Raw genomic sequence first — 72089 nt, 5'->3', positions numbered from 1 at the left:
AACAATATATATATATATATATATATATATATGTGTGTGTGTGTGTGTGTGTGTGTGTGTGTGTGTGTCCGATTAATGTATACCCTTAGAACAATCACAATAAAAGTGTTAAAATGGCTTAAAGCTATTTTAACACCACAAAGACTAAAAACTACACTACATCAAAGATGCCAAACCTATTTATTTTTAACATCTAGTTACAGCGAGCTGCAATCTATAGCAGCTCACTTTAGCTAGAAGTTATATATAAAAATTATTATTTTATTTCCTCTTCACTCTAAGTAACATTTTTCTCATTATTTAATTGATTAATTTGATTTTCTCTTTATTTTTGACACCTCCAACCCCTTCCCATCTCCTCTTTCCCTCTCACCCAAGGCCTTTCTTCTGTTTGAAACCAAACCCCCAAAGCTTCAAGGCCATTTATTCTTCATGGCTCCATCACCACCATTGTCATTCGTGGTGGCTAGATTGGGTTTTGTCATTGCCGCCGCCGCCAGTGTGGGTTTGTGTAAGTGAGATCTCTAGCTTTGTTTGGTTGTATGGTTTTGGGTTTTCTTCACTATCATTTTCATTGTGAGTATGTTGGGGTTGTGGTAGTGGTTGTGTGGATTTTAATGGGTTTTCCTTGGGTTGTTAAAGATGGTGGTGGTTGTGCTTGTGACAGTAGTTTGAGTTTTGTAATGGTGGTGGAAGAGCAAGGTGGTTGGGTTTTGTGATGGCGGTGGAAGAGGAAAGTGGTTGTCGCTGATGGAGCGGTGGTTGCTATGGTTGACCGTGGCTGGTTGTGGTTTTTCTTTTTCATTTTCTTTTTTTTAATTAAAATTGGATGTGGCTATTGTATATTATATTGTGATGTATTATTTTATTGTATTGTTTATATTATTTTAATGTGTTGTATGTTAAAATATAACTTTTAATATTGGGTGTATTGTAAAGTAAGTTGTTAATTAAGTGTTTATTTGGAAACTGAAATTTTTTGCTGAAACTGAAATTTTTTTGCTAAAAGTGCTATAGATAAAAGATAAAAGTTAGCTAAAATAGTACAATATGACTCATGAATAGTACAAAAAAGTGCAATGGGTCATGAATAGTAGCAAAAATAAGTTGAATAGTAAAATAAGTTAGCAAAAATAATTTATGCCAAACTCACACTAAAATAAATGAATTAGATTTTTTGAGTTGTTAAAAGCTATATTTTTTGAGAACTTTGCTATGAATGCTTTTAGGGTACACATTAATCATCTATTTTTAAAAACATTTTTATGACACATTTAAAATAACTATCAAAAAAATTGATAACTTTTTCATTTTTACTAAAAAATTTTCTGAAATAGTTTATTAATGTATGTCCAAGACACACATAAGTAACATTCATATATAAATATATATATATATATATAGAGAGAGAGAGAGAGAGAGAGAGAGAGAGAGAGAGATCTCCGCGTTCTGGTGCTGACCTTATATATGAGAGGGTGACGCAGCGTTTTTTATGCTTACGTTTGCCGTGACGCATAGGTGCAACACCTGGGGGATTAGCTCTAGAAGAAGAAACTACGATTGAGGTTCCTTTTACTTTTCCATCTTTGATTTGAATGTGATTGTGATACCATCACCTGCGTTGACCATTTACTACTTTATACACTCTACGCTCTACTCCTTCGCGATGTGATGTGGAGAGTCGTGTTGCCTCTTCTATGCTCTAGAGGATAACAAATGTACTAGTAATAGTACTCTGCGTACATACATGGCTCATGAATGAGAGTAAACTCATCATGTTTCCCTTGTACGCATCGTTTTCCTCACATGAGGGTCCAACAGGATATATAACCTTCATGAATTAGGACAATGACCACCTATAGTTTCATAAATTATTTATAGTAGTATGTAATTCATGCATATGTACAAGTATAATAAAAAAAATTATAATTATATGGTTTAAATTACATTTTTTTTAATGTTAAAATTATACATAATATTAACCTACACATTTTTTAAACCATAAAATTTTAAAATATGTAATAGTTTCTTATTATTCATATATATATATATATATATATATAAAACTTAGAATTTAATTGGATTTTGACTATTCAATTTTTGCACAAAATAATTCACTTGTCACAAAAATTAAAGTATTAGATAGATATGTGGCGCAAAATTGGACTTTAATTGAAATCTAATTAGAGTTGGACTCTTTGATTTTTTACACTCAATAATTCACTTGACACAAACTAAAAATTAATTAAGACACATGGCGCACAATTGAACTCTAATTGAAATTTAATTTGGATTCTTATTTGATATTTTCTCAACTTTGTCTTTTAATATATATATATATATATATATATATATATCAATTATTCATATTAAGTGAGTAAGCTGTGAAAAATGTTAATAGTTTGTCGGTACCCATGGCAAGACTAGTCATAAATTCAAGTCCCTTTGGCAAAGTGAACGGTTTGAACCTTTTGACTTGAAATTATTACTGAATGGAATTGTGTAAAAGGGGACTCAATCAAGAGTAAATGAATACTACTTTGAATTTCTTTTTGTGCTGGGATTTTATTTTTGTTCCCACATATGTAAACTTTCTATCTCATACAAAAAAAAGTAAGGCCTAATTTTTTGCTTATATTGGACCATGTTCACATATTTTTGCAGTTCTTCATTTAATGTGTATATGGACATGTCACTTTTTTTCCCTTTTCATTAACTTCACGAATATTTTAAATGAAATCAATATTGTTACAGTTATAACTTATTTTACAATATTTTTACAAATTATTGATGTGGTAAATTTTTTCTAATTTTTATCTAGGCCCATCACTAACATTATATTTTTATTTATCAATAGTCACTTATTATGTTAATAATTTGTAAAAAAAAAAAAAATTTTGTAACTTTAGCATTTTTCTTTAAACAATAAATGATGCTATAAAGACCGATTTTGTGCAATTTACAAACCCTAGACAAGTTACTATAAACCATAGAAATGAAGAACAACAATCATGATGGATAAAGGTAATGGTATTATTTGATCAAACTAAATGCCGAATCATTAGTTGTTCTTTTGACTCTTTTTCTACCATGCCTATGGGAATTGAACCTCTCTGTCATACAATAACACTATTGATACAACTTTTTTAACAACTCTTTTGACAAATCGAGGTGTTTAATTATAAATTGTGAATGCTTATTTTCACATTTCCTCATCATGATTATTATCGCAATAGGCTCAAAGGAGCAAAAATTTTCATTATTTTTTTTTAAATTGTTAACGTGATTTGTTGTGATTATTTGCACAATAAAATTATTAACGTGATTTTTTTTTGACAAATAAATACAACATGTTGGTAACTCCACAGCTCGAACCATTTTTTTCCTTAAATCTTTAAGCACTTTGTACATGAGGAAGTACCAATTCAGGCCTTTGGCAATTATTGACGTGATTTGTTGTGAGTGTTTACATAAGAAAAATAATACTATGAGTAGTGAGTCAATAAAAAATTTACATTACACCAATCATAATTTACTATTAAAAACATTATATGAAATTGTGAAAATAAATATGTTTAACAGTAGTCAACATATTATGAAAAAGAGATCGTGTGCCTATGATTTGATTGGCACAATTGCCTATGTCACATTCCTAAAGTGTAATAGAAAGTTTTGACTAATTAATCTGGAAGAATATAGGCCGACTGTGAGTTTGAAAAGCACGTTTTGTACTATTTTTTAGCTTATTTTTTTTTAACGAGTCCTGTGGATTATTTATGAGATTTATAAATATTTTTTATTTCAGTAAAAACAACTTTAAAAATAGGTCTCATAGTATTATTCATACATTAAAAAAAAATTTGTTATAATGTTTTTAATTTTCAGCAATAAGTGGTATTCAAATAAACCCAAATTAACAAAAAAGTGAATCAAAATATTTTTTAAAAAGTAAAAAAGAGGGAAATAAAAGTGTTCACACAAGACAAGGGGCCATGCTACAATTTTCCCCCCGCATAAAAAATTGGTCCAAAAAAAAAAATTTAAAATTGTCATTTAGCAATTTCTTGTGCTGGCGTTTCCTAAAAAAAAAAAACAGTTCTCATTTAGGGTTTATTTGGGAGCCGTTTATTTTGCTGAAAGTACTATAGGTAAAGGTAAAAGTTAGCTAAAATAATACAATGAGACTCATGAATAGTATCAAAAAATATAATGGGACCCATGTATAGTAGCTAAAATAAGCTAAATAGTAAAATAAGCTGGTCTTTTAATTTGGAACCAAACGTATACTTAATTGGGCTCATGTGTTAGCTAGGAGAATGGAAACTTTTTATAAATAAATAAACAAGGAAGATGGAAAAGATTTTAACTCTCCACCATGTGTGTTTGAAACAAACGATGAAAGATTGGAATGATAGAAACTAAGTTGCTATTGTGCCATTATTATAGTTTGAAACAATGGGAGTAATTTAATTGCTCAAGTCAATTCCCTTAGTTTTCTCTCCATTTTGGAAAAGAAAAAAAATGATGGACTTGAGTGAAAATTTCCGCATACCCCATTATCTTTTCAATCTATTTTTACTCCCAACAAAGATAGAAATTCATCCCTCTTATTCATCTTTTCGTTTTTCATCCCAACCAAACACAATATAAGTGCTATTTGTATTAGGTTGTTTGTCAACTTGTTTGAGTTTCTTTTTTTAATATTCAAATTACTAACTTTTGAATTTGAAAAAAAAATTCAAATGATTTTTTATTTAGCAATTTTGCTATTTTCTATTTAGGATTCAAAGTTTAAGGGCCAATTTAGTAATATTGTTGTAGTAACGTTGTTTAAGTGTTGTAAAAATACGTGTTGTGTTATTTAAACAAATAAAACTATTATTTGAACAACACAACTAAACAGACCCAAAAGATTAAAAATTTAAAACTTTGAAATTTTTGTGTAGAAATGTTAAATGTGAGACACATGACATTATCTGAGAAAAAAAATACTTTACATCTTTTCTTTTATTTGTACCATGTTTATACCAAAGAGTTATTACTTTGAACTTTTATATATTAATTTAATTTTGGATCTTACTATATATCTCTTTTGAATTTGTTATCTCAAAAATAAAATATTGGGTTATAGTACTTGAAGTGAGATGTGGCGGGTCGTGCTTTTATTATTATTACACTGAATAGAGAAAGTTGGCCTTTAAAAAATTTGAAGGGCAATATTTAATTGAGACTTTTCAAAATTGTGCACGAGGAATATAAGACACACATGGGTTCAAACTTCAAAGCAAGTATTAAATTAGTCACACTCGAACCCGCGTTAGCCAAATACTCCTCTCACTCTAGAACCCGCCACGTGTACACTCTTCTTACAATTTTTGCGGCTTTCTTTCCTTAATCAAAGCTGACGCGCATATAGGAGTGTTGACTCCTCGGAAAATGTAACATCTTCAAAAACACACGCACATACCCACTACCTATATATATACTGCTCCAAACAAAAACTTCCTCAGCAAAAAATCGAACTCATTCCTCTTCACTCTTCAGCAAAATCCCAACTTTGTCTACTACTACTTGTCGAAAACCTCAAACTCGAACTCGAACTCGAACTCAATTCAGAAACACATGGTGAAGCAGAACATTGAGAAGCCGACAAAGACGACAGCAACAATCGAGGAACAGCGAAGTGAGTCGAACTCTAAGTTCAAAGGTGTGCGGAAGCGAAAGTGGGGGAAGTATGTGTCGGAAATTCGGCTGCCCAACTGTCGGGAGAGGATTTGGTTGGGTTCCTACGATTCTGCAGAGAAGGCGGCGCGTGCTTTCGACGCGGCCCTCTTCTGCCTGCGTGGCCGTGCTGCCAAGTTCAATTTTCCTAACAACCCACCTGAAATCCCCGGCGGAAGGTCGCTCAAGGCGGCGGAGATTCAAGCCGCGGCGGCCAAGTTTGCCAATTCGGAGTCGGAGCCTCCCAAAAGTGAGAGCAATTCGGGTCATCGCTTGGAGATAATGAACAACAATAATAATAATAACAATTCGTCTTCTTCACTTTTAACGTCTCCCACGGTGTCAGAAGCGACGGTGGAGACTGTTCAGATGGACAGTGATTCGATTTCGACCAACAATTTAGATGGGTCGTTCTTGGATTTGGATTTGGATTTAGATTTGGATTTTTTAAAGACGATGGGATCGAGTAATTACGGGTCGGATTATGGGATATTTCCGGGTTTTGATGATCTTACAAACGGGTTATTTTCTCAGCCCTTGCCTAATGTGGATTATGGAGAAGAAAATCTTGATGGGATTGTTTCTCAGGAATCATTTAACTCATTCCTGTGGAATTTCTAGAGGATCGCTCTCGGGTGGTTCAGTGACCCGGACAGTTTTAGTTCCCGGAGTCACTGATGTGGAATTTGTATATGGATGGACCAATTTTAGCACGGCCATCCTGGTAATATTTTTTTCGGTACTACAAATTCTTTTGTGAGTCTGATCTAGATTAATTCAATTGTGAACTAGAATTCATAGATTGATGTAATTTTTTTCATTCATTCAAAATTATCAAACGAATGCAAATAGAATTTCAGTCAATTTTAACATTTACAATGCTTATGAGATTGGGACCCGGATTCAAAAAGGACCTGCATTTTAAGCACGTTTAATGCATTTGGCTCAATCATTCTCTTTTTATTTTGCACAAGATCTTACAAAGATTATCGGCAGATAAAGCAAATTATCTGCCAATAAACTTTGAAAGATCTGGGCCCAAAGATTGATTTGAAAGATCCTGCATGCGCCGCCTTTCCAACTACTAAGGATAAAACTTATAGCTCACGTCTCTAATGGAGACGTTCATAATTCAAATCTCATATTCTCTAACTATCAAATTATCAAAGATATAAAATATTTCGTCACTAAATATATTGAAAACGCTTGTGTATCTTACAAGAGCTCCATGTCCACACAATTTGGTATTGTTTTCAATGCAAAACTCCAAAAATTAAGGAAATGACAAAAAAAAGTTTGTCCTTTACTTATGCACAATAGTTTCGCTGTCAACTGCATTTTTTTTTTTTTTTTTGTGATAAGTAATACTTTAGTTTGTAAATATTATATAATAAAATCTGTAATATTACTAGCATCACTCTTAGGACCTGTTTGGATACCACTTTTTTGTTGAAAATGAAAATTTATCACTGAAAGAACCTGCATTTTAAGCACGTTTAATGCATTTGGCTCACTCATTCTCTTGTTTATTTTGCACAAGATCTTACAAAGCTTATCAGCAGATAAAGCAAATTATTTGCCGATAAACTTTGAAAGATTTGTGCCCAAAGACTTGATTTGAAAGATCTTGCATGCGCCGCCTTTCCAACTACTAAGGATAAAACTTATAGCTCACGTCTCTAATGGAGACGTTCATAATTCAAATCTCATATTCTCTAACTATCGAATTATCAAAGATATAAAATATTTCGTCACTAAATATATTGAAAACGCTTGTGTATCTTACAAGAGCTCCATGTCCACACAATTTGGTATTGTTTTCAATGCAAAACTCCAAAAATTAAGGAAATGACAAAAAAAAGTTTGTCCTTTACTTATGCACAATAGTTTCGCTGTCAACTGCATTTTTTTTTTTTTTTGTGATAAGTAATACTTTAGTTTGTAAATATTATATAATACAATTTGTAATATTACTAGCATTACTCTTAGGATCTGTTTGGATACCACTTTTTTTTTTATTGAAATTGAAAATTTATCACTGAAAGTACTGTAAATAAAGATAAAAGTTAGCTGAAATAGTATAATGGGCCCATGAATAGTATAAAAAAGTGTAGTGAGACCCATAAATAGTGGCAAAAATAAGCTGAATAGTTAAATAATTTTCATTTTTCATTGGTATCATAACGAAGGCTTATTATTTTAGAGGGTTCTTGGCTATAATGACTAGATAGTTAATTTGAACCAGAATTATATTACCACTTGTGACCATGTTATAAAAAAAAGTTGTTTTAACAAGATCCATGTTGTCACTAAATCCCAACAAAGCTGATTCTAAAAATTAAAAAAAAAAAAAAGTACAACAATCATTTGTAGAAAAACTTGTGTTTTTGGTGTTACCAAAATTTTCCTATCAAGGCATGAAATGTCGCCATACATCCACTCAGAGTCACCACTACAAATATGCTCATCATTGTAAATTAAGTCATCCTATTAAGAGGAAGCTCAATGGCAAGTGAGTCAAAGAACCACGAACGAGGGTAGTGTGCTGATTGCAAAACAGCGGATTCTTATCTATTAGTTTTGGTATGGATGGTGCTGTTACATCCTATTGCAAAAGCAGAAGCTTTAATACCAATTTGTTGAGAAAAGCAGAAACGTAAATATCTATTTGTTGTGTATGTATCAAAATAACAGTGGGTCTATGCAAAATAGAAATAGAAAGATAAAAAAAAAAAACAATCACACAGAAAATACAAAGATTTACATGGTTTGGCTTTTGGTCTACGTCCACAAAGCCAAACCACGTGACTAAAAAGTAAGTTTCACTAACAAAAGAAAGATATTACAAAGGTAGTACCAAAACACTCTCACAAAGCTCAAACCCCAAATATACTCAAAGAGCTCTTATTAATCACCAAAAGCACGTGAATTAAAAAAACCTAAAAATCTCTAGAACAAAGTCACACCTTAGAATTCTATACAATATGCGGCTCCTAACAAATAACAAATACCACATATATATATTGATGCTTGTGTATTAGGGTTGTTGCACGATACCACTATGTTGGCTAATTAATGTTGAGCAGTGGTGTACAATAATAGATTCCAAGTTGGACTTGGATTTCTTAAGTCGGCAAAGCAAACCACCAAGGACTTGATTTACAAATCCTTCCAAGACAAGGACTATGAGCTCCCACATACACTATTCAAGCCACCAATCATAACACATCTAAATTGGGTCTGGCTTACCTCCAGCAAAAATTTAACAAGATATTTCCTTTTGTCTTAAATAGGATTTGCCACATCACCCACTAATACACCAACGGTGGAGAATAAAACTCAATGCCATCTCATTAAATTTCAAGCAAAAACTAATAGAGCCCACCCACAAGACTAACACTACCTCTAACGTGTGCTAATACTGTGAACGTTAACATTTAAATTTTGACCAATGCATTGTCCTCTTGACAACATAGCAGCATCATCCTCTTCATAACACATCAGTGAAACGAAGAATGCTACTAACATGGGTTTCTTAATCTTCAATCACATTATCTTTGCAGCAGACTTTATTTTGTTCAAACTTTTATGCTAATCTCCACCAATAGATGGAGAAACCAGAACATGATACTAACAATTTTATACCTTCTAAAATATCAAATTTACGACATTGTGATGTACTGGCAATTGAGAACCAAAATATGGGATAGTTTTGTAATTTTGTAGTTTTCATGATGACTACCTTAATTGTTTGTAATGAGGAGGCGTGCTCTTTGAATGGATAGTTTTTATTTTGGGTTTAAAAAGAAGGCATGCCAAGTGCTTGAGAAAAGTTCCCAAATAATTTCAAATAGGGCCAGGGCCAACTAGCATAAACTATGAAGGAAGCATTGTTTTTGAAGGAAGCATTGTTTTTGGAGGAAGCATGCCGGGGCCAACTAGCAAACTGATGCAGTAGATTGTTGTGTTATTTGGTTTTTGTATTTCTATTTTTAAGTTTCTTTGGAGAAGAAAAAAAGACTAATGTATCTCATGAAAATGCTTTGTTAGCAACTACAGTGGATTCACTTATGTCAAAAGTTCAGTTAGATATATTTACCTCTTTGTCAATATACTTTTTAGATTAGTAAAAAAATTTCATTAATGTTAGAAGTCTCTTCATGGATAACATAGTTCAAGGATATAGAGGATTCAAATTACAAAATTGCTAGATTAATTCAGCTATGGTGTACAAGCATATTTGAAGTTAATAAAGCTTTAACAAAAACATTTGATAAAATAGCTACTGGAATAGTCTTAATGGTAAGATGTAGCTACAACACTGTAGCAACTACAACACTTGCACCATTTATGCAGCAGCTACAGCACTACACTAGGCACCTATTAGAGATTTTATAACAAAAACAACATAGATTACTCTGAGTGCGTGTGTGTGTGTGTGTGTATATATATATATATATATATATATTCTTCCTCCAAGTCAATAGCACAACAACATACTATTCTTCCTTTAAAAGAATATTATTCTTCTAATTTGCATAAATTGTTTGCTACAAAGAAGCATTAAAGATAAAAAGAACTTTGACCATTACAAACTTTGAGCTCCAACAAAATAGCATAAACTGTTAGTTCCACAATTACAATCTTCAAGCTCCAAAAAATAAAACAAAACATAAACCATGAGCTGTAACAATTACAAACTTCAAGCTCCAAAAAGTAGCATAAATTGTTAGCTACTACAATTAAAAATAGTGGTCATTTACAATCATTCAAAACTAAGAATTCACTGCATCCATTCAATGATAGGTAGAAAAAACTTCAATTCTACTAGTTGTAGACTTTGTAAGCAATGAAAGGAAGGATTCTATTTCCTTTGTTTCTGAAGTACTTAAAATTAACTCCCTACTTCACCACATTTCTGTTCTTGTTGCCATTTACTATAACTGTAATTCTTTTGATCTTGCTTGGTGTAACCAAGAGCATGTAAACTTTAAATTCTTTATGTTGTTAAGCATTCAACAACTACTTTAATTTTAGGATTTAAAACTATCATGGATTTCACACTGATATAAAACACAATAAAATAGTCATGAGATTTACCTAGATCCATTGATGCAATTCCCTTGAGATCCAGTGAATAATAATAATTCTTTGTAGGATTGGTTTCTCTCTCTTCACCCTTTTTGCTGTTATGCTTAATTCAATCAGATTCAATCAACGATGGGAAAAACTGAATACCTTAAATGGGTAGAGAGAGGACCAGTTTCCTAGTTTACTTTAATCTCCACTTCACCATCAAAGTTGGAGTCACATTAGGAAACCACTTCTCCAATTGACCAATCAAATAAGACACTAACAGATATGTCTTTATATCTCATTAAACCTCTAACTTATCATATGTGCCTTATCATGTGGGCCACCAAATCAATTAATAAATCAATTGAGTCTTACAAAGCATCTCTACCACCGACTTGCCTGGCCATGAACTCATATGAATCCTTCAATTTTATACCAGTATCATAAGCCAAATCAATTTCCATTGCTTGTGCTTTTGATACCTTTAGTTGGGATGGCATCATGTGAGCACATTATGGAATATGGAGAATATGATTTTGGTTGAGCTAAAGACTATGTATAAAATTTTTCCCCTTCTTTTTATCAAATCGAATTATCATATGAGCATTGCAACCTGTCCTTGTTTCGGCTTGTTCATACTTATTTTCACCATCTCTATCCCATATGGCTTTATTTCTCTCTTTACAACAAGTAAACTTTCTTGAAGTCACTACACCATCTTTTTATTTTATTTTATTGCACCATTCTTTATGAATACTGTGCGTCCCAAAATAAGGCTGCTGGGCCTCGAAGGAATTTGGGCTCACAATCTATTTGTATAGTGGGCTTTTGAATTTCCTACCACAGGTGGTGTTATGCTCGGCAGCCCCGTATGCTATGCCTTCCCTCTTTTCTCACTATCTCTTCCCTCTCTTCCCTAGGGGAGAATTGATATCGCTCTCTCTCTAGTCTTTTTCCTCTGAAATTGCCAACCTTTTGACTGAATCTTCTCCGCCTATTTATATCCAAACTTAGTGGAACGGTTATGATTATTCCCCTGATGGGTGAAGGGAGGGGTCCAATACTATTACCCATAAGTGGGGGTTTAGTTGAGAGTGTGAGGAAATGAGAGTGGCATTGGAACTGGCTCCACCGTTGGGTTTGATACTCGGCAGGGGCGTTCCCTAGGTAATGGAAGGGAGGTCCAATACTGCTTCATCTAAGTGGATGTTTGGTGGCGGGAAGGAGAATATGATAGTGGCGTTGGGACCAACCCCGTATGTAAGTTCTGTGCTCGGCAGGGGCACGTCACAGGCTGCTTTGAGCACTCCAAGCTCGAATCTCTTGGACGGCACGCGCGTTACTATGTGTGATCATCGCAAGGCTCTTATAAGAGTTAGTCTTCACGGGCCTTAGGGCGATTGGGCTTGACAGGGGGTAGGGCCCGTACAAATACTAAATCCAAAATTTCTTCCACGCTCATTATAGAAGTCATATGCCTCTTGTTCAAAACCAAATTCAATGCCAAGTTTTGGAATATAATCTGTACCCAATTTTTTACTATCATCATTATTTTCCTATTCCATGTAACTATTAAATATAAATCAAAATGTACAAGCAATGTGAATTATCACTGAAAAATGAAAATAAATGAATGAATGATGGCAAAACTTTTGTAATCTTATACAATATTTGCCTAAATTCATTAACAATGACAAAAAAACCCACAGATTTAATAATATACTATCATCATTGTTTTCCTCTTCCATGTAACTGTTAAATATAAATCAAAATGTACAAGCAATGTGAATTATCACTGAAAAATGAAAATAAATGAATGAATGATGCCAAAACTTTTGTAATCTTATATAGTATTTACCTAAATTTATTAACAATGACAGAAAAACCCACAAATTTAATAATATTTAGCCTAAATTTAATCTTTTAATTATTTTGACATCTCATAAACATAGGATTGAATAAGAAATCAAAAGTAAAAATAGAAATACCTTCTCTGATACTCTGATGGTTTGGAAAGAAATTTCTTCTTCTTCTTCACTCTTTTTTCTAAAGATTAGATCAAATAGTTTTAAAATCTGATTTGCCAGGCTGGAAAAAAGAAAAATAAATAAAAAGAGAGGAGAACTTGGGTGGCAAAACCTATTTTTCTTATTTCTAGTTTTCTATTTTGGAGCTAAGTTTTAAGATTGAAGAGTCAATGATGTTAAAAAAAAAAAAAAGTAATGTGGCAGCTTTTGTTTAAAATAAAAGTTGATATCCTAGTAAATTTTTACAAAAGGTAAGCCAGAACCCATGCCAATTCAGTTGGAATTGGACTGAATCAGCCATAATTGCGAGTATTCATCAAATTGTTTATAAATGTTGCGGTTGATGTGTCTTAAAAAAGATCATGAAATAAGCTTGGAACATTGTATTTAAACACTGAAAACTATTATTTAAAATCCCTTATCAGGATTCAAATCTTCTAAATCAAATCAGCCCTGTCCTTCTCTAAAAAAAAAAAAAGAAAAAAAAGTTTACCTCGTTATAAGATTTAGCAGACCAAATCAGTGTATTTATTGCAACATAAAATTCAAATATGCCATCCCCAGCGCTCGTACGTGAGCTCTCCTAGCCAAGCAAAATTTTTTGGATCGCGCCATAGCATTTTTATTACAATTGACAAGAACAGGAAAAGGATAACAAAAAAAGGAAGACCTCCTTCTCTTATCAACGACAGCGTTGATTTCTTCGTTAATTACAAACAGCTTGCACTAGTAGTCTCTTACTGGTTTTGCCACAAGTGCTTGATCCAAAGTTAGCCTCCGAGGCTTCAAAAGAACAATTCGTTTTTCCAACACAGGCCTACATGACAAAATTATTATTAAAAAAAGAAAAAGCTTAAAAGTGATGTATTTTCACTGGCTTCAAATTAGTTTGGAGCTATCTTTATTCAACCAACTATGTTGTGACTGAAGGGATATCTATGTATAGATTTACGTCACATGGTTTTCTAAATGAATCATGTAATTTGCTAAAATAATATACACATAAATAATCTTATAAACTGTCTGTTATGGTTTAGACTACACCAAAAGGAAATTGCATTGCACGTGGATAAGAGTATAAGAAGATAAGGGTGTTGGTTTTCAAGTTGAATTCAAATATAGCTTGTCATCACTAATTGGCTAAACTATCATTTTTTTTTTTTTTTTGTTGAATACTAAACTATCAATTTATATTTTATTTTTCCGGTTTACAACACTGTCACATAGTAGTTTGGAGCTAAATTTGGTCTTTTCACAGATGTTAATATCTTTGGTAATTAACAAAGTTTAACTACAAACTTGATTGAATTATGCTACAACTAACAACAAAAAGATGACATATGTCTCTGTCATGTGCATTGTACGTAACTTACTAAACACTTTAGTGATTATATACAATCATTTTAAATAACTCACATGCATTGTACATGACAGAACAATGAAACATATGATTTGATTGTAGCGTAAAGATCAAACCAAGTTTGTAGCAATGCAACACTAAGAATATACATATGTTTAATTGATTACCTTTTGTATAGCAGATAGGCTATTGGTGGCCTCACAAGAACCCTTCTTGAATGATCCGCATGTGCCTTGTGGGTCTCCAAAGCTAGCAAATTGGATTTCAGAAATTGTGTGTCCCTTTTGACATGACATTTCTAACAAGTTACCTTCATATGCACTCCCACATAAAGTTCCAATCACGACTGTCTGGAAAGACACTGGTGAAGGAGTTCCGCCTATCTCCTCAAACAAAATCAATGTGTTTTCACCATTATTGAGGAATGATCTTGGGATGTGGTACCTGAGACAAATAATAAATATGAAATTACTATTTATTTATTTGGATTTTTGTTTTGCTATTTCATTGGCAAAGCTAGAGTTTGTTGAAGTTATGTTATACACCATCTTTGAGTAGGATGAGCACAATTTGACATGCAATTGCCTGTGTGATATAGTCCTCGATAATCACATGTTTGGCTACATCCTGTCTTATCGGCAATGTATGCAGGCCAAAAACGCCCAATGCTTTGTCCATTCACCCATGCCTGCCCTTTACCCATGCCTTTCAAGTCCACCACCACAGGGTCTGTGCCCGAAGGTGCCTTGAATTCGGTCTGAACACAACACAATACATAAAGCTTACAAATTAATGTGACACCAATCACAGAAAAACAATTCAAACATTCATTTCCTATTCAAATGTCCTCTTATCTTAAGCCAATGAGATGGAGTAATAACCTTGTACCACATCATAGGTACACGCTTTGGAAGTCTATTATTTAGAGTCCAATTGCTGCCAGATGGTGAGTGCACATCATAGAGTCTTTGGTCCTCACCATTCAACCCAACCTTTATTGAAAAAAAAAATGTCAAATAGTGGTGACTAATCATAAAAATTAGTACAAAGCCATGCAGCCCAAAAACCATTCTCTACAAAATGTACCTTGTAAGACCACTGATTTGATGACAAATCTTTTACAACATTTCCCTTTCCAATCAATAGAACTGGGCCTCCAGCGATCCCAGTTGGCGTCAAATCAAAAAATGAACCATAATTCTGCCCATGTACATATTTATGTTTTAGCTATTCATGTCAAAGGTATAATGTGTGAGCTATATGATTCTTTTATGTTAGTCTACGAATAGAATAGATCAACGAGGACACTATGTAAATTTATAAACTCAATATCATTTAAAGGAAGGTTGCCTCATTATCTTCATCATATTATGTCAAACAACTAAGTTAAAAACTTGCCTGCAGACCAACTGTGGCACTGAGGAGACTTATAATATTAGTCCCAGATTTCAGGGTGACAGGTTGCTCAAATACGAAACGATTATTGCCTCTAGCTTCCCATTGTGAACCTGACATCAAAATTAAGAATAAAAGATTAAATAAGTACTAATTAAGCAGCAAAAATGTGAACTATCTATCATACAAATTGAAATGCATTCTACCAAATTGGAAGTACCTATCAGCTGTTGATTAACATAGGCATGAAGTACATGGCCTGTTGTGTTCACATGCAATTTTGCATCGGTCCATTGCGTCACATTATCAATGTCAACACTGTGTCATAAAGATTTAGGAAGTCATTTTTTCTTTGTGTTCATATAATTTTTTTTTTTAAAGTTTCAATCTTTTTAAGGTATAGCTGTATTTTTGTTTACTTGCCAATGATCTTTAGGTCTAGCATATACCATTTTTTGATGTTTCAAAGCAGATACAATCCGAATTCAAATCTTACCTAGTCATGTACCACAAGTAATCACTCACATCAACAGTAGTTGCCTTTTGTTCAAGAAGCTTTGTGTCTGTAAAGCTTCCCTTTCCTGAGAGGGTGTCGTTCATGGATTCTGACACCCAACTCCAAGACAGTTTTGTAGAATTCTCAGCCCCATCTGATTTCTTTTCCATCAAAGAGGTCTGCGTGTTAACCTGTAGAGAATAACACACATAATTAGAATGGTTACGTACTTGAAAGATTTGTGGGACAAATAGAATTCACTAGACAAAAATCTAGTCAATCCCTTTCTTTCACCTTTGCAGTGTTGTAAATTTCCTTGTTGCAACCATCAAGAATGCTAACAGACCAAGCAGGCACAAAATACTTGCCATCTTTTTGCAAATCAACATTAGCATCTTCCAGGTTCACATTGCTTAGGAAACAAAATTTTTGCCCTGTAGAATTGCTAACGTACGTAGTTAGCTGATAACAAAATTAATGTATCAATGTTACTCCTTTTACTTGGGATATAAAAAGATTAGTGAAACGAGTTTCAGTTCAATTCGGTCACCTACATCAGTTCCATTACCAATCTGCTTGGTTGATGATGAGCTATTTGTGAGAACCTTCTCTCCCGATTTAATAGCTGCATGAAGTTGCTTAAGATGTCCCCACTTGGGCTGATTTAAATTCCCTGAAATTTTTTTAAATGAGCATGAACAATCTATTGTGCAGACATATTGATAATTGACTTCAAATCACTATTAATATTCATTTAGTTTAGGAGTTAAAGTGTCTCAAAGAAAGGATTGACCTTGATGCAAATTAAAAATGCTGTTATACTTATTTAGTGCTGGTATAAGAAAATTTATCTTCATTGGTTTATTTGAAATAAAAAATAAGATGGAAATAAAATAAATTGTTTTATTTGGTTTTTTGATTACCAAATTCATCAAGTGGTGCATGATATTCATATGATGTTACAATGAATGGCCCTCCTGATGTGCGTCCAAAGTTGGTGCCTCCATGATACTGAAGTGAAGGAAGTAAAAGAATGTGTGAATAAATTGAGGTTAAAACTGCCCACTATAGAATTTCAACTGCAAGATACAAATTAGGGTGCAAGAGTTTTGAATTTGGATTAACAAAGTAATCAACCATGTAATAATTTTGAAAGACCCCTCCAGCTTGGAAAAAGCGTGCTACAGCAAATGCCACGTCTTCAGCAGCTCGATAGGGATCCTTGCCACCCCAATCCTTGTACCTTAAAGGAATTTACATACTAATTGAGCTCTGGTAGTACAGCCAGGAAAAAAAGAAAGAAGTGTAAACTGTAAAGCAAGAAGATTTACCATCCAGTCCAGTTTTCTGTCCACATTTTGGGACTTTTTGGATTGTTTGGCTTAAAGTCATCGCAGTAGAACCCATTGCATGTGTTTATCTGTAAGAGGGAACAAGAAAATTTTCAACAGTTTTTCTAAGTTTGATGCTATGTACTAGATATATTTCAATGAAGATAGAAAAAAGAAATACCACGGAGTGCGGAGCATCACTCTGCTGGCACATAATCCAAGGGACACCTATGTTGAGGGATAGAGCCATATTTGCACACCATTGAATATATGATTTCCCTGCTTCTCCATAAGGTTTCATAATATTTCCATATTCGTTCTCAATCTGTGATGTTTGAAATTGAATTCAATTTAATTCAGGAAAAAGGTTTATGCTAATTAGTATCAATGTTCTCCATTGGAATAGGAGAAAAGAAGAATAATGGTGCTGCTACTAATACAATTATGTAATATTACAAATTTTATTACGTAAGTCACCAATCACAAAAATGTAACTACATGAGTTTGTAAACTTGTCTAAAATTGATAGTAGATTTAGCATTTTTCTTAGATGAAACCTGTGCAAGTATTATGGGACCTCCTTGTGGTGCAAACAGCTTTGCTTCTTTGCACAAGTCCACTATCTTGGTAGTGAAAGTTTGCATTTCATCCTGCATGTTAAGAAAAAAAAAACTTAGAATTTTAGATTCTTGCTACCAAAGTTCAATATTATTATTTCCATGGAAACCAAGTAAGAACAAATATGAGGCAAATTTATTAAAGTCTTTAACCTTGAAAATTTTATTGTCTGTCCTCAGTTGAATACCAGGCAAATTATGTAGCCACATGGGGAAACCTCTGGTGAGCAAAAATTAAAGATGTGTATTTAAGTGAAACTTCTTGTTAGGTACTTAGTGAAGTTAGAAAATTTACAAGACGCACAAAAGGTTTACCCATAATTCCATTCAGCACAAACATAGGGACCAATTCGCAGAAAGGCATATAGTCCAGCTTCTTGAACCAGCTTGAAAAACTTTATGAAGTCTAGTTTTCCCGAGAAATCGTACTAGGCCATAGTGAAAAACGAATATCAGAACAAATGGTTGGGCTTGAAAGTTTATTTCCTTGAGATAAAATTGGTGTTTAAAAGCTAAAACTTAAAACCAATGCCAACCTTTCGACGCTGGGGCTCGTGCTGGTCCCAGAACACATATGTTTCAATTGCATCAAGTCCACCTTCTTTTGCCTTTTGAATCAAATCCGGCCACATCTGTAACCAGCATGGAGATTGTATATATTATGTTGTACAAAGTACATGGAAACATATTTCCCACAACACACATTGGCAGAGCAAGCTTAAGTTACTTTCCGTAGCTACATAGTTTATAGGTGCAAGTGTAACAAATAAAATCCTATACTTTTGAAACTATAAGGTTAAATTTGATACATCAATTTCAATTGCATCGAGTTTACCTTCTATCAAACTACTTGATCAAAAAGTCAAAAAACACACACTCGTGCACGTACTTTGTCATAATTAGTACACATGTCAAGTAATGATTAGATTGACTTTTACAAGTATCAGTAGTGGTTCTCATGTGTAAGTGATGTAATACAATCACATATTGGCAAATGTATAAGTTATGTTAGAGTGTGTTAGCAAAATGTATGTCCATATAAAAACCGATATCTAAGTCGAGTTTTGAAAAGAAAATAAGAACAGTAATAGTAATTCATCTGGGTTTTCCAAGACAATGCCATTCTAGAATTTACTCCAAAAATATAGACAAATTTAGGATACCTCTGGGGTGCTGCGTGTATAATGAATTGAACCAGAAAAAATAACTCGCCTTTCACCATTGATAATAATGGCACTTGAATCATAGGAAACACTTGTGCCTGCTGCTAATACTGAAAGACATGAGCATAGCAAGGCTAAAATAGGTAGAAGTTTATTGTTAATCCAAATGCATTGCATTTTGATCCCTGACTATAACTAAACCAAAAATGTGTAGCTGAGACCAGATATTTATATCACAAGCAAATGTCTATATTAGGAGAAATTATTAGGTTCATCAATAGGGTTGCTAAAGTAGTCTTCTTGGTGCTTCTAACTAATAAAACACTGCTATTTATGCAAATATAACATCACTTAGTAATTTTTTATTTTTAACTTTTGTTCTAATTAAGAATCTAATTCACGCATTTGTATAAATGGCATTATTTCATTGATTAGGAGGACCACTTCAACGACCCTCTCGAAGGACCTAATTATTTCATTGATTAGAACAAGTGTAGGTGAAAGCGGATTGAAGTAGGTGAAAGCGGATTGAACACAATTCAAGGATACCCAATGACTCGTTCAGAGGTTTTAAATTTCAATTCAACCAAGCAAAACTGTGTAGTTCTTGCGTAATAGACTCCACCCACATGGTTCAAAATTGCAATGGACCGTGGTCAAGGACTAAATTTATGTTGCCTTAATTGCTTCCATGAATCACAGCTTTAGAATTACAAGAATTGTCTCCCACTTTTAATATTGTATTGATTAAAAAAAAAAAAAAAACCTTTTTTGGTTAAAGAATGAGGCCAACATCTTTGAGAAATTTATTTATCAAATGAGAAAGTTTTGCTACAAACTTGAGCCAATGGCTATAACTCCACTTATATTTTTTATATTAGATATGAATATTGATAAATCAACTATTGGATTGCATTTTCTTCTTATATCCTTCATGTTAAGTAAAATTTTCAAAAAATAAAAAAAATCAATAGTTATGTCATTAATCAATTGTTTATATCTTGAGTTTTTTTTATCTAAAATCATGCATAAAAAATAAGTTTATAAATTGAATAGTAAATAACATTCAATTGACACAAAATTTGACATGTGCATTAAGAACATAAAAAATATATAATCTAACAGTTAGATTTTCAAAATATATAACCGTATTAATGTTTAAGTGAGAGTTATAGTCACTAGTTACAACCAAGTTTTTTTTTTTTCTTTTCTAGAAGAGTTAGAACCAAGTTTGTATACAAACTTTTTCCATTATCAAATTTGAGCGGTATTAATTTCACAATTTTTATCCACAAATTTAGCATCATAATCTTCCTTTAGCAAAAACTTTGACAACATATATATCCAGAGAAATACAACAATGATTAGAAATCTTTTTTATTATTCCATAAAGTTATTTGTAAAATATGTGGCTAAATAGTTATGGAATTTCATACTTTGAGAAACTTTGCCATTAGATCAAATCTAAAATACACAGTGCCATTAGATAAAAACAAATACACTACGTTATAGAAGGTTATTATACTATAGGGTGACACCATTACACGTTTTGATTCAGAGGCATGCAAGAGGGCTTCTATTGGCCCTGGCCCATAAGATTGAATAAGAGTTATGAGTGTGGTTAATTTTGGAAAAGAAAAAAAAAAAAGGTTTGATTGAATCACAAAGATAATAAAGTACCTCCAAATATATCACTTTCAACCATTAAATTTAATGGTATTTTTTACTCTTGCATCTCAAAATAGATTTTTTAACTATCCAAAAATGATTAAGAAAAGTTAAACTACAAATTACATTGTTTAACTTTAACATGTTTTCATTTTTGTCCCTATAGAATTTTAGTTTTTCATTTCAATGTAATTCTTGTTGATACCTCATTTTATACCAACTTATGATTTAGTTTCCTATATTTAATGTAGACATTCTATTTTGCATTGGTCAATATTAGGGATTTGTGATCTTATCTACGAAAAACCCCAATTTTTACCATAATAATTTCAGCTTGATGACAAGCCTAACTGTTCAGTTCTTAAGACTCAAAGCCCATTTCAAGCCCAATCTCCGGTTCCCTAAAGCTGCTAAAGGTAATAGGAAGCTGCTGTGCTACTGTAATTTTTTTAAGGGAAATAAAGTAGTAAACCAATTGATAGAAAATTATTTACCCTGTTGAAAACTCCAATACCCTTTTGTAGAAGAATAATTTCGTGAAGGCCTCTATTAGTTGATTGTGTGTGTATATATATATATATATATATATATATATATATATATATATATATATTTTTGAAACTTATTAGTTGATTATATTTAATAATGATTATATTTTATTTGGGGTCACTGATTCTTTGTGTTATATTTGTCTGATAAATTGTAAAATAAATTACTGCAACTGCATCAGAAAAATTCTTGTTTTAAGATAAATCAAGTGATATAGGTAATTTTCATATTGCAGAGGAGAAAAAAAATCCCACAAGAAATATAACACATAAAAACGATTTCAATTACTAATTTGTTTAACAAAGTAAACAGTACTAAATGAGGAAATTGAACTCCCTAACCATAACACCCTAACCCTAACTACCAAACAAAACCACATAATTTATGATTCAAGACCCTTTTTTTTTTCTGAGAAAACCCAAGACCTAAAATTAAAAACATAAATGAAATTTAGCACACAGCCTCCACAGCTAGTCTTTTGGGGACTCCACCACAATCTACTGCTCCAAATGTCTCTTCAGAAACCTCAATTGTGCAAGTGTTTTTACCAACACAAGCCTACAAAATAAAAACAAAAATTTGGTTAATATTATATAATCTTCACATGAAAATGAATATATATATATATATATATATATATATATATATATATATATATAAGTAAAAGAAAATAAAGATAAATATCTAAAAAATTTACATACATTTTGGAGGATGGACAATGCATCTTTTGTTGAATCACAACTGCCTTTCTGAAATGATCCACAGGTACCTTGTGGAGTACCAAAACTAGCAAATTTAATTGATGAAATTGGACGTTCATTGCATGACAATTCCAATGTATTATTACTCTCATATGCATTGCCACACACACTTCCAATTGTGATTGTTTGAAAATTGACTAATGATGGGTTACCACCAAATTCCTCAAACAATACCAATGTATTTTCATCATCTTTAATTAATGATCGTGGAACATGATACCTATAACCAAAAAAAAAAAAAATTACATGTTAAAATTTAGAAAAATAAAATCAATTTTCAAATATAAAAATATTAAAAAAATTAAATAAAAATAGAAATATTCTCACCATCTTTGTGTAGCTTGGCCACAATTGGTTAAACATTTTGAGCTATCATATGAACCACGATAATCACAAACTTCAACATCACAGCCATCCTCATCGGCAATATAGGTTGGCCAATATCGTCCAATATTAAAGCCATTAACCCAAGCAAAACCTTTACCCATTCCTTGTAAATCTAAAACTATTGGATCTGTGCCCAAAGGAGCTTTAAATGTGGCCTGAAAAAAAAAGTATAAGTAAATAACTTGAATAATACAACAATAAAACAAGTAAATAGTAGTAATTTCTTTTTTTTAATTGTACAATTACCTTATACCAAGTGAAATTCCTATTGATAGGAAATTGTTGGGCTTGCCATTTCCAAACTTGGAGAGAATCCAAATCATAGAACTTATCTTCCAACCCATTCAATCCAACCTTGTAAGTCCATTTATATGAAGATAAATCTTTAATAATTGTCTCATCTCCTTTTTGTACTACCAATTGAACAGGTCCAGGAATGCCAGTTTGTATCATATCAAACATTGGCCCATAATTCTGTTTACATTAAAATTATTTAATTAAACAAAGAGACACCAAAAATCAAACCTTAATCCATATAAAAAAAAAATTTATAAAATGAAAAACCAAACTTACTGCTAAACCGACTGTAACACTAAGCAACGCAATTTGATTTCTTCCTGGATTTAGTTGCACCTTTTGCTCAAATACAGAATTAGAAACTCCATACTTGGCCCATTCGGATCCTAATTTCAATAAAATCAAAATAAATAACCATTTAAACTTGCAATTAAAACTTGAAATATTAAAAATAGTCAAAGAATTTAATCACTTATTACCAGTATATTTTCCATTGACATATGCATGAATAATTTGTCCGCTGCCATTTACTTTGAGGGACATATCATGACTCCAAATTGGATCATCTTCTTTAATATCCACACTATTAATTAAAAAAAAACTGATTAATAAAAAAATTGATTAATAAATGAATAAAAATAAATAAAAGTTAAGTCGTTTACCTTGTAATGTACCACAGATAATCACTAGTGTCATTAGTAGCAGCTTTTTGATCAATGAGTTGGTGTGCAGAAACATATCGTTTTCTTTGAAATATAGTATCCTTAAGAATCTCAGGCCTCCACGACCAACTCAGAGTTGCACCATCATTCTTATCAGCTATGTTTGCTGTCTTTACCATCACTGAAGTTTGAGTATTCACCTATAATCATATAATTATTATTCTATGTTAGTTAATCATAAGTATTATTCTTTAACTATTTCATAAACACTTTATAATAATAAATAATAGACAGGTATAATATATATTACATATAAATTACCTTTGCTGTATTGTATCCTTCATTTTTGCAATCTGGAAGGATGGTAACAGACCAAGCTGGAACCATATATTGATTCCCTTGAAAATTGATTGTAGCATCGGTGGAACTGTTTGCATTCCCCAAAAAGCAACTTGAAGACTCATTTGTTGCATATATAGTGGCCTAATTCAGATATATAATATGTCAAATTTTTGTACAGACATATAAATTTTTATAAGGCATTTGTTAGCATGACTCATTATTATATTGAATAAATAAGGTGTGTGTCTTACCGAAACAGAATTGTTGAAGTCAATGGTGGAAACATTCCCATGAGTAAGAGTCATCTCCATTGACTTCAAAACCGCATGCAGTTGTTTCAAGTGCCCCCATTTTGGTTGATTTAAATTTCCTGTGATTTTGATAAATTAAGAATTGTATAACTTATTTAAAACTACATATGTATAAAAATTGAAATCTTAATGTAAAATAAAATATATAGTTACCATATTCATCAAGAGGAGCATCATAATCATATGAAGTGGTAATGTAGGGGCCACCAGCTGTGCGGCCAAAATTAGTGCCACCATGGTACTATAGAAAAACAACAATCATTTTCAGTTGCTATATAAACTAAGATAGTTCATTAATTTGTGATAAATAAACGAACATATTAATTCGAAATTTCAAAATCAATAATTAATAATAAGTACTAACCATATAATAATTTTGAAGTGTGCCTCCATTTTGGAAAAACCTTGCTACAGCAAAAGCAACATCCTCAGCGGTTCTGTGTGGATCTTTGTCACCCCAACTCTTAAACCTATAATTAATTCATAAGAAAATTTTAACAATATATATTAATTAATTACATTAATACATGAAAATAATAATAATAATAATTCAACTAAATACAAAGTATAATACTGACCAGCCAGTCCAATTCTCAGTCCAGATTTTGGGACTATTAGGATTATTTGGAGTGAATGAATCACAGTAGAATCCATTGCATGTATTGATCTAATAAGTGACAAAGTTAATTAGTAAATTCTAAAACTTCTATACAGTTATTTATAATATATAAAAAAAAAATACAATAAATACTACCATTGGTTGTGGAGCATCGCTTTGTTGACACATGACCCATGGAACTCCTATTTGAAATGATTCAGCCATATTTGCACACCAATCAATATATGCTTTTCCAGCATCCCCATAAGATGTCATTATATTTCCATATTCATTCTCAATCTAAAAAAAATTAAAAAAAAAATTAGTACAACAAATAATTGGATCACTGGATGAGGAACCATAAAGATGTATGGAAACTAAATTCAAATATATGTATACGGTATACCTGAGCAAGAATAATAGGACCTCCTTGTGATGCAAAAAGCTTCTCGTTTTTAACCATGTCAACTATCTTAGTAGTAAAATTTTGCATCTCATTCTATTTATAAAAAAAAAAAAACATATATATTAGAAAGTACACACAAAATTAATCATAAAAATAATCCAATGAGAATTATAGAAGTTACCATAAATACACTGTTTGCAGTCCGAAGCTCAATACCAGGCATATTATGCAACCAAACAGGTAACCCTCTAGGAAATTATTAAATCCATATTAGAAAATTTTTAATTATTAAAAGAATAATAAAAAGATGTTATGATGTTAAAAAAAGAAAATTAAAATATACCCATAGTTCCATTCGCCACAAATATAAGGGCCAATACGAAGAAAAGCATAGAGTCCTTCGTCTTGAACGGTTTTGAGAAACCTTATGAAATCAAGGTTATCAGAAAAATCATACTCGCGACGAGATGGCTCATGAGCATTCCAAAACACATAAGTCTCAATCATATCTAGTCCACCTTCTTTTGCTTTCTTTATTAGGTCGGCCCACATCTAAAAAGTCACAAATAAAGTACATGTTAGAATCATAATCTGTACAATTTTACTAATAAGTAGTTACAAAAACCCTACTTTCAAAAGAAGCAATCAACGAATGTGTCATTCCTAACTGGTAGGAGTAAATCCTAACGCTAAGATATATATATATATATATATATATATATAGATGAATATGGCTTAATCACTTATGCATCACCATCTAGTTAAGGTACACATTTTTTCTTCTCTTTTTCTTTTTTTCTTTTTTTCTGTTTTATAATGAATATATATCATGGTAGGGTTTGAACTATGACCCACTACAAGTTTACTCTAAACTATGACTATATATGAGAAAATAATCAACTTAACGCACAACATGTTAAGTTTTTTTTTATAAAACAACCCAAACAATTCACAAGGATGTTACTAATGTTATTCATATCATATATATATTAGCAATTCATGATAATAAACAAAATAAAATAAAATAGTACGTACCCCAGGAGTGCTTCGAGGGTAATGAATTGAGCCAGAAATCAAAACCCTACGTGCGCCGTCAATGGTGATTGCTCTTCCATCATGAGAAACCTCATAGGCAGAAGTGCAAAGAGCGAGGAGGAAAAAACAGAAGCAGATAGCAGAGAAATTTTTTTGTGAAGCAGCCATGTTGCTGTGTGAACGATTGATTACTATGATTGATTCATGGAATCACCTATTATATTTATAGTGGGAGGAAAATCTTAACAGAAGAATCCTAGTGTAACTGATTTATTGTTATTATCCAATATCCATAATATTATCCAGCTATGATATAATAAATAAATCCCCCCTAAATCTCGTTTCAATCACGGACGTACGGTAACAACTTTTATAAGTTGATAAAAAAAAATCTTAATTTGTTTCAATCCAAATTCTTCTTCTAATCTTAATTTTTCTCATATTGTCACCTAATTAATTGTCATGCATATATTTTAGGTTTTTTTGTTCACTATACCTTTTAGTTGATAGAGTGTTTAACTTAAACCCAAGCCTTTCACAACTCTCATATTGTACGTAAGTTTTTTTTTTTTTTAAAAAAGGAAGTTTAGGAGATGGTTACAAAGTTATCCCATAAAAGCTTTCTCAAAACAAAATAAAAAAGCTTATCCCATAAAAAATTATAAATATACGTGAAGTGGGAAAAAAATATTGATATCATCAACAATTAAGCTTTTGTAGTATTTTTAACAAAAAGAACTTTAAATAAATCTTCTAAAAAAGAAGCTTCTTGAAATAAAATAAAGATAAATTGTTTTGTTATTATCAACTTCTTTAAATAAAGTAACAATCAGTAGTTGTTTATATCAAATTCTTTTCTTTTCTTTTTTTGATAAATAACAAACTAAGCTGCGGACATTAGTTTTAGAGTATCAAATTTTTACCTTTTTTTTAAATTTTTTATTATTGTTATTATTTTTATAAATATGTATCCGACTTGGTTTGTGCCATACAAACCAGCCAAAATTACGTTTTGTTCGGTCAATCTCATATTGCTCTCTCCTTTAGAATCGTTCTCTAATTGCTTTTTTTTTTTTAATGTTCTCAAATTGCTCATAATATTAAGCCCTATGTATATCACTATATCCTACTTGAATTTGATCACAATTGAGATACTAATCAGCGTCAAATACCACTTCCAAAACTAATTAGATAAAGAGTGAATACAAAAAATTCTAATTAAAATGAATTAACAGGACAACAAAGCTAATTTGATAAAGCTTAAGACAACTAGACAAAAAGGAGAATACACATAAAAAATGAGAAGATAATTTTATTATAATTGAAACATTATCTGTGTCAAATAGATCTTCTAGGTATTAATGTTTTAGCTATTATATATTGATTTCTTTTTCAAAGTAAGTCTCTCACTCGGTATGAAAACAAAAAGCTTTCTCACTCCCTCTCCAAGAAGCAGTTTGACATGGAAGACATCACCACCACTACATGCAAGTATTTTTTTACACTTTACATGCACTTGATTTGTCTTTCAAATATGCATATGGTTAATTTGGTCGTATATTTATAATCATTTACAAGATTAAAATGAAAATCTAATATGAATTTATGACTATCAAGATCTCTAGATTCAACCAACAAAAAATAAAGAAACACTATTCTTGCAAACAAATCATATAAGCAATGAACAATTGAAGGTAACCAATATAGTCACACATTTATTTTGCATAATAAATTTGTATCATTCTACTTCAATTGTGTACATTTATTTTATAATAAATTAGTTTCCAAGTAAAATTAATCTTCTTGATGAATACTTCAATAAACCAGGATGCTAATGATGTTGCATGAATTACCTAGCAAAAACCCTAAAGACATATCTAATATCAAGACTAGAGTTTTTAAAATAAAATTGGATCAATTGTTAAAAGTAGGCCTACAAGGTCAGTAGTTTGGGAGAGTTATTGTAGCCTGGCAGGTATGATGAAAAACTATATATTATCATATAAAAAGCCTTCAAATTTCAAAATGACACTTTTTGCATGATTACATGTTAATTATAATAATTATATATAAAAAATATTATCACAATTAATATTTTTATTTACAAATAATTAAAAATATATTGTTTGCTTTATGTAGTTTTGTACACTATTGAATTCCTAAAAAGAGGATAACCCCATGCATGTATAGTTTAGTAGCTCAATTTATGATGCATGCATGCATCATGTGGTATAGCAATTATAAACTGATTATTCATTTCTTTATAATAATTGTTTGTTTTCTTATTGTTTTTCAAGTAATATATATTATATAAGATTATGATAAAATCGTGCAACACAAGAGCCTTTAACTAGTGTGTGTGTGTGTATATATATATTATTAAAAAAATTGGATTGCTCTTCATTATTGAATTGAGGGTTTTCATATACTCTTTTATTTTAATTGTTTATTGTATTTTTTTAGTCATTGAATTTAGAGAATGTTATGGTGATTGGTTAAGGATTAAAGCAATATTTAGTGACAAATATATAGAATTAAGAATGTAGAGATATTACACTAGATGAAAATTTTGAAATGTATGCAATAATAATTCATTTGACTAATTGTTTCTCAATACAATTATATGTTTCATGTATTTATGATCATAATTTTACCACGCACAGGACTTTAACTAACGCTCTGTTTGCTTCGCTGGAAAATCTTCTATAAAGATAGTTTTTCATATTTTTCAGTGTTTAGTAGAATAAAAAAAATTAATCAACGGAAAATTATCTTTAGTCAATGAAAAACTTTAATAAAAATAGGACTTAATTTCTATAGGTTGTTTTCCAAAAAAAAAATTCTGGAAAACAATCTCTCTCTCACACAATGCATAGCTTCTATAAATATTATCTTCTTCTGACCTAGGAAAAAATATTTTCTTTCGCTCATTCAGCTTTTCTCACAATAAACTCTCTCACTTCTTCTCCTCCCTTTGTTTTTTCTCTCTTCTCACACCCTCACTATCACCCCTTCTAGCCTCTTCTCTCCCCATAGATTTCTCTCTCTATTTGCCTCTCTTCTCTTCTTCTTTCTAATTTTTTCCTCCTATTTCTTCTCCCCTTTATAACACTGTTCTTTAATAAGGCTTTTTTTTTCTCCTCACAGATCGGTCGACAGTTCTATAACAATTTTTGGTATATTTATTAAACTATTTGTAGTGGATTAGTTTGCCGGTACAACTATTTGGCCTATGTGTTTTGAACTATTTAAAATGGAACTTAAGGTTATATTGGTTATTTTGAATTATGAGACATATGGTTTATATATATAGATATATATATATATATATATATATATATATATATATATATATATATATATATATATATTATGTACGTTATTGTTTATATACATGAGCAAGGTGAGTATTTGAGATCATGAAAATTGGATAGCTGATTTTGATTGTATCTATTGTCAAAATTTTAGTTTGAAAACCAAATTCATTCTTGGTTTTTTATTATTATTTATTTGTATTGATTATATTTGGTGGGTTTACACAATACACATATTATACATGTTTTGAATTATACAAGAAATGTTATAAAAACTGTGGATACCAAATACCAGAAAACATTTTTAAGTCCATTTTCAAGGTTGTTACCAAACACTAGAAAATGAGATAGTTTTCCATAAAATGTTCTCTGAAAAATGAATCATTTTTCAGAAAATGTTAATATCGAAACAAACATAGCGTAATTGTACAATTGATACATACATATATATATATATATATATATATATATATATATATATATATATATATATTCTTTTAACCAAATAATGGCCTCTCATTCTCTTTGGTAATAATAGCAAGAGTTAGAATGACGTGAATGCATCATAAATGAAAAAAACAAAAGATAACTAACAAAATGTGAAACAGTTCCAAAGTATTTGCATGTAAAGCCATTTATATGTATGCTATAAACAAGCTGAGCTTAAACTTATCACCAAATAAGATTGTATGTTCAAACTTTGTTTATTTACATGTTGAGCAAGCTCAAGCTTATTTATGAGTTACTTAATTAACTTATTATTTTCCTATATATAGTAATTAACCCATGACTAAAAAATGTTTTACTCCTTCACAAATATATGAGGTTTTACTACATATAGATTGTTTATGTTATGAATAAACTACAAATAATTATTTTATATCATATGAACTAATTAACAATCTTATAAAACTCAATTTCAAGTCTATATAAACATATTTTTAAACGAAAAATTATTAGGTACTCCTAAAGCATCATAAATGTGTACTCTCTCCTCTCATATGAATGGTGGGTCCCATTATGAATTTAATTAATTAGTGAGACCTACCATTTATGTAAGAGAAGGCAGTACTCATTTATGGTACTCTGAGAATACACAATAATTTTCCTTTTTAAACGAGTATACATTTAATATTATATTATATATATAGTTAATTCGAGCCCTTATGTTCATGAACATATCAATATGTTTGAGTTTGGCTCATTTAATAATCGAGCCTAAAGTTGGACTTGAGTTTGACTTGTTTACTAAATAAACAAACATAAATAAGCTTTTTCTTGAGCGAACTTGAGCTAGGGAATGAGCCTAAGTCAACCCCCTTCTCTTTTTTTTTTCTTAAAAAAAAAAAAAAAGAAAAAAAGTAGTACGTACAAAAAGATTAGACTCTCAAATGACTTATTTTGATTAAGATTGAACATCCATCTAAAATGGAACCTAGTTTAAGCTATCAAACATATTAGAACGGAAAATTAAGAAAAATAACTAGTAGGGATATAAGTGGAGTCTTGGTTCATTTATAACCCTATTTATATGTTAATTAAAGATGACAGTTTATCTGCAACTCTAGACTTGCAAAATTTGAAAGAAAAAACATTTTATAATTAACATTTGAATAAAAAATTAAACTTTAGAATGATATTTTCGTATCAAATGGCCCTGACTTACTTAACACAATCTTCAACGAGGTGGTTGCTTTTTGTAGTCTAGACTACAAAAAGTATCTTGGATTGTTGGAGAAAATAAGAAGATCTTCTTATTAATTATTAAGAATTCAAATGCAGCATCAAACAATTAACTTAAGCATCTTGGATTGTTGGAGAAAATTTTATATGTTGCAATGTAAAACAAAACACCACATAAAGAAATGTTATCATTGATCTCGCTAGATTTGATTGATTATAATAATCTGTCACTATCTAATTTTGGAAATAGTTTAGAAGACCTGATGAAAGCCACACCTGTGACCTGGACAACGTATCTCTAGTCAAATGAAAGCTTTATTTTACCTTCTATTTTGCGAAACTAAAAAATAATAATTTTTTAATAAAATTAAACCTATTTTTAATAAAATTAAACCTATTTAATAGAGAGAAATTCAATTGATAATTTGTTTGTTCCAAAAATCTTACTTGCAATGAATTTTTTTTTCCCATGAATTTAACTTGTATGAGACTTTGAATAATTTTTTTTAATGAATAAACAATGATAGATTTGGATTCTTAGTAGTATAATTTTTTTTGATTGGTACCCTTCTCTTCCTTGACCACATAGACTCCATAATTTTACTTATAATTCTCCTCTTAATAGGGCTAAAATTTTTATTACATTAGTCTTATAAATTGACGTATCTCCAAATGAGTGGTTGAAATCGACCAATTACATTTACATTCATTACCATATCAGTTTGTAAGTTTTATATAATAGAACTTATTATACCTTTAGTGGTGGTACTCTCATCTTATAGTAGTATTGGCACTATACCAATATTAACATTCAAAATTTTAGCAATAGCGGAATTGGTCAAAAGCTAAGTTGATCGAGAAATGGTTATTAGTATCCCAATCCGGATCTTAAGATGCTAAAATCTTACATCCTTAAAACATCTTGAATTTTATTAGGATCTTTACTAAGAGGAAATCCATGTGAAATGTTGATCCTATAGTGATACTAAAGATCCTATGCTATTGAAGGAAAATTCAATTATTTTTTTCTTATTTTGGGCCTTCAAATGGTGCCTAAAAGTTGAACTTTAAAAATAATATATATATATATATATATTAAATATAAATAAAAAGATTAGCTTAGCGGCCCTAGCTCAAATTGATTAAAAAAACATTAAAAAAATGCACAAAAAAAAAATCATGTCTCATGTCACCTTAAGTGCTTAACCTAATCAACAAAATCACATAAGACGGAAGAGAAGATAAGAGACTAGAGTGTAGTGAGCAAGTGTGAGCACAATGGCGCCACCTTGAGAGAAACCATTCACACTGACGATTTTTTTTTTTTTTTTTGTAATTCTGATATTGATTAGTTACTTAATTGCCTAACACAGACACTCACTGATTATAGTTTCTCAGCAAACACTCACTAATTATAGTTTCCCAATGTTAGAAAGATTATTTGATAAATCTTACTATCTTAGTAATTGTTTAATGGAATTGTTAGTCCTTTTGTGTTGTTTATGAGACACATTAAGTACTGCTATTTGTTTTTTGTTATTTATGTGAGACATTATGTATATTTGTGTTGTTAGAATTTAGAACTTAGTATTTGTGAGTTGTAACTTTTAAACTTTGTTTATGTATTTGTAATTTGATGCTTTTTATCTTTTATTAGTAATTTGTGTCAAAAAATTACTTTTTTTCAATGTTTCTTTAATATATATTATGAATTATAATTATATGTATTTTTTATTTTTATTTTTTAAAATCAAAAAGTAGGATCTTACGATTCTTGTGCCGATTTATGATCCGATTCCCAAACCATCTCATCTACACCGTGCAGGATCTTGAACCCAATAACTTTGATCAAGAATGAAATCTGATCTTACTTAAATTAGACAAAATGTTCGAATGAAATAATTAGAATTAAACTTGAATTCTTAAAAAAATATATTGATTAAAAAACTACCCTAAAACCTTGATTGCTTAAAGAACAAGCAATTTATTTAATCATCCACCAATTATTGTCATAATTTATTGATGACATTGACAAATATAAAACTAATTCAGAGGCTGATTAGGTGTCTTATATTATCCTCCATATATATACATACACACACACACACACACACACACACACACACACACACATATATATATATATATATATATATATATATATATATATATATATATATATCACTACAAAAAAAAGGGGCTATCTCAGAGTTTTTAAAGCGCTGGGATAGCACCAAAAAGCGTCAATGTAGACCGAAAAGGCCTATCCCAGCGTTTTTTTTTTTTTTCTCAGTGCTTTGTAGCGCTACGCAACGAGTGTGGCAATAGTTCCTAGCGGTTTTGAGACCTTATTCTAGCGCTTTTGAAACTACGAGTATAGGTCATTTCAAATATAGAAATAAGCCTTATACTAACGTTGTGGAAACGCCGCCGTAATAGGCCCTGCCTATACCAGCACTTTCAAAAACGTCACTATAGGGTATTTAGAGAAATAGAAATATATCCTATATCAGCCGTTTTAATCCGCTGTAATATATATATATATATATAATTTGTAAAAGATGTAGGAAAATTAATGTAATAGTTATATATGGAATTTCATATTTTAAGAAACTCTGCCATTTCATCGAGTAAAAGTTATGGAATTTTATACTTTGAGAAACTCTGTCAGTTGATCAAACCCAAATATGTTAAATTCAACTTCAATTTTTTCTCAAAAAAAAAAAAAGCCTCAATTTTTATAGAGATAGTATTAGAATAATCCAAGGCTTGACAATAGTAATGTTACATATAATAATAGTAGTATATGGTGACATCATTATCCCTCTATCTTAAATTACATTACACGTTTACATCTATGAAAACCACAAGAATTTTTTATTGTGTTTTAGATAAATTTTGGATGTGAACAGATGGGGCTTAGGATTTATCTATCATCATACATATTTTAATTGGAGTTTGAGTTAGACTTTCTGAATTTGCATATGTTATGTAAAACATGGAATTTGAGTTTGATTAAATATCTGACTAATAATAATTAAAAAAAAGAGGGTTTGATTTGCCAAGGTAATCATGTAACTCCAAATATATCGTCAAAAAAATGAAAAAGAAGAAGAAGAATGATACGACCCCCTCTACGGTCGCGTATAGAGGCTATAGTTAGATCTAAGGATTTTCATAAATAAAACAGTAGACAAGAGGAGATTTATGGTTATACTTCGAGGGATAACCAAGGCCTCCTTAACAAGCCAAGCTTGACTTTTACTAAAATATTCTCATATCTCTTTATTAATCATAATAGGCCTTACATAGGCTTACAACTAAACGTAAAACAAATCTAACACCCAAACGATAGAAACAATTCCTACAATCTAGCCTACTAATTTGATAAAGATAAAGACAATTGTTATCCCATTAAATAACAAATATTTGAGATATTAGATAACAATCAATAGCTAAGATAAAGATAAACTCTTAAGCAAATTCAAAAGCTAGAACCAATCAGGTAGGACAGCTGGTACGTAACAAAGAAGACCACCAAATATATCACTTTCAAGTTTCAGCTATATTAATGAAAAATTAAGTAAAAGAAAAGAAGCCAATGTTCTTGAATATTGACAGTAGAATATATTTTTTTAAACCTTTTAAAAGTTAGCCAAAAAAAGATTTGATTCACTAAAAGATAATAAGTACCCCCAAATATATCGTCAAAAAAATACCACCCAATATATCACTTTCAGCCATTAATGAAAAATGAAGTGACAGAACCCGATGGACACTTGACACCTCAAAAGTTTTTTTTTTTTTTTTTGATGGGAAGACTAAAAAGTTTTATTAAGCTATAAAAGGGATATATACCTTGATAAGATTTCTTTTATAAAATAAAGATTTTCTATAATTCAAGTATAAAAATTATCAAGGGTTTGGTTAATGTATGTTCTAAAAGTATATATTAAGTCATTTATTTTTTAAAATATTTTTAAAAAAATTATCAATATTTTTTTAATTTTCAAAAATAAATTACAAAAATAAAATTATTATACGTTCTTAATGCACACGTGGGCAAATTTCAATTATCAATACACTTGGCAAATTTTGCTAAAGGTGAGCTGGCCTAATTCCTTGGTGTCTTACGGGGGAGAATCACTGCTCTGCATGCACTGATGGAGGATGCAGGGCTAAATCATCAAGTAAAGCACGACACACAATGAGGGAATCACCTTCAAGTGTCAGGTCTCGAAGGCCGACATCCTTGGCAAATTGCAACCCCATCTCAAAGGCCTTTGCTTCAGCTTCAACCACTCCCAAAGGTGCATGAATCTTCTTGCTCAAAGCTGCCATGGCCCTGCCTTTATCCTCTTGGTGTGTTGATTGAATGAAAATATTCAGTTCAAATCCTCATTTTTTTTCATTCTAACTATTAAATTATAAAAATATAATTAAATTTACCAAAGTATAATAATAAATTAGAATTTCCATCCTCTAGCTGACCTATATTCATTTTCGTCCCTATAATTTTTTTTTAATTTCAATTTTTTAATTGATATATATATATATATATATATTTATAGAAGCATAATAAAATAAAATAAACCTCACATTGCAAAGACTTGCGACTTGGGTGCTTAACATGAATAATGAAATATGATATCATTTGCAAAACATACAACTTTTGTTTTTTTTTTTTTTTTTTTTTTTTTGAGAAACAACATAAAACTTTTGTTAGTAGTTACTTGTTACACCCAAAATAACCATAACTCAATAAAATTCAATTCAATAGACTTTTTTTTTAAAACTTGAATAGACTAATTTTAAAAGAGGAGTGTGTATGCATAAGACATGTATACGCCTAGTTGGTAGTGTACAACTGTACATAGGCGGAGATAACGGTGTCATGGGGTGAATTGCACCCCTGATCCCACCAAAAATTACTTAAATAACTTGGTTTTTTTAATTAATTTGTTCCCTTCGCTATCTTAAATTTTGAATTTTTCTATTATTTTCTCTAATTTTCATGAATTTTATTTAATTTTTTATTTGATATAATAATTAATGGATTTTTTTATGTCGTAAAAGTAAAATAAAAATATTTCCTATCTTATCAATGCCTCTTAAGTTAAAGGTTTCAAAAACCTATAAAATGACAAGTTAGGGGAAAAAAAAGAATAATGATGTAAGATTTTAATCCGGAGGAAGGGATAAGAACACTATTATTTAATTAAAGTGATAAAACATAATAAAAAAGAAGCTCAAATCCTTAATGTAATAACTTATCACTCTCTAAGAAAATTTGTATATAAGTAATAAAATATAAGAATAATTATATAATAAACTCCTACAATTAATATTGTTCTAAGGTAAAACAAATAAAAATGAATAAAATTATTAAGAAATGACACTTCCATTCTATTCTATTTTGTATGAAAATGAATCGAAAAAAAAGTAATACCTTTAAAGTTTGTCGGGGGACGTTTTGCGACAATGGCCAAATATGTGAGAATGGCCCAAATCTCCCCTTGGGTTCTTTAGAAGTGTTTATTGTGGAGAATCAAGCCCAAATCTCCCCTTGCTCAATGAGTTTTTGCTCTTAAGTTTCAGCTCTATGGGGAAAACGTGGTTCAACAGGTCTGAAACTTCGACTCATAGTCACCAAGAAGAGGAAATTGAGAGAGGTTGTAAGGAAGAGAGGGAAGGTTCCCCTATACCCATATTTCCACCTCTAAGGTTCGGAATTGTGAGATTGTTGACTAGATGAATGGGTTTTTGCTCTAAAGTTTCAGGTCTCTAGGTAGAACGTGGTTAGTTCTTTTTTAAGCTGAAGAGAGAGTTTTATATAGAGTTTGGGGTGTTGCAAATAACTGGTTTTTGAGTAGTGGAAGAGGCTTTTATCCCCCATGATACTAATTTGGTGTTTTGGCTTGGGTTACTTTTGTTTAGGAAAAAGTTTAGCATGCTTTTAGCATAATTTTGGAAAATAAAGTGGCTGACTCCATTAGCTATTGTTTCCTTGTCATTGTAGGCTTCTGATAGCTGCCTTTGGTGGCTACAATAGGCTAGTTAATTAGTTTAGGGTTAGCTGTGTTTTGGTGTGGAAAATAGAGCTCGGCTGAAAATTAGGGGCACAGTCACCCAGAGCATAAAAACCCTTTTGAGGTGGAAATTTTGGATACAAGACCATCTCTACGAGTCTAAGGTGCTACCAGTATCCCTTACCCACTTGGTAGCACACATGGGTTGAGCTCATGCAAAAGGTCCGAAAGGAACCAACCCATACCCTCCAAACCACACTTCCTCAATTTCCCCTATAAGTCGCATGGGCTTGGGACATACTTAAAAGAATAAAATATAATATAATATATGAATTGAGCCCACAAGAAAGTCGAGCTTGGTTGAATCGGGCCTGTACAAAATGTGTCGTGAAAATGGGTATCAACAAAGTTATAAAAAAATGATATATAAAATAGGTCAAATTTCTTAATTTAATAATTTGTCATCTTCTTGGAGAATTTGTATATAAGTAATAAAATTTAAGAATAATTACATAATAAAATCCTCAATTTAATATTATTTTAAAGTTTGAAGGGCATATATGTCCACAATATATTTTTTAAAATGTTACAATTTGATCATTTGTTTAGGTTTATATTAATTAATATATTAGAATTTACATGAGTTATACTTGAATCTAGCAATAAAGTTTGAATTAAAAAAAAATCACAAAATGGCGAAGTCATTTTCCAACTTAACCTCTACATTAAGGGAGAATGTATTTGGTATCAAATAATACCGTTGACATAATATCTTTCAAGGTTTTAAAAACCGGTCCAACCAGTTGAACCGAAAATTGGAGACAAGCCCGGTTTTAAAAAATGCTTAAAACCGGTCAACAACTAAAAACCGAAGATAAATCCAATTTTGCCCTAGTCTAGTTTTTTAAAATCATAGAATCATTTGATACAAGATATTTTTTCACATTAATAGCGTGCTCCCAAGCCCATAGCAAGGGTGTGCCCACACTAGCAACTTGAAAGAAAGCCATTCATATGACAAACCGTGTTGGTCACGTCTTGGAGGCACACAATCCCTTTCTTGTGTCTCTGCTCAAATTTTGTTGTTAAACCTTATTAATTTCTAATAATAGAACTACATTATTTTATACTACATTCTAATGGTGAGAAGATGATGAAATTGATTATATATATATATATATATTACTCTTTTTTTCATAAAATTTTTTTAAAATAATTTACTAATGTATTGCCGAGAGTAGTAAAACCCTATCGGAGTGAAAAATTAAACCTATAACGATAAAATAAATTAAAAATTAAAAACTAAAGAATGTTAAGACAAAATAAATAATAAGACCCTCCAAAAAATTAATAATGGAAGGTGTCAATATCTTGAAGTTGAACCCTACACTCTACCCCATCATAAATGACAAGGAGGTCATTGTCATTGGGTGAACTCGTCACTCGTCCAACGTGGTAACTCAATTCACGTGGTATTAATGGAGCCAACCAATCAGAGGTTGACACCTATGACTTCACACGGAAGTGGGCCCGGAACTGCATGGTTATTATTGGAACGTGGGCCCCTGGTTTTGAAGGACGAGTTCTTAAAGCAACAATTCCGTGGGCTACCGCTTGTTTACAAACTCAAAATGACTCTAATGCCCCTGCTTCAACAGTTCTATCTCAATAATATCCTTTTTCACATTTCACATCACATTACTTCAATCTCTTCGTCTGTCCCCACCCCCTATGATCCACTAAAATTTAAAAAAACAATTATAAAACTATAGTTTTACTTTTTTGGCTTTGTTGGAAAGTTTTTATTAGTAAAAGAGATGCTTTTGTCTCCATGCATTGTTCACATTATTCACACTATTGTTCCATGAAAATGATACTTTTGTATGATATTGAGTTTGAATTAGAACACTACTTAATATTTTTCTTACTAACTTTAACATAAATATTATGTTATGTGAATTATGTTCTTCGTGGTTGCAAAATTCTCCATTTCAAAAGAAAATCAAAAAATTAATCATGAAGAAGTGATTATTACTAATGACTATTAAATATTTTCTTACTAACATTAAAATAAATATCATGTGACGTGAATTATGTACTTCGTGGTTGCAAAATTCTCCATTCCAAAAGAAAATCAAAAACTTAATCATGAAGAAGTGATTATTACTAATTACTATTAAATATTTTCTTACTAACATTAAGATAAATATCATGTGATATGAATCATGTTCTTCGTGGTTGCGGTTCTCCACTCCAAAAGAAAATCAAAAATTGATCATGAAGAAGTGATTATTACTAATTACCATTAAATATTTTCTTACAAACATTAACATAAATATCATGATCATTTGATATGAATCATGTTCTTCGTGGTTGCGATTCTCCACTCCAAAAGAAAATAATAAAAATAATAATCTAGAGAAGTGATTATTACTAATTACTATTAAGGAAGGAAAAAAGTATAAGGATAAGAATTAGAACTTTGATTTTTTTTTTTTACTGGGTTGCAATTAAATCAAATTGTAAAAAAATTTTGTTATCAAATAAGAAATTAAAAGTTCGATCTTTGCCTACACAAAAAATCAGTCTTGACCATTTGATAAAGAACCATCATCATAAAACTAATTAAGGGTTTGTTTAGTTATGTGTTTTGGGAGCCTAAACGAGTAATTTAAAAACTCAAATTTTGTTTTGCAAGAGCAATTTCTCATAACTCTTTGTGCAAACTCTCATTTTAAACTCTAAATGATTACAATAAAGCCTCAGTGATAAGTATTACATTTCTCAAAAGGGTTAAATCTTTTTTTATTGGTTAGAAATGTTTACTTAATTAAGTGTCTGTTTGGATACCGCTTGTTATTGAAAAATGAAAACACTATAGCAAAATAATTTTTAAATAAGTGAATAGTACTGTGGGACCCAGTTTTAAAATTGTTTTTTGTGAAAAAAGTACTTGAGGGCCCCATGAATAGTGCACGGGACCCACCAAAAAAAGTTGGACGTGGACGCTAGACGCGCTATCCAAACAATCACTAAGGGTTTGTTTGGATACTGTTTATTGCTAAAACTTAAAAACACTGTAGCAAAATAATTTTTAAATATATAAATAGTACCGTGAGACCCCATTTTAAAGTTATTTTTACTAAAAAAATATTTATAGGTCACGTGAATAGTACACGAAACCCACTTAAAAAAATGTGTGAGCTAAGTAACGCGCAAAACGCGCTTTCCAAACTCACTAACTATCCCACCTCCTCCCACCTTGGGACCACTCCAACCCGAGTCCTCAGAGCCCTCAAGCATTTGGCATGGGGAAGTACCGTTATTTCTAAACATGATATTTTTTGAGATTCGAAGGAGAAAAAATAATTCACGAAAATACTTTTTTATAAATAAAATGATGATATTATTTTCATGAAATTTTGGAGAAAAAGTAAATTTATTAATAAAAAACTATATATTTACATAAGGTTAAATTTAATTTATGGCCTCGACTAAAGCATTTACAATGGTTTCAACACCCTAAGTACCAAAAAAAAAAAATTCGATCTACATCCTGTAAGCTATATCTAATTGTTGTTAGCGTATGGTAGCAATTTATTATAGCACCAAGCTAAACATTATAAACTATTTTTTATTCAATTCTCTCTCTTCTATGCATAAAAAAAATAGTTAAAATAATAATAAAATAATATTTTGATGGGTGGTAAAAAAAATATAGTATAAAATGTATGATACTATGATATATTGTCGTATACTAAATTTTTTTTTAAAAAGTAAAATTTTAATGCGTTAAATGTTAAATTATTAGCAAACCAAACATACACAGTCAGTATAACATGTATGATACTATGATACGATGAGGCTTTCTTTTTTAGCAAAAAAAAAAAATTGTGTTTTATTATATATATTATTTTGAGAATTTAATTTATAAGTGGATATAGTAATTTGAAAATTAACAGGAGAGTGATTTTATTTTTTAGAAAATATTTTTAGTGTGAGTTAAAGTTACATTTCTACTAGATAGTCCTTTAATTTTGTCTCTATTTAAACACAAGAAGCGTAGAGGTATTTTTGAACTTAAAAAAAAAAAAAAAGAAAGAATCAAATAAGAAAATCCTTTTAGACCGTAGTATAGATTATGGCATACTCAAATAAAATATATAAAAAGTAACTTTTTTATTTTATTTGTTTTTTTATAGGAATTTTTTTAGTGTGTTAAATACTAAATTAGTAGCAAACCAATCATACATGGTAAAATTACCTTATGTGAGAGAGAGAGAGAGAGAGAGGTGTAGAAGGGTATTTTAGTCATTAGGAAAGGCAAAAGCAACCTTTTTTAGTACGGGACTAAGGAGTGGGTAGGCCTTAGCCACATCGCTTTCTATATTGACAAAACCAAAACATGGGCGGGCCTGCCATTTTGTTTTCCAGTGGACTCAAGTGGTTTCAGTAATCATTGCTTCTCCACCTTCCCTAGATCTCTGCCACCTGCCCCTCAATCCAACGGTGCCTTTTCACCCGGAATCTTTTTCACTCACAAAAACACGACCGTTGTGGGCCACATCCCAACGTTTGGGTCCCAATCATTGGACATAGACATTTTAATGAACATTGTCCCATTGATAGTGACCTTTACTAAAATCAACTATGGGAATCATACTACTATACTTTAACATTATATTATATGTGGTGCACTTTTTTTTTTTGATGTGATGTGGTGCACTTTATTATTATAATTAATCAAAGTCACATAATTTCAAAACCAAACCATGGGCTTAGTACAACCACTCCTATCATAAAATTTGGTAGCCTAAGGTTTATAAAGTCACCTATTATCTTATCTCCCACAACTACATAATTTTTTTTCATCTCTCTCTCTTTCTTCCATACAAATAAAAATTTTCCAATCATGCTAAGCAAAAGACCTAGTCCCATGATCGGAAAGCTGTCTGAATTGTTGGTCGCCGGCAACCGTGCCGGGTTTTCGGACATGGTCACGATTAGTCCAAGAGGCCCATTGGAGCTGAATAAGTTGCAATCACCTAGAGGGTTAAAGAACATTGACCTTGGTGGAGTTGGATTGGGCATTGTTGCTGCTCTTGAGAAGTCTAGGGAAGGTTGTGGACGTGAAATTTTGGCCAAATATGCTGTTGCTACTACCAATTTGAATCGATCAAGTCCTATTCCAGTTGATTCTAGCAAACGTACCAGTACTTGTGATAGGTATAGAAATAAAGGTTGTGATGAGGAACTTCTTCAAGGTGATAATTTTGAGGAAAATTATACTTACGTGACTTGTCATGGCAAAGGCAAGTCCATAACTAGGGTGTTTTATGAAGAAGATGATTGTAGAACAAGTGGGCATCAAAGAAATGGTCTGCAAAGATGTAATAAACTCGGCACTGTTACTGTTAAGGAATCGAGGCCAAGATATGAGGAAGATTTTTCAGCGTACCCAACTTCATATTTTCTCAGTTCATGTCACTTGTGCAGGAAAAAACTCCATGGCAAAGACATATACATGTATAGGTACAAATTCAAACACTTTCTCATTCTTTTCTTAGTCTAAATTTTGAAACTAAGGTCTTGTTATTGTTGTTGTTGTTATATAGAGTTTGTGAATGAATTATGAGACTAAGAATTGGTGTTTATATATGATATTTGCAGAGGAGAGAAAGCATTTTGTAGCACCGAGTGTCGGTCAAGGCAAATAATGATGGACGAGAGAAAAGAACAGTGCAGATCAGAAGCACCAAGATCTGCTGATGTTTCAAGTTCATCATACACGAGAGGCCAGATTTTCTCGACTGGAATCGTTGCAATTTAGCTTTTTTTGGCCAAAACGAAAGATGACCCACATACCAAAATTAGTGGTGGTCATGACCCAGATGCATGGTGGTGATAAATAGTCCTTGAGTATATATATACAATATACGGCTATTCTATACATACGAGAATTAATCAGATTATTGTTGGGGTGGGAATTAAAGACAAGAAATATATTTTTGATATGATGCAAGTATAGAGAGCATATATATATGCTTTGATGATGAGAATCATATATTTTGAATGAAAAGGGAACCTACGAAAGAACTACCAACTTTGATGCGGAATTTTTCTTGTCTCTTTTCCTTTCTTTTTTGCTGGTAGTATATGAATAATAAGTGGATTAATCTTGACTATGAACATGGTTAACGAAATCGATAGACGAACAAAACATCACACGCTATTACTTTGAAATATGAATCAAAGTTTCAATTGAGTTCTAACAAAATATAACTATTGACCACCGCCTTAAGCAAGTTGGTACTTCCCCAAGCCTTAAAGGCTTGCGGGTTCATGAACCCAAGTTCAAGTGGTTCCAAAATAGAGACAGGTGTCGATTGTAAAAAAAATAGATAAATATATTTGTGATTTTTTATTTTTTATTTAAAACAAAAAGGGTGGAAATGAGTGCTTGTAACTCGAGTAGTAGTATATAATTTTTTTTTTTTTTTTGTTAACAAGTGAGAGAAGAGACTAGAATCTAAATTCTCACATTTCCACTAAGTTATAAGTCAGTTGGTTTAGATGGCTTCAAAGATATTGCATACTACTATTTTTTTTTTCTTGATATCTTTATTATTATGAATTCAAATTTTTCGTCCCATTCTTCCTGCTAAATTTATACCTTCTATTATTTTAATTTTCTAAAATAAATAATTCATCATATTTAGATAATTGAAATAATAAAAGAAATAAATTTAGCATTTAATAAATTAAATAGATACATAATATATTTTTATTTATAGAGTATATAGTAGAGCAGAAGAATGAGACAGAAGATTTAGACCCTACTACTATCACATCCTCGTTGTCATAGTCATGTTATCTCATCGTTTTTATTACTTGTGTAATGATTAAATGCAATTCATTAATCGTTTTTATGAACACTGTTTGGAAACCCAAAAGTCTAAGATTCATCATTTGAAAGCTACTCATCTTTAATTATAAAGTCATTGCTAGATCATCCAAGACGGAACTCACGCAATTTTACTTTTTAGACCCTTACTTCAATTCAATATTGCACTTTATATGACTTCCTTTCTTTACCTTTCGTCTTAAGCTTGCAACAAGTAATATATGTGTTATAACACTAAATAAAGAGTAATGCTTGGGACTAACCACAACTCGCAACATGACAAGTTGTGGAAATTATATCGTCCTATCATTACTCATACAAAAAAGCAACAACACATTATTGTGCGATTACATTTAAAAAAAAAAAAAAAAATCAACCAAACCATTATTATTGACATGACAATCATCAATTGAAAAAAGCTTTTCCTAATTGTCATCATGATACAAAAATGGGATGATTTTTTGAAAAGTGTTACGTCCGTAACATTTTTATAACAAATCACAGAAAATTAATTATTATTAGTTCAGATTTGAATTTAACACTAAGATTACTTTTTTAACCCAACAATAACAACCAGTACCAACCTACCGCTTAGAATTTGTTGTAAAAATATTGTAAACATATCATTTTTCTAATTTCTTAAGTTCCTACTGTAAGTTTCATTAATTAGAGTCATAGTTAGATTCATAATAAATGTGAGTTTTATTAATTAAATTCAGGCTGGAATTCATAATTTGTGAGATGAGGGCAGTATGTCCAAAAAATTCTATAATTTTCCTAGGTTCATAACCAAAATTCAAGCTTATTTTTACCATAATCAACCTAATTAAGCAAACGGGTCAAGAGGACCACAGAGCCCAACCTCTTTACGCCTGGTAGAAAATACATGCATGCGGCATGTTGAAACCTAGGGTTGATCAAGAGGACTCTCTCCGGCTTTCTTAAGGGCTCTGACTCACCGGAGTATACCCTACCAAGGACTCTCTCTTCACTCATCCATCTCTCTCCCTCTCTATTTAACCTTAATCTCCTCATGCTTTTCACATTGTACCTAGCTTCAACAGGGACTCCTTCAATCAATAAATTCATTGTAGGATTGGCAATTGAGCCAAATTTGGACCCACTACACATACGCCGTACAAAACAATATATAATCTGTAAATGTGTAATCGTAATCTTATCTAAAGACTTCTGGCTGAAAAAAGACAATAAATTTATCCAGGACTTCCTTGAAATCACTCTCTTAAACAAAGAAAAGCTGTAAAAGGGATAGTGCTTAGCTGAGTCGGATCATCATATCCCCACAGAAAAATAGTATAATCTATTGCACACAACAGGTATCAAATAGAAATATAGCAAGCTAACCAGTACTAATAACAAGGGATTTTTTTTTTTCCTAAAGGTAAAACATACTAGTCTTTAAGATGATTAACCCCCCGGCAAAGGTATAATGGGAGTTTTCAATTTATAATTTACTGGTAGTACATAAGATGCTGGGTTGTTGCAACATTCGGGAAGCCACCATCATATACAGCCTGATTAGCTCCAGCAGCACCAATTCCCATAGCTGCCTGCTTAAGGGCATATTGGCCTTGTGGATGCATAAGGGCTTGTGCACCTGCCATTTTGCTTAATGCAATTTGTCGTTCATAGGCTGCAAGGTCAGCGGCTGAAAAACCTGGTAAATGTGCAGCGGCTGGTGGGGGTAGAGGGTTGGAGCTTGTTCCTGGTGGAGTTGGCTTGCTACCCCATGAGCACTGCAAGACAAAATGTAAATCCAACAATGAAGCCAATTCTTCCCCCCCCAAAAAAAAAAGTCAAGCCAACAATCACATCAAGACATCTTCACCAGAGACATTTTTGCTTATTACAAGCTGAGAATTCAAAGTTCTCCACCTACAGCCACTAGACTAGGCTCCCTCCCATATCATAACTTCAACAAATCAGGCAAACGTACTTGGGCCTTTATATTAAATTTTTCAAGAAACTATCAAACATCATTGAAGTGTAATAAAACCATTTCAAACATGCAGCAAAAAGCATGGATGCCAAATAAAAACATTTATAAATGCCTATGGGGGTTCAAAACCCGCCAAGGGAACAGTCCCTCGCCTTAATAAAAAATAAAAAGCCTATTTGATTTCCCACTTCTATTTAGTATTTACAGCGTTCTGGTGATCTGCATAAGTGCATATAATTTAAAACAATGACTTGAGTTGAAATACATGTCAGTTCTGATTTTGCTCATAAGGTTATATGTCCCAATTCACTAACAAATAATCAAACAAAGAATTGAGGTCAACAATACTTCATCATACCAGTAACTAAATCTAGTAAGCCAGCTTTATATCCAAAAATATACTCCCCAAATAAAGACTGTACCTTTATTGGTTTGCCACAGAGGAACCGAGTATTCCCTATCTGAATAGCCAGAGCAGCTTCAGCATGTGTACTGTATCTCACAAAACCAAAACCTTTATCTCTTTGCACACGAATATCTTCAATGGTTCCAGCACCAAGAGCATGGAAATGACGGTGGAGATCAACTGAAGTGACCTGTAGGTAAATGAGAAAGTCAAAAATCCAAACAGTGCATCAAGAATATTTGTAATATCAGCATGATTGTCAGAATCCTGATCCTGGATCTTAAAATCCTAAGATGCCCTAAGATCCAACCTCATAGAAACGATCCAGATTGATGTATAATCTTTCATGGGGTAGGATTTACTTGGGATCGCAATCTTGGATGATGGAATGTAAGACCTATGATCCTACTCTATAGAATCCTTAAAATCCTATCCCATAGAATCAATTTTGACCAATGTAGGATTGCTCATATAGCCTATAAACTGACATCCAATAAAGTTATTATAATTATTTGTAATTATGTCTCACTATGGTGAGATTAAGATTGTCCAGCCCTATTGATCAAGTAATGGGTTCTGAGGGACTTGACATTTCTCATTATCTTAATACAATTAAAACAATTGCAAAATCTTTATAACTTTGGAATTGGGATGATTTTCTTTTTGTAGCCAATGAAAGATTTGTTAATTTGGAACTTTACCTATATTTTTGTTGTTGGAACTTGGAACTTGTAAGTTTGAAATTTTAAGTTTGTCATTTCTTCATGCATTGGTAATTTGGTACTAAGTATTTAGTATCTTTTATGAGTAATTTGTCACATTTACTTTTTTTTTCTTATGATTCTTTAACATATATTCTCAGTACTGATGATTTTTTTCATTATGCTTTTGTTACAGAAAGTGAAATCTTACAATTCTTGATCCGATTTTTATGATCTAATCCACGAAACCTCTCACCAATCCCATTAGGATACCAATCCTCACTGCCTTGACTATGTGGTTAAGTTGTTGCTACATGGTCAAGGAGATGAATCCAAGAAGGCTAAGATAGTCCACAGCCACCTAAAATATATAGATCTAGAAAATCATATGCTAAAAATCATGCGTTAAGGCTTAACCCATCAGGGGTGAAGACCCTGGATTACATGGCAACTAGTTATGGAGGGTTGGGTTAGTTGGGCATAGGTTTTACTGGCTACAGGCCAACTTAAAGGGCTCTTCTTTAGAAAGGTTCCCCACGTTATCAAAGAGAAATAATAATAATGAGTCAATGAAACAAATACTTGCCTCTGGAGCAAGATTGCCCACATAAACAGTGGTATATTGAGGATTGTTCTCTGGAGCATCATCGTTAGTCTTCTCCTGACCATCGTCTGCACAAGGAAATATGTTATGGTTGTAAGCTCTAAAACAACATAAATACATACATGTAAAAATCATATCTCAAGCCTTTATACAAGACACTGGTTCCAACATATGCACACAAAAAGGGGAGAATAAATTATGCAAGCGAGACAACACAACTTTACTTTCACAACTAGATTTCCATTTAAAAAAAAATATATTATTAGTAAGCTACACATGCACCCAATGGGTCTCAAATGCATGACCTCACCCTGCACTTAGCACCTGGGGAGGAGGTGTCAGTTGAGATAGAGCTAATTTGCTAGAATATATATAAGAACTTCAATTCTCAAGCTTAGCTCACCTGATGTTCCACTTGTAAGCTCCACAACACTCTTTGAGTCTACACTCTGCTTTTCATCATTATTAGTAGCACCTTTTGCAGCCCAATTACATCGAATTTGTCTACTTCCAAGCCACTTCCCTGTAATATCGAACCAAGGACTTTGATTTATAGGAGATGGAAATGTTAAAGGACTCACATGCATTATAAGATAAATTGGGTATTTCTACTAGTACAAATTTACAAATTTAAGGAGAACTTTATATTTCCCATGGAAATGTTTCAATAGTAGTCTTAAAGCACTAACCATGTTTCTTAGAATGCTAGCAAAAAATTTCTTCCACCCCCCCCCCCCCCCCCCCGGCCCCCCAAAAGAAAACCCTCCTCTGGTTTGATAAGCATTACAGGCTACAGCTAATAATTCAAGAAATTCTTATAAAGTTTATCATAAATACATGTTAAAAACCTATGACCTATATGCTTGCAAGAAATATCTCAATAAAACTTTAAGCCTTTCTACTTATTTCATATGATTTAAGTGTATACATTTCAAATTCTATAAAAATTATCCGTCTGAATTTCCCACTTCTTTCCCATGTCATATCTTCAGTTTCTACACAGCTGATGATGGTTCATTCAGCAGAAGATAGAGTACTAAATAATAATTTACTTTAGAAATTAATTTTTTGAAGCATATGAGGAACAGGTATTTCCACTAATCACTCAGAAAATACAAAGCCACAACTAAATTTCAATGTTTTATTACTTCTTCATATGCTGATATTTCAAAAGAACAATACAAAGCAAAAAGAAGACTTAAATTAAACATAATAAATAAAGGAGTATAAGAAAAAGAAAACAAGTCAAGGCAAAGAAATGTTACCATTTAAGTCATTTATTGCACCTTGGGCTTCCTGATAAAAATAAGATCAAAATACAATAATGAAATGAGGAGAGGATTTTTTTTTTGGGGGAGGGGGGGGGGGGGGGCAGGGGGGGGGGTAAATAAATACATTTTTTTCCAATAAAATAATTTTACTACCTGCTGATTCCGAAAAGAAACAAATCCAAAACCCCTTGAACGCCCAGTTTTTTGATCCCACATCACCCTTGCATCACTGTAACCAGTGAACAGGTCAAATTAGTACCAAAATGCCAACTGTCAAGCACAAAATAAAAATGGAATACCACCAAAATTGCCATTGTCAATAATTCATTATGATAAAATAATACTGTATAATAAATAAAGGACCAGAAAACAGTGCTTACGAACAACTGGGATAGACAGAAAAGCATGCAAATAATGTAGCATCAGTAACTTCAGGGCTAAGATCACCAACGAAAACATTGAAGTGGCCTGATTGACAAAAAACAATATCAAAAGCTGTCAAAAATGATAGACACAACACCATCACTCAAAGGATAAAAAGGCTAATATATAAACCTGAGGTGTCCTCTCTCTGACTACTTGCATATGCCCAATTAACTTTAATAGGCTGCCCTGACCTGTACAAACATCCATTGAGAATTAGAACAGGAAAGTGTTAACCAACATTGAACATTGAAGTAAGGTTAATACTTACAGAAGCCTCCCATTGAGAGTCACAATAGCAACTGCAGCTGATCTACGATCAAAGTAATCCACAAAACCATAGGATGACTGCATAAGAAAAAAAAAGGTAAGTTGAGATTTGAGAAAGTATGAAAGAAATCCATAGAAACATCTATGATGCAAATTGGAAAAAAAAAAAAAAAAAGGTTGGTTAAACAAAGGTCCTAGACTTAAGCAGGCTCAATTATTTCCCAGAAAGTATATAACACCCAAGTCTACCTTATCTTTCCTGATGAGTTTGCATCCTTCAAGGGGACCAGCAGTAGCGAATACTTCTTGAAGGACGGGTTCAGTGACATTTGGGTGAATGTTACCTACATATCTGCATTTGCTCATAAACAAAAACATAAGCTTATTAAACACAAACATAAAGAAATAATGAAAATAGACTAGAGTGCTTTAAGTGTCTTATTGACATGCAAATTAATAAGGACCAGATACTTGGGACATGCATTGCATATGTAAGGGGGCTCATCAAATTACACAAGAAAGAACTATCAAATAAGATAAAGTGCATTAAAAGTTTATGTGTGTGCAAAATATAATTGTCATGAAAATTAATAAAAGCATCTAAGAGACCAATAGATAGACTAATTGGGCAATAAAGCCACAAGCTCCACCTAATTCAAAATCATCCTATAGAAAATAAAAATGAATAAGAAAAAAATTAAAAAAAGAAGAAAAGAAAATGTCTATACAACACTCACACACTGCGGCATGTACTTGAATCAAACCCAGGAGGCAGATTTCCACTCAAGATAGGCTCTATCTGCAAGATAAAAAAGTAAACAAAACAAGAAACCAAAAAAAAAAAAAAAAACCTAATGAAAAACATCTACACTTCTCACATGGATTTCCAGGGATACATAGATAATTGTAAAAAAAGTAAACCCATGAGACTCAAACTTGTAATAACAAATCAAAACCCTAAAAAAATACAAAAATAATGAAGATATCCCATCATTCTTCAAGGAAAATTTTCTAGAAGCTTAACAGGAGTTTTAGCATGCATTATCTTATTTTTTTTTAATTAGCCATCTTCATTCTTTAACAGCATCCTACCCAAAAAAAAAAAAAAATTCTCTGTTCTTTTTCTGATTAGGTCAGCATAACTCACACACCCAACCTACTTACTTAAGTGAATTATTACAATGAAGAACATAAAATTTGCGCTAAATAAAGGAATGCTTGTTTAACTGTCAAAGCTCCTGTGTTGTTTGAATTCATCTTATGCAGTGTAAACAGAATGAGCAATAAATTAAACCAATGAAAATACCCATCAATGCCAAGAGCCTTGTAGCTCAACTGGTACCTACTAGGTGCTTTCAACAGAAACATCTATGTTTAAATCAACGGCTATGCTTGTTTAACTGTCAAAGCTCCTTGTGTTGTTTGAATTCATCTTATGCGGTGTAAACAGAAAGAGCAATAAATTAAACCAATGAAAAATACCCATCAATGCCAAAAGCCTTGTAGCTCAACTGGTACCCACTAGGTGTTTTCAACAGAAACGTCTATGTTTAAATCAACGTCTATGCTTATTTAACTGTCAAAGCTCCTTGTGTTGTTTGAATTCAGCTTATGCAGTGTAAACAGAAAGAGCAATAAATTAAACCAATGAAAAATACCCATCAATGCCAAAAGCCTTGTAGCTCAACTGGTACCCACTAGGTGTTTTCAACAGAAACGTCTATGTTTAAACCCCCCCCCCCCCCAAAAAAAAAGCAAGGAGTCTTTGGAGTTGCATTCACCACATAGGCTTCATATGATCAAAGGGCAACAAATAATTACACCCACAAAATAATGTACTTTCAGTGTGTCACTAAACACATAAACTAGGGAACATGAAACACAATCTCAAACAATCACTCATATAACTAACTTTTTTTTTTTTCTTTCTTTCATGATAATTCAATAGTTGGGATTTAAGCACTGGACATATCTGTTGTAAACACCAGGAAATGACAATTGAACTCTTGGCAATCCCAATCATATACAAAACCAGCATAATATTTTAATCAAAACCAAAAAAATACCATCCCAAAAAAAAAAATTCCAACTTTTCAACAGCAACCCACTTGCAAAAACTTCTTTTTTTTTTTTGAGAACCCATTTGCAAAAAAAAATTGTGTAAAAAATACATATAGAAACGAACATAAACACACATAGAAACACGAAAAATTGAAAGCAAAAGAGAGAAATGGAACCTGGGGTGCGGTGGCCAAAAGAGCAGGGTGGTGGTACAATGATTGTTGCATCATCGCGTGCTGTTTAAACCTGTGATGTTGTTGCATTTTCCTCAGAAGGAGATTGGGGATTGGGGGTTTTTTTTTTGTGTCACAGATTTCTAGGGTTAGGGTTTTAAGAGGAATCAAAAACCCAATCTTACGAAAAAAAAAGGGAAAAAAAATTGAAATCGAAGAAGAAAAATGAAAATGGAAATAAAAAGGAAAAAAAAAACAAAAAGAAAAAAAAGAAAGAAAAAAAAAAAACCCTCGAAAGAGGGAGATGGAGACGAGGACGAAGGATAAGGGAGAGAGAGAGTGTGTGAGAGTGTTCAGTAAAGAAAACGCTGTGTTTTTGTCTAGCTGCCTTTATAGTATAAAGGGGTACTCTATTTTTTTTCTTTTTATTATTTTTCTTTTAAGCTAACGCAATTTTTTTTTTTCTAATTACCGCTCGGACAGAAAAATGAAACTTCACCTCAAATTTAGAGGAAAAAACCAATTGAGTCAATTTTATGTCAGAAGTTGTACCACTTTAACTAGGAAAACAATGTATTTTGGTTTCGATCAAAACTTGTGATCTAGTATACCGTTTCGAATTTATCGTTATTTTTTATATTTATAAATATATATATATTATAATAAATATAAAAGTTTACTATAAAACATTACCTCAATTTAGAACAAATTATTTATGGTTTTAGACTTTAATATCAATTAAAGGAAAAAAACATAATATAAAAAATAGAAAACTTAATTGTTCATTGCATACTAAGAAAACAAATAATACTATTAAGTTAATGCAAATAAATTATCATTCTGCCCTTACAAAAATTCAAAAATTACAAAAATAAAAAAAAAAGTTTTTTTTTTCTGTACCGGCTGGTAATGCTCGAAATCGGCTGGTATTTAAACCAGTATGAAACATTAGCATTTTAATACTAGTATACTTACCGGTACGATATCAACCACCTTAAAAAAAAAAAAAAAACACTTCTCCTTATGACATCTAATTAACCAAAATTTGTTAAATTAATATTAAAAATGTCGTGTATTAACTTGCTCTTTGTTTAAGCCCTCATTTAGGATGAGGAAATGAAATGGAATAGAAAGCAATGAAAATAATAATGTTATAATATTCTTTCATTCTCTTGTTTTGGAGTTTTAATTGAGAGAATTAAAAGTTCATTTCTTTATTTAGGAGTTTAATTGGGAGGGAATGGAATAGATACGAGTGACCACTTATTCCTCTTTATTTCCTTAAAATCTCAAATTTTCTTTCCCCCAAAATTGAGAGAAATTGAAGGGAATAAAATTAGACTTAATGAATTTTTTTTACTAAAACTCTCAAAATACTTCAAATATTCAGCCATTTTATTTTAAAATAGGGGTCTAATAGTAATATTGTTATAAAATGATTTCATTTATTTCTCTCTATATTATTCCTAAACATGATTACTTACATTCCATCTGTAAGGACACAAATTGCACCTGTCTCCAATAATACGGAGGGAACTAGCCCAATGAGCTCAAAACAATAAAATAGATAGAGAGTGGGCTTCAAATCTAGGTTTATGAATACTGGAAGGCGTAAAAATTAGGCTCAATTGATACACTCATACTTCATCACTCTCTCCGCTTCCAGACAAAGGCCGAGGATCATTTTAATTATCTTTCAGTGTCTCCAGCTTTTTTTGTCGTCCCCCCCTTTTCTGCTTTTCCTTCCCTTTTATATCATCCTTCTTCTTGTCTTCGTCTTCCACGTGTGGATCAAAGTCCTCATTTGAATACTTGTCCCATCAACTTTTCCCCTCAAGTCTTTGGCGGTAGATGGAAGATTGAATTACAACATTCAAGCATCACTTCCCCGTTAATGCGGCAAGAGAAGTAGTTGCAGAGCCTTTAATGCGGTGGTAGCAGCTTTATCCTAGATATTTTACATCCTTCCTTCTCATCTCTTACCTCACATCTTTGCGCTCAAAATTTTCAAGGGTAACACCCTTGTACTGCCAGATCATCCTTTCCCACCTCGGCTACAGATGGCCGAGAATATTTTCGTCCTCGGTTATATGTGGCCGAGGACATTTCCATCCTCGGACACACTACTTTGGAATGTTGTGACCAACTATGACTTCCTTCTCTTTCCCCCTTGTCTCATAGATGAACGTTCCTCATCCTTGAGCTAATTAACACTTTCGGGTTGGACCTTTAGCTTTACGAGTACTCTTGGGCCGGCCCTACATAGATTACGGGCCCATTGACCCTACACCATCTATTTGCATTTATTTTCATTCATTTATTTTAAAACATCCAAACAATGTTACTTTTTTTGTTTTGGAACCACTCCAAACAAGGTTACTTAATTTTATTTCATTCCTTTCTTTTCCATTATTTTCCCTTGCTTAAGTACATTCCATTCCTTTATGATTATTTCATACCATTCCATTCCCTTATAAACTCTTAAACAAAGCCGAGCATGTTTCCAAAATTATCTTATTTCATAATTAAAATTCATTGTTTTAAATTTTTAATTATTAAAGTGTATTTTAAAACATTATGTTTGAATTTTTTTTCTTTTTTCAGTAGGTTATGGAGATATTTTTCATTGAAAGTGTTTTGGTGTTTGATAATTTTTGCTTTTTTATTCTAAATTTATCAATTATTTTTTTACTAACTATTGTTAAACTTTTGTAAAGAGATTTTTATAAAAATTTAGAATACTTCATTAATAATCTAAACAAAAGGGGGGATTGTTAATTTCTTCAAACCTAAAGGGAGGGGGAGTATTTTTTTTCTTCAAAAGTTTGGGGTGAAGTGTCATTCAGCCAAACCTCAAGAGAGGGGAGTGTAATTATCTTTTTTAAAATTTTAAAGAATGAAACGGGTCAATAAAGCTATCTAGTTATTTGAGGTTGCGTTTAGTTTGACAAAAATTGATTTCTAAAAATTATTTTCCACATTTGTGAATATTGGGGTAACATAAATTGTTGGTTAATCAGAAATTATTTTCCGATTGACCATAAAATAACAAAACTTTTGGCAGAAAATGGTTTACACTTTCATTTACCATAAAACATTTTCTACCTCCCCAAAACTCATCAACGAATCTCCACCTCCCCACCCATCACTACTGCCACCAACCGCTGCCACCACCAATCACTTATCACAATTTTTTATTACCTAAATTCTTCTTTTTTTATTATTCATGTGCTTGGGAGATGAGAAAATGTGGAGAAGTAGTAGAAAGTACGTTTTCCATATTTTTAAAAACACAAAAAAAAAAAAAAATTGAAACTATTTTCACCTAAAAATATTTTCAAACCAAACACAACCTAAATCATATCTTATTCTTTTATCTAAAATAATCACATAACTCATTTTTTAGAATTTGATGGTTGGAAAGGGGGATTTAAACACTGAATAATTTCTTCGTTAGAAATACATAGGTGTCAACCAATTGTTGAGGTACAATTTTTCACACATTCACATACCATAATCCTATTTAATCTTATTTACTCACTCACCAAAAATACCCAAATATCCATCACAAAATATTTTGGGACTCTACAATTATTTCCCATCTTATTTGCCTAAATTGGGTCATAATATAAACCATCACAAAAAAAGCCCAAAGTCTCACATCCTATCAAATTTGATATCATTATTTGGCAAAGCCCAAAACCAACCCTATGAGCCTAATACATACATTTCATTTTATTCAAACCTATGCTCAAAGAAACATGACAATATTTATATCAAATCGCAAGATTATCCATGCTTGGCAATATTTATACCAAAATTGAAGACAATCCATGCCTAGCAATATTTATATCAAAGCTCAAGATAACTACTTGGCAACATCAAAAGCCTAAGATAACTACTTGGCAACATCAAAAGCTCAAGATGACTACTTGACAATATCAAAACCCAAGATGAAACTGCTTGGCAATATCAAAAGCTCAAAACAATTACTGCTGGCAAACAAACATTTTAGAGCCCAAGACTATTACCACTTGACACAATTATTTTGGAATCATTTGGCAAACATTATCATATCATTTCAAAAGCCCAAGACTATTGTTCAGCAAATCATATTATCTCAACTAATAATGCTTGGCGAAACATTATTATTCTAAAAGCCCAATATTAATAATACTTGGCAAATAATATGATTTAAAAGTCCAAGATTAATAATACTTGGCAACTATAGGGCTGTCCACGGGTGGTTCAAGTCAAGTTTGTGCCGAACTTGCAACCGTCCCAATCAAATCAAGTGGGGAGTTCCTAGACTCGCAATCAACCCATAAAAGTGCCAGGTTTCACAAGTCAGGTTTCCATCGAGTGGTGATCGGTTTCAGGTGAAGCCGAAACCAAAAATGTCGAAAAGAGGTAAGATCTCGCCATATCTAGCCAGATCTGGCAGAGATCTTGTCGAATCTGGTGAGATTTCCACAAAATCGTCCGAAGAATTCGCACAAATTTGGTGTATCTCTATTGGGCTAGCTGTGTTGCTCGCTGAAATTTATCAAATCAAGTTGAAAAAAGTCTCCAGAAAGCCTAAGAATCGCCGAAATTGATGTATTTTCAAGTGGGTTAGGTTTCACAGGTTTTAAAAGAGGAGACCCGCAACCAACCTTCAAGGGTTGGGTTTTTGGAGGTTAGGACCCGCATCCGATTACTGGAGCAGTTGGATCGAGTGGCGTTGGGTGGGCTAGACACCCCTAGGCAAATACTGTGATTTAAAAGCCTAGGACCAATAATGATTGGCAAACACAATTATCAAGTCTAAATATTTTGCTTAAAACCCAATGCTAATAATTATTGGCAAATAAAATTATCTAGCAATTATATCATAAACTCACGACAATAATTTATCTTACAAACTCGTGAAGATCATTTATTAAAAGCCCATGATAAATTATATTATTTATCAACCCACAACCATCAATCCCACGACCTCACTTCTTCTCTGTCTCTCTATCTCCTTCTTCTCCCAATCTTTAACCCACAGCCACCAAACCCACGACCCTAAATCAACCACCACCACCACCACCACCACCACCACTACAACCACCAAACCCACATCCATATCAAACACAAACTCATATGAATATACACTGCCAAAACCCGATCAAGCACCACGCACAGCCAGAACCCGAAATCCAATCTGACCAAACATAGTCAAAACCAGCCAACATCCATATCAAACACAACCCACAACTTGATTTCAATCCAAAATCCAACCTCAACCCATAACCAAAATCAACCACCACCCCTAACCATCACAACCATGAAACCCGTATGAACACACACAAAAACAAGAACCAACTACAACCAACACATACTCACCACACTACTAACCCGCTTTCGCTGCCCATGAACCATTGCAAACCCACCTCTTTCGTTCGTCAGAGAGAGAAGACTCACAGGGAAGAGAGAAAGTGAGAGAGACGGAGAGAGAGGGGCGAGAGACAAAGATTGTGAACTAAGAAAGACAAAAAAATAGAAAGAATTTGGGGTTTTTTTTATTGAAGGAAGAAAAGGTTTGCGAGAGAGGGCAGGGGTGGCGAGGGAGAAAGAAAATAGAAAAGGGAGAGAGAGAATCAGTGAAAAAGGAGACACAAAGAAAAATAAGAAAAGTGAGAGAAAGAAAAAATTTGTATAATTAAAAAAAAAATTAGTGTACGGTACGGGATCCTCAGGCCCTTTGGGCCTTTAACCCCTCGACCCCAACCCTATGGAACAGTCCCTAGCCCAACCCCTTGTACAGGGTAAGGCCCCAAGCCCACAAAGCCATGGGCCCGAGCCTCGTGCCGCGATGCTTGGCCCAAGGCACATTGGGCCTATGATCTCGGTCAACTGCATCTCAAATGGAAATGTGATTACTTGAAGGTACACGTCTTGGCTATTCGATAGGGCCTTGGGGAATATCGCCGCCGAACAGCCTATAGGAGGTGAGAACCAATTCCAATGCCACTACTACCACACCCAACAAACATCCACTTCAAAACAATGGAATTGGACCCCCATCTCTACTAATAATTAGGACATTCCCACTAACCTTACACTATAAATAAGAGACTAGGATGAGAAGTAAGGGGTCGGAAAAATGGGGAGAAAGAACTGATAGAAAAGGGTGACGAAACCAAGAGAGAAATGAAAGAATCTTTGTGAGAGGAGGGCTTGCTAAAACTGGAGAGCATTTGGGTCACCAAGCACATGATCACCCATAATAGAAAATCCTAAGCCCACAATACAAATAGATTATGAGCCTAATAACCATAATTTGGGTACGCACAATTACTATTCATTATACCATTTGAGCTACAGTAAAAATTAGTTGTAGCATATTTGCAAAAACTTTAATAGAAATAGCACCATTAATCATCAATGTAGCATGTTTTTTGTGGTGAGGATTGTTAAAAATAACAATATAGCAACTTGAGAGCATCACTAGAAATGCTCTAAAATGTAAAAGCTTTGTTGATGATTGATTTGCTAAAATAACTTTATTGATGTAGCAACCCAATGTGAATGTTGTTAGGCTATCTAAATATCGAATCCCATATTATATTCATCCAAAAAAAAAAACTAATAGGAGGACAACTCAAGGATAAGTGGTCCTCTCTGATCATCCGAGGGAGGATCAGATTGGCAGAGCATTGGCTTGAAAGTTGGGACCACGGAGGGTAGGTGGTGTCAGGCTACCCAATTGGCTCTTATTACTTACTACTCTCAGGATATTCTGGATGGTTCTCCTTTATTATTATAGAATTGAAATTGTAAAGTTGGATGCATCATCATCAAGCAAATTCTTAGCAACCGAGCAAATCGAATTGGGTCGAGATGAATGAACTTGTTTCATTTTTATTTACTTAGTAAACAAACATTAGAACAAAGAAAGGAGAACCATCCCATCCGATCTCATACTTGAACAAACTTGAGAACTTGTATTATTTCTAAGTTATATTCCATTATATTTCCAGCTGACTGCTTCAGAAAATTCTATTTTCGACCCATTGTTTATGGGACATTTGTTACAAAGTTTGGTTGCACTTAGCAACAAAGTGTTTCTTGTGTGTGGTATAGATCCTCTTTAAGATAATTATCAAAAGCCTATTGTAATCCAACTATCCAAGTACCAAGGATAAAAAAAATTAGGTTGGCTACGAAAAATGAATAGTTGGGTTGCAAGGTTGTTCAACCATTACAGCACTTTATTATGTATAGGCCCAGTTGGAAGTAACGGAAAATTTTCTTTGGGCCTTCATGTTGGATGCAGGATGGGTTTGAGAGTCAACCAATTTCAGGTTGAGAATTGCCCAAAGTGTTTGGTGTCAAAGAGAGAGGTTTAAAGTTTTTAAGGTCGAACTTAGATCGAACTGAGGTCGAATCGTGCTGATATTATAATTAATTTAATAATTATTTAATATGAAAATAATTAAAATAAATGTGTAAAATTATGTAATATTGATGAAATCAATATTTATAGAGATTCAAATATATCTTAATTCAAGATAAAGAAAATATTTCTTATAATTTTTTGCATAAATTTAGTAGATACCCTCTTAACTATTTAAAATATTTTAACAAATTATATCTAAAATATACTAAATTAATGCAACTAAAAATGATTTAAAAATTTAACTGAAAAATTAAACACCCAAGTACCAAACTTTCATTCAGAGAGGAAAAAAAACAACCCCACCCCACTCACGTTTCCCCAAGATAAAAAGGAGAGAAAATGAAAAAGTTATTGTTTAATTATACCCCACTCAGTGTCCCTTTTGGTTTATTGAGCCTTTTATTTTTCCCTCTCCCCTAGCTACATTGCCACTTTGGTTTGTTCAAGTGGCACTGTAGCTATAGTGCCTACAGGTTTTTTTTTTTTTCCCAATCATCTATTCGTGTTTTTTTTTTCTTTTAAATATTTATTTGAGCTGTAAATGACATATATATTGTTATACTAACACAACAAATTTTCTTATTCTTATGTATAAAAAGCGCGAATGCGCGTAGCTACAATGCCACTTTGGTTTGTTCAAATGGCACTATAGCTACAGTGCATACAGTGTTTTTTATTTATTTATATAAATATTTATTTGAGCTGGCAATGGCATATATATTGTTATACTAACACAACAAAATTTGCAATTTTTTCACAATTATTGAGGTGTCAATTTCTTTTAGGCCGAAATAAAATAATAAAATATAAGACTATGACCAACCACAACAGAAAATAAATGTTTTGTAAAAATGTTGTAACACTTGTTGTTATTACGATATATTCACAATTATTGAGGTGTAAGTTCCTTATAGATCAAAATAAGATAATAAAATACTGGACTGGGATTCGTTACGGTTGAAAATAGAGGTATTGTGAAAACGTTGTAATATTTTGTTGTAATTTATAGACTTTTTTTTTTTGTAGGTTTAGTCAAATTTAGTAATCTATATATAAAAAGACTGAATGGGAAAAGCTATCATAATTGCGTTACAGTAGTTTTGGCTTGTTCAATTTTCACAGTTTTGCTGGCCTTTTTTTTTCTTTTCTTTTTTTTGTGAATGCATAAAGCTGCAGTAGATTTGCTATATTATTTTTGGTTTGTCCAATTCACACTCATTATAATAAAATATTAACATAATAAATTGGCACAATATTTTCACAATTTTTAAGATGTTAATTTCTTATAATTCGAAATAAAATAATAAAATATCATATTAGAACCAACCGCAACTAAAAAAAAAAAGGTAATGTGAAAAAAGAAGTGTATATCCACAATATTTTTTACAAAACTTTCATAACAAGTTATAGGTGGTAAATTGTTTTAGGTTCTAATTTAAACTTACCAATGAAATTACTTTTTTGCTCACCAATAACAACTTGTAACAACATACTACTTATGATTTGTTATAAAAATATCGTGGACATAATAACATTTGTTTTGTGAAAATGTTAAAACGTCTTGTTGTCGTCACAATATTTTCAAAACTGTTGAGTTGTCAATTCTCTACAAGTCAAAATAAAATATAACAAAATTATAAAGGTATTATAAAAATGTTGTGTCATTCTGTTGTGTTTTTATAAATTTTTTGTGGGTTTAGTCAGCTTTGTTGAGCCAAAATTCACTATTTCACATACAATTTTCTTGGGTCAACTTTTTGTATTTTTTTTTTCTTTGCGCACCATTTTAAGTAAAACAACACACAAAAACTTAAGAAAAAAAAAACACTTTTCATCCTTTATGTTTGAGGTAGTTTACAATTCCTCTTTCTTAAACTTTAAAATCAAGCAATTTTTCTTTTAATATTTTGGAAAAGAGCAAACATGTCATATTATTATTTTCTCAGTTAAACCCTAATGAAGGCTTATGATTCTTAAAATATTTTATTGTGTAATATCTAAAATGCTCTCACTAAATTTTAACATCCCAAAAATTTTCTTCCAGTAATTTGAGTTTTAGATGGTAATAATTCTTGGAAAATTAGAATGATGATATAAAGTGTTTTTTATTTTATTTTATCTAAATAACATTTATTTTCTAGATTTAAATTTTTAATACTTATAATTTATCTAGTGAAAAATTCGATAACACATGCCTTTTGTTATCTTTTTTTTTTTTATTAAATTTTCTTAGCAAAACTCAGTTGTTTATTGTTGGAAGATGATGATATTCGTTATAATTCTTAGAAGTTTTTAGTGAGTGGATATATTGACTATAGCAAATAAGTACTAAAAAACTATTATAGTAAAATAGATATTTATATGTTAAATAGCTATCCTAACTTTGTGGTTGATCAAAATTCTTATACGAATGTGATTAACTTTTTATGACATAATTATCAAAATTCTTAAAATTAATGTCTCTTTTGATTAATGCAAATATCTATGCATTTTAAAAATCAAATGATTTATATCTTTATTTTGTGATACAAATAAAATCTAGAATTTATCCTAATCACTACTTTTTTTTTCCATGGCTAACACGTGCTTTGCACGTGCTGCCCTAACTAGTTGTTTTTAAAAATACAAAAGGATTTAATTTGGTGTCCATTCTATGGTGACATCATATTTAGAGTCAAGTAGTATGTCCTGACTTATCAGAGCAATTATTCATGTTCAATTACTAAGTCACATATAGTTGAAGGAGAACTATATTTGGTAGTTGCACAGTCATTCATTTCAAAGGAAAAAGAACAGAAAAAACGCAAATGTAATAGACTATAAAAAGGACCTAAAATTTGCATAATCACTAAAATTGGAAGTCTTGTTCTATTTGTGTATCAATAGAATTAGTACATGAAAATTTTATTAGTCAGCCATCAGATTACCATTCGAAATGGAGAAAATTTCACATCCAAGAGAGAAATTATCACTACAAGTCGAGGGGCAAATATGCATAAATCAAAATTATAGAAAAGAAAAAGAAAGTTCAAGCAATTAAGCTTTGATAGAAATTGCTTTCTCCATAACAATCAAACTTTCTTTGGAAGTGCATGAGAAGATATAACTGATAATATAGCAGTGCAGACGAAGGCGATGAGGAGGAGGATAGCTGATACATATGTCTTCTCATAAAAAAAATTCGTCAATAATAATAGGTCAAGAATGTATTGACCCATTGTAATAAATTAACAAATTGATCTAGCCAATTTAATTAATTAATTCAATTAACATGCAAAACGCGTGGTAGCACAAACAAATCATCAACTAAGTTAATATGCAGCGGAAAATAAAGTTGACACGGTGATTTGTTTACGAATGGGAAAAACTTCCAAGACAAAAATTCTACCAGGTGAATTTAAGGTCACCACTCCAAGACAACTTATCACCTATGATTTGTTGTGCAAAAAAGTAGTGACAATTTCTCATTTTCAATGCACGGCTCCTAGTACGTGACTAACCAATCGATGTGCAGATCCTAGTACGCAGTTTACTCGCCAACTTGAGAAAGATGTTGACTGCAAAGTTCTTCAGTTCATCAACATAATGAAGATCATGAAACTCCTTGGTCACAAAACCCAACGGCATACAAAACGCAGTAGCTTCTTCAAGAGAAAGATAAATTAGGGCAAATTCTGTCTCCGATCGCAGTTTGCACTAACAAAACTCTGCCTCACACTTGCGCAACCTTTGACGGCCCTTAAAATAATCCTTATATATGTTTAGGGTTGTGAGAAAAAGAAAACCTAAACAAGTATACACGGATTGGTGTGAAATTAAATTTGAAAAACTAATTTTCATAAATCTCGATAGATATCGAGCATTGGACTTACATAGCCTTTTAAATCTCGATAGATGCTATCTATCGAGTTAGCTGTCGAGCTTTAAAATCCATCACTTTTTCACTTGATTCTTAGACAGATTTGCATGGCTTTAACACTTGAACTTGAAACCTTGTTCCTTGAAGTGTTAAATACATCCTAGATCTACCCAATTACAAGTAAAATGTGTTTTGTCAAGGGATTAGCCAATTCCATATTGACATATGTTCATAACATGATTCACATATGTCATATCAAATAACTAGCTCAATAACTAGCCCACGTACCCCAAATGTTGCACTCTCAAAAACTAGCCCAAGTAAATTGAATATTGGCTTCAATTCTACTTTGATTCTAAGGATGAGTTTGGATTGGGCTGAAACGCGCACGTCTGCGTTTCAGCCCTTTTTTTTTTTTTTTTTTTGGCTGAACGCACACCTATCACTATTCATTGGCCATGAATGGTGATTTTAGGCATAAACAATGTTTTTTACACATTAAAAATTATTTTGCTACAGTGTTTTTCAGTTTTCAGCTGTATCCAAACGGATCCTAAATCCTGCAGTAGCACCTGTGTCTAATATGTACGATATAGTGCTTGTTTGTTTCAACTTTCCCAGCCCAAAAAGCGTGTTTTGAAAATGTCAGCCCAAAAAGCCCGTTTGGTTTGGTTCAAAAAGCAACTTTTTGTTAAAAGTTATGTTTTGGGTTTGTGAAGAAAACGTGCATTTGCAAAATGGAGCTCAGAGCTGCAGTTGTAAAACGCGCACTTTCATGTTTTCTTGGGTTTCTTTTTTTCCTAAATTGCCCATAGTTTTTTTTTTTACTCAAAAATCACAACGGTAACAACAAAACTATCATTCTCAATCAAACATCTCTAAACTCAATCTCAATCAAACATTCACAACAGCTACATTCACAACAATCATTTCTCTTAAATAGCTCTAAACTCAAGCATAATCAAAATACAAACTCAAAAACACAATCTTAAAATTAATTAAATCATAATAATAAAAGGAAAAAAAAAGAAAAGACAGAAGTCATCTAACCCACAGTGGAGCACGCAAGCAACCCACAATGGAGCAAAAAAGAGACAACGCCTGCCTGTGTCCTTCGATCAACGGTGGAGCATGCAATCACTTGTTTTTAATTTCTCTGTTTCTTATCATTGCTAGAGAGTGTTCAAGTAGAAATAGAAAAAGTAAAAGAAAGAGAGAGCTGCTAGAGAAAGAAAGAGAGCTGGAGAAAAAATGGGATCCGGAATGCACTCGAAAAAGAAAAAGTAGGGTAGATAGGGATGAGATGGGAGTGGGGTAGGTGTGTGCTGTGTGGTGGAGAAAAAACCAAGAGAAAAAAAAAAAGAAAAAGAAAAAAGAAAACGTATGGATGTAATAAGTTTGGAAAAATAATAAAAAAATGCGAAATCACAATTAAGAAATGCTACCATAATATTTTCACAATAAATTTGAAGTAATAGATTGTTATTAGCTAATATTGGTGAGTAAAAATATAATTTCAGTGGTGGATTCAAATTAGAATTAGTAACAACTTTCTAAATAAGATTTTGATGTGATTCTTGTGAAAGTATTGCGAAAAATTTATTGTTCATTCTCCAAACAGTACAAAAATTTGGAGAGGCTGTTGGAGATGCTCTTACAACTTTGTTTTCATAACTGTAATGTTATAGAGTGTGATGAAGAAAAAATTGTGTGTACTAGAACAACTCATTTAAAAGATGAGTGTTAATAAAATTTTATTTTACAAAGATTAATTTTAAATTAGTATTGTGAAAATATTATGACATTTTATTATATTTCTAAACTTTTTAAATTAGTATATTTTTCTTTAGAAAAAAAAAATACTATTGACAGAATATTTTTATAATAATTTCATAATAAAGTTTACATAGTAAGTTGTTATTAGTTCTCATTTAGACCTACTAATGACATTTTTTTTTCCTACCATTAACAACTTGTTATATAGACTTTATTGTGAACTTTTTGTGAAAATATTGTGTCCATAACTTGCATTAAAAGAGGTAATTAAAACAAAGAATTCTCTTTATATAGATGTTGACATTCCATTTTACAACTTGCATTTAACCAATCGGTAGATCTTCAGATTTGTGATACAAAATAAATCTTGATGCTCTAACGATTATAATGTTATGTCATGGGTTTTAATCGGACCACCTGATCAAAAGTTATCATACAATCAATTTTCAATGATCATGGCTCACCCACACAATGGGCACAATCATGTCCTATCTTAAACACTTAATTTTGATTGGTTCCAACAAGAATTAATTTGAAATTAATTAAGTGTGAATTTTGATTGGATTTCATTTTATTTATTTATTATTATTTTAAATAAAAAATGTTTTCCTTTATGGTATCTTATCTGCTCTTTTGAAAAACAATTTGGAGAGAGAAAGATATGATCCATGAAAAATTAAAAAAAATAAAAAAGCTCAAAAAACATGATTATCTTCAGCAGAAACTTGAATCGCATTTTTGGTTTAGAAAAATTTAAAATTTGATTTTCTCTATTTCTGGAAAAATTGTAGATAATTGAATTTCCTTTCAAAAAATACCAATCCTGAATCAATTGAAATTTTGAGCAAAAAGTTATGGCCAAAATACAAAATAGGTGCAAAAGATAACACAAATTCAGCATTATCTTCAATTTTCTTTCAAAATTTCAAATGAGGATCAAAACCCAATCTGATCAAGGTTATCTAATAGGCTTATTCCCTCCCTTAGCTTCAGAAAAAAGCTTTTGAAAAACAAGTTAGATAGGAAAACAGATACATTCTTTGAAAATTTTCAAAAAACTGAAAAACGCTCAAAAAACGTTACTATTTTCACCGGCAACTTAAATCGCATTTTTAGCTTCGAAAAAGTTGAATATTGGTTTTGTTTATTTCTGGAAAAGTTGTAGAAAATTGAATTTCCTTTCAAAAAACATCAATTTTGAATCAATTGGAATTTTGAGCAGAAAGTTAGAGCCAAAATACAAAATAGATATAGAAGATAACACAAGTTCAGCATCATCTTCAAATTCCTTTCAAAATTCAAATGGGGATCAACACAAAATCTGTTCCAACTCATTTAAACAGGTTTATCTCCTCTATTAGCTTCAAAAGAAAGCTAATAACTTAGCTTTAAAGCTAAGCCATCCGTTCTCCTATAAATAGAGAGGACCTCTTCCATTTTCTGGACCCAGAATTCCCTTTAGAGAACTAGTGAGAAAGCAAAAAAGAAAAGCTGTTGTGCAAACAATTGTTCTTATTTTGGTTGTAGTTGAGTACTTCCTTGCTTTCTCCTTAGCTCTTTAAGTGAACACTTTCCCCTTTTAATTTATGTTCTATGTTGGTAAGTAGTTAATTATGTTCTTAACTTTCTATGCATGCTTGAATAAATGTTTAACAAGTTATTATTTGTTTCTTTCATGATATGCTTGGATGAACATACCCATATGTCTCATTGATATTCATTTTAAATGCTTAGATGAACACTTCTAGGCTAATACACAAATTTTCTCTTGAATGCTTAGATGAACACTTCTAGGCTAAAACACAACTTTCTCTTGAATACTTAGATGAACATATCTAGGTAATTTTACTTTGTTAAATGTTTGAACAAATATGTCTATGTATTTTGATTTTCTCTAAATGAACATGTCTAAGGGATTTTCCTTTACTTCTTTTCATAATTGCTTGGATGATCAAATATGCTTAAATATTTTATTCATTTTTATTTATTTTCTTCTCTTTGCAATTATGTTAATGACAAATAGCATGACAACTTTGTTTTTTCTTTTTTTCACATGCTTAGATGAACATGTCTAGGATAGGAATTCTTTGTTTACATTGATTTTTTGGATGAACATGCCATTACCTTCAAAACACATATTTATTTACAATTCTTGCAAATTAACATGTTTATATGACATATTGTTTGTATTTGTTTGACATGACATGATGTTGGCCACCTTAACCTAGAAGACCGGTTTTACCGAGCGAGATGGGTGCTTAATTCCTTCCCATCTCGTAAATTAACATCCGAACCAAGATCAAGGGTTCTAGATCATAAATTTGTATATGCAATTTTACATTTCTTAGAATGTAACTAGGAAATAAAGTAATGTAATTTATTTTTCTTAGATTGTATCTAGGACAAAAAGCATGTAATTTTTTGTTACATAATTAATGTAAATTGTCATAAATATTAATACAAAATAAGCATTTTTCATTAAAGGTTTTCTTATTTTTCCATTTAAATTAAATAAGTAGTGACTCCATGTAAAACCCTCGATCTAGGGGGAGTACATTTTACAGTGAATTCGTTCATTTTGAGCATCACGATCCCACCCGTTCACACGGGTTAGGCCCAATTTGAGAAAAAATTGGCAGGCTGAGGTCGCGGTCGTGGTCATTCACAATAAACATTGTCATTTTTAGTAATTTACTCCTCAAATTGCCACTTTTATAAGTGCTAGCCAAACATTCAGTTTTTTCAAAAAGCACTTTTTAATAGCTTTTACAAAACACTCAGATTTTTGAAAAAGCACATTTTCATACTGCACTTTTTGAAAACTCCACTTTTTCAAAAAGTTCAATTTCAAAAAGTTGAACAAAACACACCAATAACCTATACACAAGTAATTTTGTGTCAGACTCTACTACTCTTTCAATTGAATATCAAAAGAGAAAAGCTTTGGATTATATTAACTATGATATCTGCCTGGACATACTCAACGTCATCACAAGTCAACCGAAATTCTGCCATGTATTTCAACCTCAACTTATTATAGAAAGGCAACCGAAAGTTTACATTAATTTCTTAAAAATAGATCGGAAATGCCACTGTTCCTAGTTATCAAGTTTTGGAACGGTTAAGACCTTAAGTAAAAAAATATCTAATCTTCTTTTTGGGCCGAACAAAAAACTATAAATCCTGATTTTTTTTTTTTTTTTTAATTTTATAAATAGATCGTGCGTCTATTCAGCCAACAATAAGCCCTAGCTAGAGAAACCAAGATTTCCATAACAAGATTGATGAAAAAGAATAATGTGGAAACCGATATCATTTAGACACAAAAGAAATAATTATATGATGATAAGTATACCTTATCACTTTTTTTTTTTTTTTTTTTTTGAGTTTCAACCTATGGCGTATGTTCCTAATGATAGCTTCTTATCATTAGACCAAGAAACCAATTGATTTTTTATGTTGGCAGAAATTTAACCCTAAATATCTTATTCGACGACAAAAAACTTTACAGTTGAATTAATTGGAATCTATTATATACCTTATCACATTTAGCAACAAAACAAGGCAGGAAAAAAAAAAAAAAAGTATACCTTATCACCATAGAAGTAAAGTAGAGCACCGCCATCCCCGCTTATTAAGTGATTTCCCATTATAATGTGAAAAATTGAGAATGCAATTTGTAAAAGGGTGTATGCGAATCCAATGACATTCGTAGCAAGCATATACCTGCAACAAAAGAATAAAGAAAAGGTCGGTTATGGATCATCAACGGATTAATTAGAGTCAATTAGGTATATATATATATATATATATATATTTTTTTTTTAATTTTTACCTTTTTATTCTTTGTGAAATTATATGTTTTTTATGAATAAATTTACTACAAAAAAAAAAAAAACAATAATGCTATGTATATAAAATTTTCACAACAAATCTTAACATGCTATTATTGTTGGATAAAAAGTAATATCAATGGTAGGTCCAAATCAAATAAAAAAACTATAGAAAATTGACAGCACTTTCAGTGTCTTTTCCAATTGGGGTTGTGGGGTGCATCGTTGCCTCCCCACAGAGGTTATTCTCTTCCTCAGACTTCGACCCTCAGGCTATGTGTGATACTCTCATCCGTTTTCCAGATAAGGAAGAAATTCATGCCACGCTATTTACTATGCATCCTTTAAAATCTCGGGGACCGGATGGTTTCCAAGCCTATTTTTATCAGCATAATTGAAAGATTGTGGGTAAGGATATTGAAAATTCATTCAAACATTATTTCTCACAACACGTATCCCTGAGGATTTAACTCAGATAAAATTAGCGCTCATTCCAAAAGTTCCTAATCCTAAATCAGTGTCTCAATTACGGCATATTAGTTTATGCAATACGTTGTACAAACTTTTAACTAAACTTTTAGTCAATAGGCTTAAACATTTTCTTCCGGCCATGATTTACCCGGCCCAATCTGGGTTTGTCCTGGATAGATGAGCAACGAATAACTACATCCTTGCGCAAGAACTTCTACACTTTATTCACCACCAGCGAGGGAAAACAAATCTCCTGGCAGCCAAAATTGAACTGGAAAAAGCAAATGATAAATTGAAATGGTCCTTCATTAAGTATACCTTGATGTTCTACCAATTACCCACCCCTATTATTGAATTAATTACGGCATGTATTAGTCCTCCTCAGTTTCTATTTTATGGAATGGGGTGGCGAGTACACCCTTCCGTCCATCTCGTGGAATTAGGTAGGGAGATCCGTTGTTTCCGTACCTTTTTATTCTTTGCCTGAATCACTTGTCGTTATCGTTAGATCAGGCGATTCATACCAAACAACTTTCCCTTATACGGGTTGGTTATCGTCCTATTGGGTTTAACCATATCCTGTTTGCAGATGATATTTTTCTTTTTTTGCCAAGGCAAATACTCAGGATTGCACGACCCTTTTTAATCTTTTTTTTGCACTTTTGTGAGGTGTTGGGTCAGATTTGCAATGCTTCTAAATCTAAGCTATTCTTCTCACGAAACACTCCTTCGGAAACTAGCATAGTATTTCTTCACTCACCAACATGCCTATTGTCCAAGATCTTGGCAAATATTTAGGCATGCCTCTTCTTACTAAATGAAAATCAATTCCGGCCTTCCAACCCTTACTAGACAAAATTCACTCATGCATCTGCGCCTAGCAATCTAAGCTTCTCTCACAGGCGGGTAGGCTAACATTGATTAAATTCGTCATTTCCCCCCTTACATATTATCCTTAATATCATTATTATAGTATCCTATAAATTTATGATGGATCAAAGCTTAATATAATAGGACTATAGGAGAGCTTAATAACATTTAATTCAGCTTGTATATAGTCTTTATCGTTTAAGTGTGAAACAGAGATACCCCTTGACTGAAATAATTCCAAGATGAAATACTTTCTTCTTCTTATTTGAGAAAGAAAATACTTTCAATTAAGTGTACGCTATTATAAAAAAAATGAATGAAATGAATAAATTAAATGATTTTATTAGCACAGTAAATGATATCGTTTCATAATAGAATTAATATAATGTTTTATTATCATTAAAAGTAAATGGTAGAGTATAAATCGTCTATATATAGAAGAAAAAAAAAACTAATATTATCAACCAAAAAAAAAAAACTGTTAAACTAAATTAATAATGGACCATGGTAAAGAGAATAGCTAAAGATAATTCTGCATAAATACTAGTGCAAAAATGATGATATGAATACTATTGCAATAATGGTAATTTAAATGAATTTTTCAATGCTTACTCGTAGCTTTCATACTTCGAGAAGATATAAGTTAGGCCATCTTGTTCATAGGTATTACCATTGTTATTTGTTAAGAAGGATTACGAAAGATAGTAATAGGAAAAGTAAAGATATGCCCCTCAACGAAAGAATAGCAATAAGAAATTTTGGCAGTGCCATCTTCGACTAGTTAAAGCTGTTCTATGCTGTAAAATTGGGACCAATTGTGCTCACATTTATATATGAGACTCGAGTTGAAGGTTGTGCCGTGCATCCCCTTCCCCCTCGATCGTTACCTGCACGTAGTTCACCATGATCACTACGGCAAACTCGAGGACTCCCCTAGAAATCATTGAAAAAGACAATTATCTATGGACAAAGCCGGCCCTTGATAAAACCAATTGCTCCTCGAATATATAATCCCCCCCTCTGGGTTTGGGGGCCATTTTTTCTCTCTAAAATTCAAGCTTTTACGGCTATCTTGCTCGCATCTCTTTGGACTGTTTCATCTGTCAGGACTCAAGAATCTGTTTAGTTTCTTCTTGTTATCAATAATTTGACTTAAAATTAAAATTATAAGAAACTCAGGAATCTGTTTAGTTTTCTTGTTGTTATCAATAATTTGATTTAAAATTATGATTATAAGAAACTCAGGAATCTGTTTAGTTTCTTGTTGTTATCAATAATTTGACTTAAAATTAAAATTATAAGAAAAAAAGAGGTTTGACTTAATGACTTCTTGGGGGCTGGGGGGAAAGTGAACTTTTACCAAAATCATGTCTTTTTTTTTAAAAAAAAAGGATTTTCCTAATATATGATTATTTGCATAAGTCAATACAAAATAAAAAAAAAGTGCTCAATTTTACACATTTAAGCCTAAAATCGCTCGCATCAGTCAAGCTAAAAATATTTAAATTTGCAAAGTAACAATGTCAATTTACATTGTCATTATTCATTTTGCATATAGTTTTTTTTTACATATCCTAAAAAAAAAAAAAAAGAATAGATGGTGGTTGTTGTATGTAAAGAAAGAAAAAAAAAGCTACTTATTTTACATGCATAAATGTGTACATGCATAAATGTGTATAAATGTGCAAAAAAAAAAAAAAAAAGCTACTTATTTTACACATTTTGGAAGAAAAAACGCCTACATCAGCGGTGTAAATTCGTGTATAAAATCCATCTTGCTACAGTACCGTGTAAATTTACACGGATACTGTAGCATGTTTATTTGATTTTTTAATAATTGTTTCTCTCTCTTC

General features: G+C 31.7%; 5 protein-coding genes across 6 annotated transcripts; 2 read left to right on the top strand and 3 right to left on the bottom strand.

Annotated features, from left to right (window-relative positions):
* Positions 1–5500: 5500 nt before the first annotated feature.
* Positions 5501–6593, top strand: LOC142642812 (ethylene-responsive transcription factor ERF017-like). The gene has a single exon (XM_075817241.1). It carries the CDS (start codon positions 5623–5625, stop codon positions 6340–6342), a length of 720 nt encoding a protein of 239 aa, XP_075673356.1. The 5' UTR covers positions 5501–5622; the 3' UTR covers positions 6343–6593.
* Positions 6594–13398: 6805 nt separating this feature from the next.
* LOC142643157 (beta-galactosidase 15-like) lies at positions 13399–19363 on the bottom strand. The gene is made up of 19 exons (XM_075817707.1): positions 19187–19363; positions 18560–18655; positions 18339–18451; positions 18177–18243; positions 17964–18056; positions 17588–17731; positions 17407–17495; positions 17213–17318; positions 16999–17086; positions 16630–16748; positions 16370–16537; positions 16076–16266; positions 15800–15897; positions 15583–15692; positions 15271–15384; positions 15066–15176; positions 14730–14941; positions 14352–14628; positions 13399–13641 (listed from the first exon to the last, which is right to left on the bottom strand). The coding sequence occupies exons 1-19, from the start codon at positions 19361–19363 to the stop codon at positions 13531–13533; spliced, it is 2484 nt and encodes an 827-aa protein (XP_075673822.1). The 3' UTR covers positions 13399–13530.
* A 2384-nt stretch (positions 19364–21747) lies between these two features.
* On the bottom strand, positions 21748–25719 carry LOC142643243 (beta-galactosidase 15-like). Of its 2 annotated transcripts, none has more exons than XM_075817782.1 (16): positions 25511–25719; positions 25349–25415; positions 25168–25260; positions 24918–25061; positions 24742–24830; positions 24528–24633; positions 24317–24404; positions 24104–24222; positions 23832–23993; positions 23511–23710; positions 23328–23431; positions 23125–23234; positions 22798–23025; positions 22492–22706; positions 22105–22384; positions 21748–21961 (listed from the first exon to the last, which is right to left on the bottom strand). In XM_075817782.1, exons 1-16 carry the CDS (start codon positions 25717–25719, stop codon positions 21854–21856), a joined length of 2322 nt encoding a protein of 773 aa, XP_075673897.1. In that variant the 3' UTR covers positions 21748–21853. The 2 variants fall into 2 exon arrangements, with proteins under 2 accessions (XP_075673897.1, XP_075673898.1); XM_075817783.1 differs by having other exon boundaries at positions 22564–22706; positions 22855–23025.
* A 16298-nt stretch (positions 25720–42017) lies between these two features.
* LOC142643545 (FCS-Like Zinc finger 13) lies at positions 42018–43344 on the top strand. Its single transcript, XM_075818213.1, has 2 exons — positions 42018–42760; positions 42899–43344. Exons 1-2 carry the CDS (start codon positions 42141–42143, stop codon positions 43056–43058), a joined length of 780 nt encoding a protein of 259 aa, XP_075674328.1. The 5' UTR covers positions 42018–42140; the 3' UTR covers positions 43059–43344.
* Positions 43345–45328: 1984 nt separating this feature from the next.
* On the bottom strand, positions 45329–52354 carry LOC142643319 (oligouridylate-binding protein 1-like). The gene is made up of 12 exons (XM_075817888.1): positions 52005–52354; positions 50505–50566; positions 50017–50119; positions 49769–49845; positions 49630–49691; positions 49455–49542; positions 49228–49303; positions 49069–49099; positions 48207–48326; positions 47786–47871; positions 46515–46688; positions 45329–45889 (listed from the first exon to the last, which is right to left on the bottom strand). Exons 1-12 carry the CDS (start codon positions 52089–52091, stop codon positions 45605–45607), a joined length of 1251 nt encoding a protein of 416 aa, XP_075674003.1. The 5' UTR covers positions 52092–52354; the 3' UTR covers positions 45329–45604.
* Between the last annotated feature and the right edge of the window lie 19735 nt (positions 52355–72089).

This window comes from Castanea sativa, chromosome 7 (genome assembly GCF_040712315.1).
Source record: "Castanea sativa cultivar Marrone di Chiusa Pesio chromosome 7, ASM4071231v1".
NCBI classification, from domain to species: Eukaryota; Viridiplantae; Streptophyta; class Magnoliopsida; order Fagales; family Fagaceae; genus Castanea; species Castanea sativa.
The sequence above is the reverse complement of the archived record's forward strand: the minus strand, read 5'-3'. Positions and strand labels throughout refer to the sequence as shown.

Bases quoted from the DNA above. Each gene is read 5' to 3' on its own strand.
- LOC142642812 (XM_075817241.1), top strand. From the start codon at position 5,623: ATGGTGAAGCAGAACATTGAGAAGCCGACAAAGACGACAGCAACAATC.
- LOC142643243 (XM_075817782.1), bottom strand. From the start codon at position 25,719: ATGTGGGCCGACCTAATAAAGAAAGCAAAAGAAGGTGGACTAGATATG. The intron at 23,432-23,510 runs GTAAACGACTTA...TTTAATTAATAG, and splicing joins TATCTGTGGTACATTACAAG to TGTGGATATTAAAGAAGATG. The intron at 21,962-22,104 runs GTATGTAAATTT...TTTATTTTGTAG, and splicing joins CATTGTCCATCCTCCAAAAT to GCTTGTGTTGGTAAAAACAC.
- LOC142643319 (XM_075817888.1), bottom strand. From the start codon at position 52,091: ATGCAACAACATCACAGGTTTAAACAGCACGCGATGATGCAACAATCA. The intron at 49,846-50,016 runs GTAGACTTGGGT...TTTCTTATGCAG, and splicing joins AACTCATCAGGAAAGATAAG to TCATCCTATGGTTTTGTGGA. The intron at 48,327-49,068 runs GTAACATTTCTT...TCGATATTACAG, and splicing joins TGCAATAAATGACTTAAATG to GGAAGTGGCTTGGAAGTAGA.
- LOC142643157 (XM_075817707.1), bottom strand. From the start codon at position 19,363: ATGCAATGCATTTGGATTAACAATAAACTTCTACCTATTTTAGCCTTG. The intron at 17,496-17,587 runs GTATTTCTTTTT...TCCCTCTTACAG, and splicing joins GTGATGCTCCGCACTCCGTG to ATAAACACATGCAATGGGTT. The intron at 14,942-15,065 runs GTTATTACTCCA...TGTTGTGTTCAG, and splicing joins TACCTATGATGTGGTACAAG to ACCGAATTCAAGGCACCTTC.
- LOC142643545 (XM_075818213.1), top strand. From the start codon at position 42,141: ATGCTAAGCAAAAGACCTAGTCCCATGATCGGAAAGCTGTCTGAATTG. The intron at 42,761-42,898 runs GTACAAATTCAA...TGATATTTGCAG, and splicing joins AAAGACATATACATGTATAG to AGGAGAGAAAGCATTTTGTA.